The sequence below is a fragment of the Gorilla gorilla genome, chromosome 13, assembly GCF_029281585.2.
Source record: "Gorilla gorilla gorilla isolate KB3781 chromosome 13, NHGRI_mGorGor1-v2.1_pri, whole genome shotgun sequence".
Classification (NCBI taxonomy): domain Eukaryota; kingdom Metazoa; phylum Chordata; class Mammalia; order Primates; family Hominidae; genus Gorilla; species Gorilla gorilla.
In genome coordinates this window covers 38617600-38689688 of record NC_073237.2, presented here as the reverse complement: position 1 = coordinate 38689688, position 72089 = coordinate 38617600, and the positions used below count along the sequence as shown (strand labels likewise).

Sequence of the window (72089 nt, the reverse complement as noted above, 5' to 3'; positions counted from 1 at the left end):
TATGTATAATTTTTACCAAACCACATTTCTCCCAAGAGATCCCTAAGGAGTTTGGCAAGTAAAACTTCCATGCTTCACTACCCACTCACAATGATACCAGTTTTCTCTTCCAGTTCCTCTGGAAAAACAAGTCCCTCCTCCAGTTTTTCTCCTTCAAGGCTTCCTATTGATTTCCCTCTTAGGATTGCCTCTCTTCTATCGTTTTTCAAGGTCTCCACTGGAATAAACTATGTAGGAGAAAGAACTTACTATCTTTCCCTCATGTGTGTGAGGATGATCACTCAATTGAAATGGGGAAACTGAAAAATCATTACACTGCATTAGATAAGCAGTTTCTTTATTGCATTATCAGGTTTGCTTCAGATAAAATTATAGCTATCACCAGGAATGTACTTGTTACCCACATGGCAAATGTTTCCAGCCAGTATGTAACAGTAAAATATGATCCAAATACATTGTTTAAATTCATATTAATATTAATTTATTCTACATGTTGACTCTTTGTCAAACAAAGGTTTGGAGAAATTATTTGTCTGCTGGAAGTTCTCAGCTGGACTTCAACTATTTATTTTCCACTCATTTTTAAAAGGATTTATTCTGAAAGGTTTCCTTTTTATTTAAAAAACTTTCATTCAGAAGCATACTGAATGAGGGAAGAAATATAGTAGAAAGAATTTTGAGCAGTGTTTTTAATTTTTACTAAATGATAAATATTAATTACTATTTTAAAATACAATAATAAGTTAAAGCTCTTAGTTTCTAACTATCGTGCATAGCAATCTACCGAGTTAATACAAATTCAATTTGTAATAATCATTTCTGTAATACATAAATTATATGGTACAATATAATAAGCGATAATAGTACATATTACAAAATGGTCTGACATCTTAACAAAAAACATCCTAACACATGGCTATTATACCGGAGGAAAATAGTATTGTGAAGTAGCTATACTTGCAATTCACACAGAAAATGAATCATAATGCATTAACGCCTTTGAATAATTTGCAAGTAAATGAACCAAAAAACTACATGGCACGACATAGGTACTTACATTATTTGAGGGTGGGGAGGGGTAAAGGTAAGGGGAAGAAAAATTAGAATAAAATATTGTGTTAGTAAGTGCTTACATGTGTGCTAAACCATCTTATAACATTTAACCAGCAGATGTCTGAAATGCAATTACTTTCTATTTATTATTTTGCTGATTTGTTTGCTAATAAAATGTTATTGCCCAAATGACAATGTTGAATTAACTACAAAATGATGCTCTTGAAGATTAGCTAGATTAAATCGTAGAATCCAATAACTGAAGAATTACTTCAGAGATCATCTAGTCACTCCTAAGTCTCCCAGTAGCAAAATCCCTTTACATCATTACATAAAGATGACTGTACATTCTGTCTATAGCAAACCCTCTATCCAATATCTGGATACCTTCCTCACTGAGAAAATCTTGAGCTTTATCAAGGTTGCAAATATGCCTAATTAAATCTTCACCATCAACCTTGTAGTTTAGATTGGCCATATCATACATGTCTGGTTTAAAAGATAAATAAATAAGCAGAAGTCTCTTAGAGGCTTCTGGGAAAGCATGTTCTTTCCTAACAAAAAAAGGATAAGTGCCTTATCTCTACCTCAAATACTGATGTAATGGAGGAAGCTACTATGATAACCATCTTGTTGCCTTGAGAAAAAGATCAAAAGAATTGGACTTGGACCCTGACATCCTTGGGCCCTAAAACAGCATTTAACTACTCCCAAGTAGTTTGTTATGTAAGAACAAAATAAAAATAATCTATTTTTTTAAACCGTTTATGATCTGGATTTCTCATTCTGCCATCTAACATTCTTGGCTTATAAACTACCATTAAAATGTTCTAGAAGTGGTATATCCACAAAACAACATCAAACATACATTATTATTAAAGTTCTTCCACCTGGACTTCTATAGATACTTTCAACTTCATATATCAAAAATTGAGATAATCATGGTCATCTTGAAACCTTGTTTTTTATTTTATATTTCCTGACTCGCTGAAAGGAACTGACTTCCTCCACATCACTGAAGTCAGAAACTGAAAGTCCTAACTTCAGATCTGTTCCTCATAGGCTCCGTGCATTTTCCGCATTAGCTCATTTAATCCTCTTATGAACCTGACAAGTCACGTATTCATATTATTCAATGTAAGACCAAAACATGGAGGTGCTAAATATTTTTCCAAGTTTACACAGCTATTAAGTAACAGAGCTGGGATTTGAACAGAGACAATTTGATAACAGAATTCAATTTTGATACATCCTTGCTTCTCTCTCATTCACTCACCATCTTCAACAGTTACCAAATCCTGATTATGTTGTCACAATACCTGTGAAGTCTGTCTGCTTTGCTCCCTTCTGGTTAGCACTGATGTGTCCTCTATTCAAACAAAAAACTACCTTACAGCAATAAATAATCCAAACAAGAGGAAAGGGAATGTTTATGCGGAAGCACAAGTGGGAAAGGAAACTAACACTTACTGAGTCTTTATACTATACAGGGCTCTGTATTAGTTCATTTAATTTTCATAATGTCTCTATGAAGTAATTATTGTTGTGCCTATTTGATAGATGAGAAACTAAGTTACACAGGTAGTCATCAGCAGACCAACTGGGTTGAAGAATAGTGATCAGAGGTAAATGATGAAGGTGTCATGATGTTGTTATTGATTGGTTTTAAAGGGTATCAATTGTCCACATAGGGACAGTAGTTTAGGATTTTTGATAGTGAAGTCATATAATTTTGTGGCCACTGATTCTAAGTCTCACTGGAGTCAAATGAGTAAATATATAAGACTGATAACAGAAGTTTAATTATCTGAGCAATTTATCCACAACATGTTTTAAATATGTCATAGTAGCAGCTTCAAAATATTCTCTAGAAGACAAGCTTAAATTGATCCATGTAGGTCCAACTCTAGTCACAACATTTCAGAGAGAAAGCAAAATCCTAGGCTGCTTGATTTCTAAAATTTAGAAAACATATTGCATTATAAAACTGCTTTTGAAATCTCAGTAAGAAAAATGTTCATTGAGAGCCAAATCAGATAAGTGGTCTGGTTTTATGCTCAGTTGAATGATACCAGTTGCTTTACCAATTTGCTAAATTTTAATATATTTGCTAACGTTAGTCCACATATTTTTTCTTTTTCCACTTCTCTTCCCCTCTGCTGCTTTGTCCTCTTCTCTTTTGTGTCTGATTATAATATAATAAACATACCACAGAGCTGTGCTATTCCTCAAAAATGTAAATGCAGAAAATAAAATCGTTGTTGAATGTTAGACTCAGGCGGCTTCCCGCCATTTACAAACTGCTAGGCTCATTTTCATATGAAGCCCTGGAAATAGAGGGAGTTAGACCGCAAAATGAAATGTCCTCACAGGCTATTCCTGCATGGAGGACCACTGACAAATTTTATGGCCTTGGATCCAGAAATAAACACCATTCAGTGACTGTTTGTACAGTCAGGCCATTAAGTGCAATGATTTGTAAGTCCTCAAGAGATCCCTTAAACTACAGTGCCTTGTGTTTGCAGCAGCTTGGCAGGAATTGTATTTTTTTTAATCCTGCAGCTCACTGGCCAATAAAGTGTGTGCAAGGCACAATACCTCTCCAGTAAATACGAAAGAAAAACATTGCGACTGTAGGGCTTCACGGAGTCTCTGAGTGATGTCACGTATGCAAAGAGCATTGAAGTCTCATCTATTTTGTTTTGTTAAAGCAACTTTCTTCATGGATGAGGATGCTTACCCTGTATTAAACATCCTGTAATCTGGAACTATGGCCAAAATAGTCTAACAGTTATCTCTAATACTTCTTAAGAAGGTTTTACAAAGTAGAACCTTACAAAGATAACAACGTTCTGATGATAATGGCTTAATCAAGATTCTAAAATAAAGATGACCAGTATTCATGAAGGAGTTTTCTTAAGCAAGCAGAGATATTTATAAAAAAATATATATTCAGTGGGGTAACCTCTGCCTAAAAATTGGTGAGTCCCTTCTCCAGTTAAATAGTGGGCATTATTTTCTAGCATTGTCTAATCTGTGTTCGTCCTATTTTGGGTGCACTTTGCTGTTTATATAGTTTGTTAGTTTGTGGATATTTGCTTGTAGGTGCAGGTTTTATTGTTGTATTTGTTTATATGACTGCTCAAAATCCACTTTAAAATTTTCTCACTAAATCAATATAGACTTTTTCCTTCCAATTCTCTGTAGAAAATCCTGGATGCCTGCTTTGCATATTACCCAAGGAATGGCTTTTTCTGATTGATTGATTGTAATTCTGAGTCTTGCAACCTTTTTGCTTTCTGATTACTTTATATGCTGATTTCTGAGTGTCTTCAGTATCATCTAACAAACTGAAGTCAGGAAAATTGAAAATACTTTGGATAGAAAGAATTTTAATTGGGGTCCAGGCTGAAAATGGGTTTTCCATATTGGACAGAAATATATGCCATCAAATACCATTACCTCTCTTTCTCCCTTCTGTTCTCACCCCCAACAACTGAAGCTCAGGAGAATATTTCTAACTTAAACTGTGTCATGTACTGGGAGCCCAAGTTCATGGACGTACAACACCTTACATACAGTTGGAATTGAATTAAAGTGCTAAAATTTAAATGTGAAAATATTTACTAAGCCACAATTTCAAAATGTAACAGTCTTTTCGTTGAGTAGCTATTATATATTAGGCACTGTGCTAGGCTCTAGGGATGCAAAGATAAGGTCCACGACTCAAGGAACTTACTGTATAGTAAGAAGAAAGATAGATAAATAGAGTGTCAATTGCTAAAATACATACATATAAATTGAATGACTGTACCTTTTACCTCTATTCTTTTATTGGGTGCACAAAAGAATGTAATTCACAGAGCGAAATGAATATGTTTATAAAAAGAGCTACACTACTAAGAAACAAGGTAAAGTAAGACATCGTATGTGGGTGTTGGGGTGGGTATTTTATTTAAAACTTGAAGAAATTGAATGAGTAAGCTTAACCCTCTACCCATCAATATCTCGTAAGTGAAAATAAGTCAAGAAGTATGAAGAAAATTGCCTAGTACAAGAACACTATGTCCAGCAAAAGCTTAAGATTGTAATACAACTATAAAAGTGGTCTGGCAGTTTGATTATGAAAATGCAAAAATTTAACTTAGATGAAAAGAAATAGCATAAACATTCAATTGATAATTCTATTGTTACTTTGGTCCTTAAATTTTAAAAACTCTTAGTGGAACATATATTTATAAGCATTTTTTAAGCAACTACTCTGTGTAAAACACAGACACGTGCAAATATTGATGCCTTTAATACAAGTGTTCTGCTTTTCTTTTTCTTGATGGAATCAATATCTTTATGGCTATTAATAAGAATTTTGCCATTGGCTAGTCATAGTTTTATTTCAGTTTTCATATGTTAAACGTGAAGGCTATGTCTCAGTGTGGTTTGGAATTTATAGCTCACTTTGTATCATGTAACATTCACATTCTCTCCTACAAGATCCTTAATTGCTTCTTGTCTCATCTTGTGCCTACCACCACAATCCTTGTGAATTTTTGCAGCCGTCACACATTTGGTTTTGTCCCTCTGCCCTCCTCCATCCCCAGTTCATTCAATGACTTCTTGGAGTCCAGCACTGCTTCGGAAGGTTGAGCCATGGAGCTGATTCTAAGGTTGGCTCTGGAAATCTCAACTGATGCATTTGAGCTTTCCTTAAATGCACTTGCCTGTCATGTGCAGCACTTAAACAGCATCTCATGTGAGGAAATCATACATAGTTCATTTAAAAGACCCTCAGCTCCCTCGCGGCAATAACCAAGCACAGGCAGCTAAATCGTTGAGTGCCTCTGTTGTTTGTTACAAATCATAACATCAAATACAGCATGAAGTACACGCAGGAGCACCCAAAAATAATTTATGCTGATGAACCCCAGCTATTAACATAAGTAGCACTGTCTCTGCCTGCCTTGCTGAATGTTAGATTGGGCTACAAGAGGAGGGAAACAGAACTGAGCAATAGCTTAAATCTCTAATAGGTTTACGGGGTAAAATTACAGCAGGTATGCATATATAAATCATGTTTAACACTTTCAAAGCACAATCACATTTGGTATTTTCAAGAGTAGAGAAATGAATAAAATAGAGATACTAGGGATAGGAATAGCCCCAGGAATTACAATTCTCCATAATGATAAACAAAACAATAACACTGATGAAAGTGAGTTTCTGACCTTTTCGGGGTTCTGATATTGAACTGAAAGTATGACGATTTTACCAAAATAACAACTCAAGAAATAAACCCCGAGGTGTAGAGTTGTATATGTGATAGCTACTAAGCAAGTTCAAAAATCAGCAGAATTTTACACTTTTTCCCTCTCCTACTCTTCCATTGAAAGATAAATGTCCAAGCCATACATTGTCTATTTAGGCTACAATAGGAAAGGCTGACCCAGGCATAGCACTAATTAATTAGAGAGCTCCATCAGTGTCAATTTCTCTAAGTCCATTTAAAAATCAGTTATCTCTATAGTAGCAACCAGAAGTCATGTAAGTCTAAAAAAAAGAGCTATGAAAATATGTTCAGAAGAATGTAGTGCCATCAAGGTTCTGAGGTCATATTGTCTTGGAATCAATACTAATAGATTTTGAAACAAACAAGAAGTGAGTCACATCTGACACAGTAGGTAAGATGTCATATTGTGTATGAGTGAGTTCTTGATTTCATATCAAAAGGCTTCACTTACGTCCTTTTATAAGACTTATCAGATTCTAAGTTGTGGAAGAAAATACACTACTGGAAATGAGGAGAAGGTATGCCAGCAGGGCCATGGAAATAAGTTGTCATATGAAAAAGTGAAGAGTCACAGGGGATAGTATGCAAACATAATTTTTAGGAAGCTGAATTAAGTTGTGTAACTAGAACTCACTTAGAGAGAAAATCCTTCATTTATATACACTGTAAAATCTATAACCCAGGCATATTTAATTCCTTACACTTAAAAAAATAGGATTTAGAAATGCTTCAACATATTGAAAATTCGAGCTTTCTAAACACTCTCTCAAGAAAGAAAACAACACATTTCCAAAGCATGTTCTTGGACTAGCTGTGCAGAAGAAAAATGACTAAGATTTAAACTACAAGTCTCTTTCTTTATTCTTTAAACATGAACAGATTTTCACCCAGAAATACAGGACAGATCCAAATGTTGATGTGCAGGATTATAAAATTTTGCTAAGGCTGTCTGCAGCATGAACCAAGGTTATGGTTTGGTTCATACTGCTTTTCCTTTATGCAATAAAAAGAGACATCAAAAATTATAATAGCTTGCTTCTTTCTCTTTCTTTCTTTCTCCTTCTTTCTTTTTCTTTCTTTCTTTCCCCTCTTTTCTTTCCTTTTTTTCCACCCTTTTTTTTTATTCATAAAGATGTCACATCCTCTCTATATCTGCAAATTTCTCCGTGGCCTTCCCTTGGGAGAATGTGGGGTGTTCCAAACAACATGAACAACATCCATCGAATATATTTTTATTAAACATCCATTTCTATTTAATCACAAGGGATACAGAAGGCTGTGCTGTTATCCCACTGGGTCCAGAGGAAAGAGCATAGAGCCAAAGAGAATTACATTGTTTAGCCTTGAAATATAATAAAATTTGCCTTGCTAAGTTTGGACTTTCTAGGAACTTACGACCCCTTTCTTCTTTCTAATTTCTCCTTTTAGCTGGAAATGTTTATCTTATGCCTGTGCCATCATTGTAGTTTGGAAGCACATACTTGTTTGATTTCAAACAAGATAAATCATACCTCAAGTTTCACCTCTACCTGATTTCAATAATATTTAGATGAAACTTTGATGAAGAGTTTATGCTGGAAAAGGTTAGTAGTTCCTTGGTATTGCTCCTCATATGACATCCATTGATATCATTGTGGTGTGGCCTTGCTACCATTAGGTGGTGGTTAGTGGCCTAACTGTCCACTTGGCCTCCTCTGATATCCCCCTACTAGGGAGGACTAGAGATGGTTTATTATAGCTAGAAAGGAACGTCCTGTCTTCATACTCAGTTGTATTACTGTCTGTTGAAAGTGGAAGCCTGTAAGCCCACCTGTCTTTACTGGTGGGAATGGGGTGGAACCAGACTTCTTCTGTGGTATTTGGAATGCGTTAAGATTTTGAGGGCTGTTGGAATGGGGATTAATGCATTTGAATGTGAAAAGGATATGAATTTTGGGGGTACAGAAGGTAAAGTGATATGAATTGAACTGTTTCTGTCACAAATTCCTACCTTGAAGCCTTAACCCCCAATGTGACTATGTATGAAGATAGGGCCTTTAAAGAGAAAATTAATATTAAATGATGTTACAAGGTTGGGATCCTAATCCAATACGACTAGTGTCCTTATAAGAAAAGGAAGAAATACTAGGGATATACACACTCAGAGAAAAGGCCAAGAGAGAATGCAGGGAGAAGGTGGCCTCCTGCAAGCAAAGGAGAAACAGGAGAAACCAGACCTTTTGACACTTTGATCTAGGACATCCAATCTCCAGAACTATGAGAAATAAATTTCTGTCCTCTAAGATAGTCTGTGGTATTTTGTTATGGCTGACTAACACAGTCTGAAAGGTGGAGATAGGAAGGCAGAGTGGCTAGGGATCTTGGGGTGAAAGAATCAATATGGTAAAGTTGACAACCTAGGAATGCCAGTGGATGCAGACAGAAATGACCCAACAAAAGCTTACTTTCTATAGCTAAAGGACCAGGAGAGGGGTCCTTTAGCTAAAGGACCAGGAGAGGGGTCCTATAGCTAAAGGACCAGGAGAGATGTAGTCTGGTCCCTTTCTAAATATATTTTAAAAAACCTTTTAGATAACTGCCACACTCTAGCCAAATACCACAGAAAAATCTGGTTCCACCCTGTCCCCACCAGCAAAGGCAGGTGGGAACATACACTTCCACCTTCATCAGGTTGTAACAAGGACATTTCTTTCTAGCTGTAACAAGTCATCTCTAGTTCTTCCTAGTTGGGTCACATCAGAGGAGGCCAAGTGAATAGTTAGGCCACTAGCCACCACCCAATGATAGGCAAGGTCACACCACAATGATATCAGTGGATGTCATATGGGGAACAATATCAAGGAAATACTACCCTTTCCAGACAAGGCGGTTTTATCAGAGGCCTATAGGGAGCCAGTATTCCTACACTCACCAAGCAGTAATGAGGAGCCCTTCCTTCCTCTGGTGTCAACAGTGACCAAGTGTACAACCTTGACTTCTATCCTCTATCCCAACCTGACATTAATGAGGCAGTATTCATTCCTCTTTACTCTGCCATAGCAGTATCAGAGGAAGTCAAGTGAAACTGAAGTTCAAATAACATCCAAAGTCTTGTAACTTAATACCTAAAATGGTCATTTTTAAACAGAAAATCACTCATCATACAATGAACAAAGAAAATGTCAAATTAAATGACAAAAGACAAAAAATGGACACTAACTCGGAGAGTACAGATGTTAGTACCACCTGATAAATATTTTAAAGCAGCCATCCTAAAAATGTTTCTAAAATCAATTACAAAAATAATTGACAAAAATCTAAAATCTCAATAAAGAAATAGAAAATATAAAGAAAAACCAAATTAAGAATTAAGAGATAAAAATACAACAAAATAAACAAATTCACTGTGAGAGCCCAATAACATAATACAGGACAAAAAAGAAACAATCAGTGAACTTGAAGAAACAATAGAAATTATTCAATCTGAACAACAGAGTGAAAAATAGACTGTAAATGAAATAAACAGGCACTCAAGGACCTGTAGGATCACAGTGAAAGATCTAACTACAAATCAAAAGAGCCCTGGAAGAAGAGAAAAGGTAGGCATGAAAAATTTTGAAAAATAATGGTTGAAGACTTTTCAAATTTGGCTAGAGAGATAAATCAACAGCATCAACAAGCTGAGTGAACTTAAGACAAGATAAACCCAGAGTATCTACATAAAGGCATATCACAGTCAAACTTCAGAAGACTAAAGAAGATAACAAAAATATATCAAAGATAGCAAGAGAAAAATGCTACCTATATGGGAAAATAATTTTAATAATAGATATCTCATAAAAATAATGAAGGTCAAAAGTAAGTGGCACAATATTTTTCAAGAGCTGAAGGGAAAGAATTGCCAACACAGATTTCTGTAGGCAATGAAAATAGCTTTCAGAAATGAAGGGGAAATGATAACATTCTCAAATAAAGAAAACCTAAAAGAATTTGTCCCCAGCCAGTATACCTTAACAGAATTTTCAAAGGGAGTTATCTAAACACAAAGAAAATAATAAAATGATTTTTGTAGTATCAGCAATGAATAAAAAGCAAGAACAGAGTAAAAATGTGGGTCGATACAATATATTTTACTTTTCCCTTCAGTTTTCTAAATTATGTATAATAGTTGAAGCAAAAATTAGAGCATTCTGTGTTGTGGGTAAATATATGGTTCTAAATAAATGTGGAGGATATATTTGAAATGATTATAAAGAGGGGAATTAAAGGGATTTAAAGAGAATTAAAATTTTATACTTGAACTGATAAATTGCTGACACTCATGGATTCTGGTAAGTTATGTATAATACCTAGAGCAATCAAAAAAATAAGAAGGTATGCAAAGATATGTACTCAAAACACTGCAGATAAACCACAATAGAGTTCTAAAAAATGTCCTTGTTATTCACAGTAAGACAGAAAGAAAGAGAAAAATAAAAACAAAGAGAACAGGGAATACAAAATTAAGTGGAAGAATTAATTCCAAACATAACAATAATTACATTAAACATATATAGTTTAATTACATCACTTAAAAGGCAGATATTAGAAGAGTGAATTAAAAAGCAAATATGACTCGAATATAAGAATCTCACTTCATATAAAATGATATAGGTAGGTTAAAGTAAATAAATAGAAAAATATATATCCTACAAACATTAATAAAATCAAGCAGAAAAAAGTCAACTTTACTACTTTATCTGATATGAATATAGCCTAAAATGGGTAATATTCTGGGTCATAAAACAAACCTCAAGAACTTTAAAGAGTTGAAGTCTCTAGGGAGTACTTAGTGAACTGAATAAAAAGTACAATACAACATAGCAAGAAAATTATGACACGGCTAAAGCTGTGCTGAGAAAAAAATTATGTCATTCAATGATTACATTAGAAAAGAGGACATCTCATGTCAATAATCTAATGTCTTACCCTAAGAATCCAGAAAAAAATAAAAAATACACACCAACCTAGAGAAGAAAGAACAATTATCGGAGTACAAATTAATAAAACTGAAAACAGAAAAATCAATACAATCAAAAATTATTTCTTTGAAAAGATCAATAAAATTAAAAAATACATAAAAAAATTTGACAAAAATAAAAGAGAGAAAATACACAAATTACCAACATTAGGAACAAAATAAGGATTATCTCTACAGACCTTACAGACATCAAAATTATAAGAAAATACTATGCGCGACTTTGTACACAAAAGTTTGAATCTTGGATAAAATGAACTTTTTTTTTTTTCTTTGAGACAGGGTAGGGTCTCACTCTGTCATCTGGGCTGGAGCAGAGCTGCAGGACCTCAGCTCGCTGAAACCTCTGTCTCCAGGGCTCAAGTGATCCTGCCACCTCAAGCCTTCTGAGTAGCTGGGACTACATGCTACCAAGCCTGGCTAATTTTTATTTTTTGTAGAGATGAGGACTCGCTATGTTATATGTTACCAAGGCTGGTGTTGAACTGCTGGGCTCAAGCCATCAGCCTGCCTTGGCCTCCTAAAGTGCTGGGACTACAGGTATAAGTCACTGTTTCTGGCCTAATTTTTTAAATACACACAGACACACACACACACACACACACACACACACACACACACACACACACACACACACACACAAACTACTATAACTTATCCCAAATAAAATGCTATTTGATTAGTCCTATAATTATTAAAGAAATAAAATTCATAATTTAAAACATGCCAAAAAAGAAAACTTCATGCCAAATGGTCTTACTAGAGAGTTATACCAAGCTCTGAAAGAAAAATTAATATTAATTCAATGCAACCATAGGGACAGTGGCATCAGCAGGATGACAGACTAGGAGGTACCAACTCGCAGCTCTTTCACCAAACAATGAATAAACGACTACATACAAACAAAAATAGCTCTGGGAAATGTTCACACTACAACCAAGAAGCTCAGAAATCTTGTGGAGCACAAGAACTGAGGATGGCCACACAGAAAAGAGTAAAAGCATCTGTTGCATCATCCCATGCTTCATTCCAGAGAGCTCAAAACTGAGAGAAATTTCTCCAAAGGGGTTTTCCTTGAAGGAAAATAAAAGAGAGCAGGTGAACCCCAGCAATCTTTCTCGCTGCTACAGTCATCTGCAGCTTTAGCCACCAAGGACCTCTGCAGTCTTTCCCAATGCTGAGGCCAGCTGACAGAGCTGTCCAAAATCCATGCTGGAGTGTTCTCTCAATAGAAAGAGCCACAGGAGTACCTGTGTCTTGGATCCCTGTGCATTCCCACTGCATGGAGGATAGTATAACAGACATGATACAAAGAGAATTCTCCCTGGCCAGAACTTCCCCCACTGGGGAAAAAGACAAGTGCTAGGACCACAGTAGACTTTACCACCAAGGATACTAACAGCCCTAGTAGCCACCACTGCCACAGACACTCATAGCCTTAGTTTCTGAATATTCCTACAGTCTTTACCAATGTTGACCTCAGCTGACAGAGTTTCGCAGAGACCACACTGTTGTGCTCTTTCAGAATTGGAAATGCAGCACCCCAACCAGGCAATGCCCTTGCAACTGCCTGCAGGTGAAGTCTTTCTCCACTGAAACCAGTTTGATAGGCTGGAAGAAGTGACTACTCCCTCAAATGCACAGACATCAATGCAAGTCTACAAGAAACACAAAAGTGGAAGAAAACATGATCGCACCAAAGAAACACAACAATTTTCCAAAAACCGACCTAAAAGATGTAAAGATCAAAGAGTTAACCCCCTCCCCAATTTAAAATAATCATTTAAAACTATCTCAGTGAGATATAAGAGAACACTAATAAACGACTCAAGGAACTCAGGAAAGCACTACACGAACGAAATGCAAAGTTCAACAAAGAAATATAAATCATAAAAAGAAAGAACCAAATATAAATTCTGGAGTTGCAGTGTACAATAAATGAAACAAATATTCAATAGAGAACTTCAATAGACGACTCAATCAGGCAGAAGAAAGAATCTGTGAAACTTTAAGACAGATGTTTTGATTATCCAGTCAGAGGAGAAAATCAAAAATTTTGAAAAAAGAATGAAGAAAGTCTATAGAAGTTATGGGATACCATTAAGTGAATCAATACAAGTATTACTGAAATCCAGAAGAAAATATAGAGAAAGGAACAGAAAGCTTATTTAAAGAAATAATGGCTGAAGAGTGTCCAAATCTTGGGAAAGATGAAAATATCCATATCCATGAAGCTTAAAGTTCCAAAACAGATTCACTCTAAAGAGGGCTTCACTGAGACACACGATAATTAAATTTTCAAAAATCAAAGAAAAAGAGAATTTTGTAAACAGTAAGCAAAAATTAACAGGTCACATGCAAGGTAACCTACATAAGGCTATTAGCACATTTATCAGCAGAAACCTTTCAGGCCAGGACAGAGTGAAGTAATACATTGAAAGAGCTGAAAGAAAAAAACTGCTAAGCAAGAATACTTTATCTGGCAAAGGTGTCCTTCAGAAATGAAGGAAAGATAAAGATTTGTTCAGACAAATAAAAGCTGAAGGAGGTCATCACCACTAAACCTGCTTACAGAAAATGCTAAAGGGAGTTAGTTATTCCAGTCAAAATGAAAGGGTGTTAATTAGTAACATAAAATCATGTTATATGAAAGCATTAATTTCACTGGTAAAGGTGGATATATACTCAAATACAGAGTACTCTACTATTGTAATAGTGGTCTGTAATCCACCTTTAACTCTCATATTGAGGTTAAAAGACAAAAGAGCCCAAAAGAGCCATAGCTACAGTATTTTCTCAATGGATATACAATACGAAAAGATTTAAACTGTGACATCAACAATATTAAATGTGTGGAAGGGTATGAGTAAAAGTGTAGAACTTTGTATGTGATTAAATTTAAGATGTTATCAACTTAAAGTAGAATGTTACAACTATAACATATTTTATTTAAGCCTTTAAGGTTACTACAAAGTAAAACCCTATAACTGATATAGAAAATATGAAAAGTAAAGAATTAAAACATACCATTACAAAACATCATCAAAAGGGAAGACAGCAAGAGAAAAAGAAGGGAACAAAAGAACTATTAAAAAGTCAGAAAAAAATTAACAAAATAGCAATAAATAATAACATTTAAGTTAATTAATTAAATTCTCCAACCAAAATACATACAGTGGCAGAATGAATTTTTTTTATTTTTAAGGAGTCAACTGGGGCAGCAGGGCCAAGATGGCAGACTAGAAGCAGCGGTGATCTGAGGCTCCCATGGAAAAGGTCCAAAACAGTGTGTAAATCCTGCACCAGCAACCGAGGTATGCAGGTTCTGTCATTAGGACTGAGTAGGTGGCTGGCATGACCCAGGGACAAGAAGGAAGAGCAGTGTCATGTGGCAGCCCACCTGAGAGCCACAAAGGTCAGGGGAGCCCCCAACCCCAGACAAGGGAGGCAGTGAGTGAGCATGCTACCAAGCCTGGGAAACCATGCTTTTTCCACAGAATTGTGCAATCCAAGATCGGAAGATCCCACTCGTAAGCCCACGCCACCAGGGCCTTAAGTCCCAACCACGAAGCCCTGCAGATTCTCACTCAGCTAGAATTGGCCTAAGCCAGTTGAGCTCCCAGGGGGAGGGGCGGCCATCACCACTGCTGCGGCTGCCTGCTGTCTAAGCCTTCTGAGCTCCTTGGGGGAGGTGCAGCAGCCAACACTGAGGCTGCAGGGCCTCCCTGCAGGAACTGTAACTCCAGCCAAGGGCTCAGGGATAGAACTGTGATCTCCCTGGGCCTGGGCCACTATAGGGAGGGGTGGCCATAGTCTCCATGGACCAGCAGACTTAGTCTTTCCTCCTGGTAGCTCTGAGGAATCTGGGCAGCCCAGATGAGGAGGTTTCCCCTCAGTGCAGCCAGCACACCCCCTCCACCAAGGGGCAGCCAAAGTTCTTCATTAAATGGGTCCTGCTTCCCATGCCACCCAACTGGGCGAGACCTCTCAACAGGGGTTGTCAGACATCCTATATAGGAGCATCCCTATTGGCATCAGGTCAGTGACCCTTGAGGTCAGAGATATGAGAGGAAACAGCAGTCACCCATCTTTGCTCTTCTCCAACCTCCTCGAGTGACATCTCCAGGCGTGGAAGTGAACCAGATGAATAGGGCCTGAAGTGAACCCACAGCAAACCACAGCAGCCCCAGAGAAGAGGGACTTGACTATTGAAATAAAAGCAAACAGAAAGCAACAGCAACAGCATCAATGAAAAATGTACCCACAAAAACCTCATCCAAAAGTCAGCAGCCTCAAAGATCAAAACTAGACAAATTCATGAAGATGAGAAAGAGTCAATGAAAAAACACTGAAAACCCAAAAGGCCAGAGTGCCTGTTCTCCTCCAAATGTTTGCAACACTTCTCCAACAAGGGCAGAACTAGACGGAGGATGAGATGGATGAACTGACAGATGTAGGCTTCAGAAGGTGGGCAATAACAAATTTTGCTGAGGTAAAGGAGCATGTTCTAACCTAATGCAAAGTAACTAAGAACCTTGATAAAAGGTTACAGGAGTTGCTGACTAGAATAACAGTTTAGAGAGGAACAGAAATGACCTGATGAAGCTGAAAAATGCAGCATAAGAACTCTATGAAGCATTCAAAAGTATCAATAACTGAATCAGAGAACTTCATGAAGCATACACAAGTATCAATAGCTGAATCAATCAGGCAGAAGAAAGAATATCAGAGATGGAAGACTGTCTTGCTGAAATAAGGCAGGCAGACAAGATTAGAGAAAATAGAATGAAAACGAATGAACAAAACCTCCAAGAAATATGTGACTATATAAAAAGACTGATTGGAGTACCTGAAAGAGATGGGGAGAATAGAACCAAGTTGGAAAACACACTTCAGGATATTAACTTCCCCAACATAGGAAGACAGACCAACATTTAAATTCAGGAAATGCAGAGAACTCCACTAAGATACTCCATGAGAGATCAACCCAAAGACACATGGTCATCAGCTCACCAAGGTCAAAATGAAGGAAAAAATATTAAAGGCAGCCAGAGAGAAAGGCCAGGTCACCTACAAAGGGAAGCCCATCAGACTAACAGCGGATCTCTCAGCAAAAACCCAACAAACTGCTACTGGAATTTCTCCAGGATCACAATAATATTTAGTCATGTGTTTCTGAGAAATAATTTAATTCCCTAAACAAAAATAGGTGGAATTTATCTCAGAAGTTTCCTCCTTTCTATCATTCAAAACTATGGAATAACACTGTTTATTACTTGTTAAAATCTTTATAGGAGACTGTGAAATTTGTATATTTTCCATATGGGATTCGTTGTGGTATGTTTTTTAAAAGCTTTCCATTTGTAAAAGTTTTGACCAATAAATGTGTTTTTATGCCTGAAAAAAAAAAAAACCCAACAAGCCAGAAAAGAGTGGAGGCCGATCATCAACATTTTTAAATAAAATAATTTTCAGCCCAGAATTTTGTATCTGGCCAAACTAAGCCTCATAAGCAAAGGAGAAATAAAATCCTTTTCAGACAAGCAAATGCTGAGGGAATTCATCACTACCAGGCCTACCTTGCAAGAGCTACTGAAGGCAGTACTAAATATGGAAAGGGAAAACTGGTACCACCACAGCAAAACACACAAAAATGTAAAGACCAATGACACTATGAAGAAATGGCATCAACTAGTGTGCAAAATCATGATATAACATCATGTTGACAGGGTCAAATTCACACATAATAATAGTATCCTTAAATGTAAATAGGCTAAATGTCCCAATTAAAAGAGACAGACTGGCAAATTGGATAGAGTCAAGATCCATTGGTGTGCCATATTTAAGAGATCCATCTCATGTGCACAGACATACATAGTCTCAAACTAAAGGGATGGAGGAAAATTTATTAAGCAAATGGAAAGAAAAAAAAACAAAGATTGCAATCCTAGACTCTGAAAAAAGAGCCTTTAAACCAACAAAGATCAAAAAAGACAAAAAACAGCATTACATAATGGTAAAAGGATCAATTCAACAAGAAGATCTAACTATCTTAAATATGTAAGCACCCAGTACAGGAGCACCCAGATTCATAAAGCAAGTTTTAGAGACTTACAAAGAGACTTAGATTCCCACGCAGTAATAGTGGGAGACTTTAACACCCCACTGTTAATACTAGACAGATCAACAAGACAGAAAATTAACAAGGATATTGAGGACTTGAACTTAGCTCTGGATCAAGTAGACTTAACAGATATCTACAGAACTCTCCACCCCAAAACAACAGAATATACATTTTTCTCAGTGTCACATGACACTTACTTTAAAATCGACCACATAATTAGAAGTAAAACACACCTCAGCACATGCAAAAGAACTGAAATCATAAAAAACAGTCTCTCAGACCACAGTGCAAACAAATTAGAATCCGGATTAAGAATCTCACGCAAAACTACACAACTATATGGAAATTGAACAACCTGGTCCTGAATGGCTCCTAGGTAAATAATGAAATTAAGGAAGAAATCAGAAAGTTCTTTGAAACCAATGAAAACAAAGAAACAATGTACAAGAATCTCTGGGATTCAGCTAAAGCAGTGTTAAGGGGGAAACTTATAGCACTAAATGCCCACATCAGAAAGCTAGAAAGATCTCAAATAGACACCTTAACATCACAATTAAAAGAATGAGAGAAGCAAGAGCAAACAAATCCAAAAGCTAGCAGAAACAAAAAATAACTAAGATCAGAGCAGAACTGAAGGAGATAGAGACACACAAAACCCTTCAAAAAATCAATGAATCTAGGAGCTGTTTTTTTGAAAAAATTAATAAAATAGGCCACTAGCCAGACTAAAAAAGAAGAAAAGAGAGAAGAATCAAATAGACACAATAAAAAATGATAAAGAGGATATCACCACAGATCCCACAGAAATACAACTACCATCAGAGAAGACTATAAACACCTCGACACAAACAAACTAGACAATCAGGAAGAAATGGATAAATTCCTGGACACATACAACCTCCCAAGACTAAACCAGAAGAAAGTCAAATCCCTGAGTAGCCCAATAACAAGTTCTGAAATTGAGGCAGTAATAAATAGCCTACCAACCAAAAAAGGCTCAGGATCAGACAGATCCACAGCCAAATTCTACCAGAGGTAGAAGGAGGAGCTGGTACCATTGCTTCACAACTATTTCAAACAATTGAAAAGGAGGAACTCCTCCTTAACTCATTTTATGATGCCAGCATTACCCTGATACCAAAACCTGACAGAAACACAACAAAAAAATAAAACTTCAGACCAATATCCCTGATGAACTTTGATGCAAAAGTCCTCAATAAAATACTGGCAAACCGAATCCAGCAGCACATCAAAAAGCTCATCCACCACAAGCAAGTCGGTTTCATCGCTGGGATGCAAGGCTGGTTCAACATATGCAAATCAATAAATGTGATACATTACATAAAGAGAACCAATGACTAAAACCATATGATTATCTCAATAGATGCAGCAAAGGCCTTTGATAAAATTCAACATCACTTCATGTTAAAAACTCTCAATAAACTAGGTATTGATGGAACATATCTCAAAATAATAAGAGCTATTTATGATAAATCCACAGTAAATACCATACTGAATGAGCAAAAGCTGGAAGCATTCCCTTTGAAAACCAGCACAGAACAAGGAGGCCCTCTTTCACCACTTCTATTCAACAGAGTGTTGGAAGTCCTGGCCAGGGCAATCAGGCAACAGAAAGAAATAAAGGGTATTCAAATAAGAAGATAGGAAGTCAAACTGTCTCTGTTTGCAGACAACATGATACTATATTTAGAAAACCTCATTGTCTCAGCCCCAAAACTCCTTAAGCTGATGAGCAACTTCAGCAAAGTCTCAGGATACAAAATAAATGTGCAAAATTCACAAGCACTTCTATATACCAACAATAGACAAGCAGAAAGCCAAATCATGAATGAACTCCCATTCACAATTGTTACAAAGAGAATAAAATACCTAGGAATACAGCTAACAAGGGACATGAAGAACCTCTTCAAGGAGAGCTACAAACCACTGCTCAAGGAAATAAGAGAGGAAACAGACAAATGGAAAAACATCCCATCCTCTTGGATACAAAGGATCAATATCATGAAAATGGCCATACTGCCCAAAGTAATTTATAGATTAAATGCTATTCCCATAAAACTACCATAGACATTCTTCAAAGAATTAGAGAAAACTACTTTAAAATTTATATGGAACCAAAAAAGAGCCCGCAGAGCCAAGACAATCCTAAGGAAAAAGAACAAACCTGGAGGCACCATGTGATCTGACTTCAAACTGTACTACAAGGCTGCAGTAACCAAAACAGCATAATACTGGTACCAAAAACAGACATATGGACCAACGGAACAGAATAGAGACCTCAGACATAAGACCACACACTTACCATTATCTGATCTTTGAAAATCCTGACAAAAGCAAGCAATGGGGAAAGGATTCCTTATTTAATAAATGGTGCTGGGAGAACTGGCTAGCCATATGGAGAAAACTGAAACTGGACCCCTCTTTATACCTTATACAAAAATTAACTCAAGATGGATTAAAGACTTAAATGTAAAACTCAAAACTATAAAAACCCTAGAAGAAAACTTAGACAATACCATTCAGGACACAGGCATGGGAAAGATTTTATGATGAAATTGCCAAAAGCAATTACAACAAAAGCTAAAATTGACAAATGAAATCTAATTAAACTAATGAGTTTCTGCACAGCAAAAGAAACTATCATCAGAGTGAACAGGCAACCTACAGAATAGCAGAACATTTTTGCAATCTACCCATCTGACAAGTCTAATATCTGGAATTTACAAGGAACTTAAAGAAATGTACAAAAAAAAAAAAACCCAAACAACCCCATCAAAAAGTGGGCAAAGGATATGAATGGACACTTCTTAAAAGAAGACATTTATATGGCCAACAAACTTATGAAAAAAAGCTCAACATCAGTGATCATTAGAGAAATGCAAATTGAAACCACAATGAGATACCATCTCATGCCAGTCAGAATGGCGATTATTAAAAAGTCAAGAAACAATAGATGCTGGTGAGGCTGTGGAGAAATGGGAACACTACACTGTTTGTGGGAAAGTAAATTAGTTCAACCATTGTGGAAGACAGTGTGGCTATTCCTCAAGGATCTAGAACCAGAAATACTATTTGACCCAGCAATCCCAATCACTGGGATTCCTTGGGATAACCAAAGGAATATAAATAATTCTATTATAAAGATACATGCACACATATATTTATTGCAGCACTATTCACAATAGCAAAGACATGGAATCAACCCAAATGTCCATCGATGGTAGACTGGATAAAAAAAAATGAGGTACATATACACCATGGAATTCTACGCAGCCATAAAAAGGAATGAGATCATGTCCTTTGCAGAGGCATAGATTAAGCTGGAAGCCATCATCCTCAGCAAACTAACACAGGAACAGAAAACCAAACACCACATGTTCTCACTTATAAGTGGGAGTTGAACAATGAGAACATATGGACACAGGGATGGGAACAACACACATAGGGGCCCCTTGGTGGGCAGGAACGAGGGGAGGGAGATCATCAGGACAAACAGCTAATGCACGCGGTGCTTAAAACCTAGGTGACAGGTTGATAGGTGCAAACCACCATGGCACACATTTACCTACATAACAGTCCTGCACTTTCTGCACGTGTATAGATTCAATGCTATTCCAGAACTTAAAGTAAAAAAAAGAAAAAAGAAAAAGCCAACTGTATGCTGCCTATAAAGGATTTACCTTAGCTTTAAAAACAGTAATGGGCTGAAAGTGAAAGAATGGAAATATACATTCCATACAAGTAGAAAACAAAAGAGAGAAGGGGGTATATAAACTTATATCAGATAAAATAGAAGTCAGTCAAAAAGTGTACCAAGAGAAAAAGAAGATTACTCCATAAGGACAAATGGGTCAATCTATGAAGAAGACATAATAATTATAAATATATATGCACCCCAAAATGGAGTGCCTGAATATATGAAGCAGAAGAGAGATATAGCAACATGATAATAGTAGGGGACTTCAATACTCCACTTTCAACAGTGGTTACATCGTCCAGACAAAAAGTCAGAAAAAGAAACATTAGATTTGAACTGTAATTTAAATCAGATGGACCTAACAGACAAATATCAAATATTTCTTCTAACAGCAGCCACATGCATATTCTTCTCAAGCACACATGAAATACTCTAGGATAGGTCATACTTTAGGCCACTAAGCAAGTCATAACAAATGTAGTAAGATGAAAATTATATCAAACATCTTTTGTATCCACTAAGCTTTGAAAGTAGAAATCAGTAACAAGAGGAAAATTTACAAATATGTGGAACTTAAATAATACACTCCTGCGCAAGCAACAGACAAAAGAAAAAATCAAACAGGAAATGAAAAAGTATATTGAGTCAAATGAAAATGGAAATGCAATATACCAAAATGTGTGAGATGCAGCAAAAGCAGTTCTAAGAGGGAGGTTTATACCTCAAGAAACTAGAAAAAGAACAAACTAAGCCCAAACAAACTAAGCCCAAAGTTAGCCCAAACTTCTTTTCCAAAGGAAAAAAATAATAAATATTAGAGCAGAAATAAATGAAATCGCAAATAGAAGAAGATAAACAGAACTAAGGGTTTGCTTTCTGGAAAGCTAAAAATGGATAAAATATTAGCTAAAGGAAAAAGCTCTGTCTCAAGTAAAGTATTAATGAAAGTGGAGACACTACAAATAATACTACGGAAATGCAAAGGATCATAAAAGACTACTATGAGCAATTTTATGCCAACAAATTGAATAACGTAGCAACCAATATTTTATAATAAATCTCTCTCTCTTCCCCCTCTCTATTTATATCTATACACACATATCTATATTCTATTATTTCTGTTTCTCTGGATAACCCTGATTAGGACAAGTTTATACATTTGAAGGCAGTTTACCACAGTCTTTGGACCCGAGCTATTGCTGTGGAAAAATTTAACTCTGTCCTGCTTTCCAGTGCTATAACTGCTTGTGATGGTGGTGGCGATCATTTGTTTTTATCTAGAATCTAACAGGATTATCTTTGAATTTATGTTTTTCTGAAATGTCATGATAATGTGTCTCTGTGTGAGTTTACTTTTATTCACTTCTTCAGCATTGGAGGAGCATTTTCAATATAGCATTTTATGCACTTTAATTATCAAAATTTCCTTATGCTACCTTTTCTCCTCTGTTTTCTCAATCCTCTGTGCAAGACATCATTAGTGTAATTACAGATGGCAAATAGGAATGATAAAACCAATAAGAACTCTTAAAACTTGTGCTCAAAGGGGGAATACACCCATCCCTTCTGTTCATATTTCATTAGTCAAAGCAAATCACATAATCAGGGTTTATGTCAATGAGGTGAAATTAACCATCCTCCCACCAGGAATGGGTCTGGTGGGGAGGGCCAGTGAATATTTTGCCAATAATAAAATGTACTACACTCAGTGCCTGTTCATATTTGATCATCGGCTTTGCAGGCACAACTTAGAGCTGATAGGTTAGCTTCACTGTGTAGTCATTGAATGAGGAGTCACGTATTTAACAGTGGAGAATGCACAAGTTAGTACGTAGGGTATTTTCCCCCTATGATTATCCAGTTTCTTTAGAAAGGAATCCTTGACTCCTGCTTCATGTAATTTTGCCCGGCCATAGTTGTAGTTGTTCCAGAAGCAAAGAGGACTAAGTGAGCAGGCCTTCAATAAAATCTCTTATTTTAGTTACACATCTTGCTCCTGTTTTTCAACATACATGAGTCTATAGTTTCCAGCTTCTTCTACTAAGTTTCCTCAGACAGTAAACCTTTGTTCTGCCTGGGAGCATTCATCTGGCTAGGTGGCATTATGGAACAATCTGGATTTAAGTCTTTTATATATAGATGCACAAATAATTACCCCATTTTTGGTTTTGCACTCACTATTCTTCCTAACTGGGAAGAGTATCTCCAATCTCTGAACTTTTTAAAAGTCCCCTGCCATGAAATGGTTTGGCTCATTATCAGCACTCTCCTCACCATGCACTTAAGGTTTCAGTTCTTTCCAGCCAGTTGGATTTGTTATAACTTTTCCATTTGGTTTCCAACTGATCTCCCATTGTCTCCACTTCCATAATCTTGGTCCACGTGGGTTTTACCATTTTATATTCTTTATTGTCAATTTAGTGGCCATTTGAGAGGAAGCAGAGATAAACACATGTGATTTAAAGTCAAAGTGTAAAGGTTTAAAGAGTATAAAAGGGAGTAGAATTGTTGAAGAGTTTTGAAAGAAGTTGGAAGAAAAGGTAAAAATGTACTAGAACAATGTTCGAATGAACCCTGAGACAAATGAAACTTGAGGTTGATGACAATGAACAACGAAGAGGGAAAAGAATAAATATAAACTGGAAAAAAAGAGCAAAATTCCTTAACATAATGAAATGGACATAATAAATGTGAATAACCAACAGGTCATAATTAATATGGAAGATAAAAATATAATAAAATAAGTAAAATAATATCTTAATAATAACCTTAATGAGCTTTTATATATTTGTTTTTAAACACGAGATGAAATTATATTAAAAAAAAAACCTGTAATAGGATTTAGACCCAAGGGTGGAAAATATGTTTTGTTCATTTTTAAATTCCCACTCCCAAGCAGAGTGCTTGGAATGTAATTCAATTGCTGTTGCTTGAAGGCCTTAATGCCTTCATGATTTAACATAATTGAGGGTCATAATACCAATTTAATAATTTTAATTCAGAAAATTTGTGCAATAAGAATCTGGCATCTGCAGAGTTATTTAGTCAGTATATGAAAACACAACATAGGCTATATTTGGTAAAGGATCCCATGTTCAGGGAAATATGATAATATTTACATGAGTCTTTCATTTGCGAAACATTTTATACTCTTTCTAAAATTGCTCAACATTATTCTTTGTTTAATAATTACTGCCAGGATTTGAGGTAGGACCACTTATGTAAGAGAAGTATAAAGTTTTATAAACTTTGAACAAAGTTACAGGAACTTAGATTTATTTGTTGTAGACATACGTGTTCATTCAAAAATATATACATATTGAACACCTATGTTTCTGGCACTCACGCATGTTTTAGTTGTAGCGATGAACAAAACAGTGAGACATCCTTTTTCTAGTGGAGCTTATATAGTAACGGTGTTGACAGCTGTTGTGAGACCTCGGTTCTTGTCTTCTAAGCTTAAAAGAACTTAAATAAGAGATACATGGCAAAGAAGATGCAACATAACTTATCGTGAAAGAAAAAGAGTACTTTGAAAGTTAAGTGCAGAGTAGACAGTACACCCTGAGAGAGTTCAGGGTGGGCTACTCGTAAGGATGAGACAGCAAAGACTGGCACTAGGGAGACTCCTTTTGTGGAAGTCTTACATGATTAATCATAAGGAGGTGGGAAGAGGTGTTACTAGTAAGCATGTTCCGGATGGTCATCTGGGTGCACATGGGCAGTAGCTGTACATGCTTGTTTATACATTGCATGTCTCATTAGCATCTTAAATCTCCACCCAGGGGTGTGTTTTTTACCATCATGATGAGCAAAGGGTCAGTCTGAGGACAGGTAAAATCAAAGTGTGCATGCTCTCTACAGGGGAAATTCCCTACTGAAGATAGCTTTGCTTGAATGCACATAACTACGATGAGAATGCTGAGGCTTATTGTGTTGATTGTAGGGTCCCACGGTTGCCATGTCCAACGACATGGTCACTTCCTTGACTACCTGTCCTGCCTCAATAGTGGTAGAGGCACAATGAAAAAAATCAGTAAAATATATAGCATATTGAATTGTTATAAAATTTATGGAGAAAACTAAAGCAGGAGAGGTGGAAAATGTTCCTGAAAAGTTGGCATTTGAGTAAAACCCAAACTTGATAGTGAGGGAAGAGTATTCCCAAAAGAGTCAACAGCAAGTGCAAAAGCCATAAAGTGCTACAGGTTTTGTATTTTTGAAGAATGAAAAGAAGAGAAGTTTGACCTATGTAGGATGTGAGTAGGGAAAAGTAGAAGTTAAGTAAGATAGATGATAGGGAAACAAAGTGTAAAAAACTTCTCGGGGGCCATTAAAGGGACTTTGGCTTTTACTATAAGTGACATAAAAAAACTAATGAGGATTTTGAGTAGGGCAGTAAAAGCTCAAAAGGAATTCCTTTTTTCTGAGTTCACTACAAGTTCTAATAAAAATATTCAGTGACTAAATAAAAGTTAGTATCCATTTTAGCTGTTCTTATACATGCTTGAGGCTAAGCTTCTATTATTATCATTAAATGTATACTGTAAAAGATAAATGGCATTTGTGGCATCAAAAATTTTAATCCAGCCCATATCCTGTCCTTTTACCATATAAACTTACATGGCTTCCCATAGAAACACTGCGTGTGACCACATAGTTTCCTTTTGGCCACATGGTCAAAAAAGTTCACTTACTTTTAAAATCTATTAATACAATACATAAAATTAAAATGTCAAATGAGAAAAAACAATGCTGTCATCTCAAAAGTTCCCCAAATGAACATAATAAAATACAAACAATGTTTTGTTTAACAAAATCCTTCAGAAAATAGATGAATATAAATGTGGATTTTCCCAACATAATAAAGGATATTACATTTAAGCCAAGAATTTATATTATAAAACTTACTGTTGCTTTCTTATTAAAATTACAATGAGTTGAGTATCCCTGGCAGTCAGAATTCTACAATGGCCTTCAAGTTTCATGCCCCCGCTACACCCAGTACACACATACACACACACACACACACACACACACACACAAAATCTCTTGTATAATCCCCTTCCATTGAGTACAGATCTAATTTATGAAAATGATGAAATATCACTCCCATGATTAGTTTACTGATCAGTTGACCTTGGGTTAATAAAAAGGGGTATTAACCTGGCGAGTCTGAGCAATAGGATTTATGACCTATTGAAACCATGAGATAATAATTGCCTGTTGTTTTAAGTTGCTATTCTGTGGTAATTTGTTATGCAGAAATAGAAAACTGAAACAGACTGCAAAATATCACCATTGTGGTATTACACAAAAGAAAGCATATTTATCTAAGGAAAATTCTGTGGTAATTAAGTGAAGATTATTTGAACTAATATAAATTAATGTATATATACATGTATACACAGGTATAAAATAATAAGCTCGAAAATGGACTCATTTCTTGGTAGTAATAAGATAATTCTAAAAACCTAAAACAAGCTAACAAAAAATACATTGGGTCCGTATGTTTAAATGCATGCGGCATTTCCTCTTTCAGTACCACATACTCTTCCTACAACCTCTCAAGCTTCATTTCATCAGAGACGCCTTCCCTAAATTTTATTAGATTGAAGTCAGTCTCTATATGCTCTTGGTGCTTAACATACCTCTTTCGTTTTATCAATTATGATATTAAAATTATATCTTTATATTGCTTGTTCTTTTATTATTATTTTCTCCAATGGATGACATGAAAATCTCTCTTTGGCTCAGTGTTTTTCTTCAGGACTTCTGTAGAGGTTAGCCCTCAAAAATTGTTATGAATATTTATTAAATGATGAGATAGAACATAAATGTTAATTATTCCTAAGTTAGTTTATAGGTTTGGTAAAGTATCAGTTAATGAATAGCACAGGTAGCCCGTAACAGAGACCCTTCATTATGTAGTGAAAATAGTCAACAAAAGATGAAGTAAAAGAGATGTTTAAATGTGTGTACCTGTGTGTGTTTCTGCATTTATTGTATGCCAAGTTAATTTCTGAATTATTGCACGTTACTTTTTTGTTGGCAAAATAAAGGCAGTGTGGTAAAGGAAAAATTGTCATCGAATTTGATCAACCTCTATTTAAAGATAAGAAAATATATAAGTATTTAGTCATTCCCATCTAATGTAGAGTCTCAAAGGTAGGGCAATACCTTTGATTATTTTTAAATCAATATCAATGATTTTATTCTACTGGAGTTAATAGGTATTTATGCAATCAAATAAACCAAGGATATGAACTCTCAAAATGATTATCACCCTTTTATAATTACAGGTAATTACTTATTAGTGTTAATTCTCACTATAGTTAATAATTTATTCAACAAATAGAGCAGACCAATAAGGCAGGACTTATGATGACATATAAAATCAACCCTAGGACACTTGATTAAGGAAAATGACCTTTTAAGGACAGAGAGATCAGTAGTGCCACCTGCAATATCTATGAAGGGGACTATAGTGTAGAGCCAATGAATGAAAAAGCAAGAAATGATGATAAAGAGGATATTTTTTCATAAGAATAGAGAGCAATAAAGGTAAGGTAAATGGACGAGAAAACAAAGGAAGTAAAAGCAAAATTAGCAACTGAGAAAAATGTGGGAGATGAAAATATTAATCACGGGGAAAAAAAGAAAGAGAAACATTCAAATATGAGGAAAGGAACAATGTCCATTACAGGAAAAACAGAAATTTATCATAGAAGGGAGAAAAATAACTGAGTAAAAAAATGAGAGGATAAAGATAAATATAAAGGCAATAAAAAAGCGATAGGCAAGAGGTAATGTAACCGAACGGTACAGACAGTAGAAAAGATGGTTAGAAAAGACTGAAAATATTGGAATGCAAGGGAAACACACAGAGGAGACAGACTGAGAGAGGAAGAATGAAAGTGAGAAGGCCCAGGATACAGTAAATCAATTTAAGAGAGAAAGAAAACGGAATGAGGAGAAAAATGAAAGTGGATGAATATAAAAGACAGTAGGGGGATATCTGAATATCAACAGGATTAATATTTCCAAGCAATTATTGTAGAAGCAAATAAATGTTCTTAAAATTCTTATTCTACTATAAGTCATAGGTATTCAAGTAATTAAATAAACTAAGAACATTACCCATAAATATAATCACCCGCTTTTACAATTACATGTAATTACATATTAGTGTCAATTCTGATGGTACTTAGTCATTTATTGAACATATAGAGCAGGCCAATAAATGAATGTAAGAAACGACAAAATCAATTCTGTGTGTGCTTGTGCACAGTTGTGCTTGCGAATGTGTGTGTGTGTGTGTGTGGTGCTATCTCTCCTCACCTTCCTTTCCAGCCCTGTTAGGAGGAACTCATTGTAGAGCCTATATCACAGTGTGAGGAACTGATGATTAATGAGGGAGAGTGTTTTCAAATCGAAGGTTCTTTGTGATCGCTAAACAGTAAAACCACAGGGAACAACAGCACACCTGTGCCAGTACTACCTAAAAATGAAAAATGAGAAGAGTGTTGCTTTTTCCTCCTTTGTCTTTCCATAGGAGAGAAAAATCTTTCAAAAGTTGATGGAGATTTTGACGTCTGGTGCTAAGCCAAAGTCCCATAACTATTCCATAAGTATGCTTCAAAATTTAACATGCTCTCTAGCTGGGTGCCTGGGAACTTTCCTGCATCAAAGTATTTATGAGTGATAGATAAACTACAGTTGTCAAGATGTTTATGGGTGCTTTCAAAGATGGTTTCATGTCCCCCTGCCAGATTTCTATGGGTAGCTTGGACATACTTGGTGCTGCATAGCAACCTGCACTACTAAATAAAAATAAAATTCTGAAATGTTGTTTCAAACATTCACTGAAGTCCATGTTATTTCTGTTAATGCCTTTGTCTTTCTAATGCAGCCCTTAGATTTCCCAATCAATTTTCACCAACTTTCTAATTTGAACTTCAGTAATATGCAGCAATCTCATCAGAAAATACATTTAGCACATGGCTAAATTACTGGGTTGGTATTTCATTTTCTTTGGCATTTTAAGATAGTCTGAGCAAACTGATAGTAAATGCTTTGGGGACAATAGACCTCTTTTATCAGTGTACAGCTTTCCACTCAGTGTTAAATTATTTCTTGAAATGGGTAGTTGGAGAGAATAATACTGAGAAGAGAAACATTAAATACGTTTGACTAAGCTAAGAGCCCCAGAATATATTTTAAATTAGTAGGTTCAGTATTATCACCCTTAATTTAGTTCAGTCACAAATATACTCTGTTGTGGGATAGCACATTTTTCAAATAAACAGGGACCAGAGTAGCAGAATTAGCTGACACTAACTGAATGGCAATTTTAAGGATTTATTTTTCTGTTGAAATGAGCTCCTAGCGATAAATGTAGAAGAGTCTGGAAATGGACTGGTACAATTCAGAAATCTACAGAAGCTCCTTCACTTATGATGAGGGTGCATCCTGATAAACACATCATAAGTTGAAAAGACCCTAAGTTAAAAATGCATGTAATGCCCCTAACCTATTGAACATCATAGCTTAGCCTAGCCTACCTTAAAAGTGATCAGAACAGTTACTGTAGCCCACAGTTGGGCAAAATAATCTAACACAGAGCCTATTTTACAATACAGTGTTGAATATCTCTTGTAATTTATTGGACAGTGAGCTGAAAGTGAAAAATAGAATGGTTGCATGGGTACTCCAAGTATGGTTTCTAATGAATGGGTATTGCTTCCACACTATTGCAGTAAAAAAATTGTGAGCCAAATAATAGTAAGTTGGAGGTCATCTGCATTTTTCTATATTTTGGTGACAAATTCTTGGTTTAAAAATAAAAACATCTAGGTGCAGAATTAGAGTGAAATATCAGGGTTGGAAGGGCAGTAGGGCATGAGGGTGACATACACCCAAGGACACATCTTTGAAACCTCACATTCTACTTTAACCTAGCCTTTCCTTTTTATTCCTCTTCTTCTCCTATGTGAAAAATGAAACAGTCCCTGAAGCCAATTTCAGCCCCTCCTCATGTTAGTTCTCAGTACTTCATGATTGTTTAAAATGTGTGATCTTTTCCCATCATTTCTAAAACCTCCTAGATATCTCGCCTTTTCACTGTTATTGCAATCTCTCCGGAACATTGCTGCTGACTTGCAACCCATTCTTCCCCATTTTTTTTGTCTCTCCATTGGCAAAGTCACATGGTATAGTTGTGAGTCAATACCATAATAGAACATTAACATACATATGCATATCAGGATATCAGAGAAAATATGAAGAATAAAGCAACTGTATAAATTTGCAGCACCATCCAAAAAGTGGTAAAATTTCCACCACTGCTGTCTTACATAAATATATTTTTAAAGATTAAAAGCATGTGGGAAGATAAACTAAACCAATCTGTTTCATCTAAATCAGTATGATTTACTTTGTCTACATATTTATAGCCAATTTTTAGTCAAAGTTATTTATACATACACAAACACACACACACATATATATAAAATACACACACACACACACAAACGAATTCCTCAGCTAAGCATATTGCTATATAGATATAGTGTAGTGGGTTTTGAAGGATAAACAGTTGTTCCTTTAGGAAACAGAAGAAATAGCCCAATTTTCAATCTACTGCATATATTTTAAGTGAAATTAGTGGGATGTCTTCGTGCAAGAAAGATCCACTAAGAAGGGTGATGGTTGATATTTGGTCTTCATTCAAAAAAGTTGCTTTGACCTCAAGTGAAAGTACTGAGAAGAACAGAAAACAATACTGTATGTTATATTGAGGAGCTGAAGCATATTTATTGTGACACCTGATGATAATATAATAATGTGCCTTGGTACCATATTATTTGGTGTGCCATTCTTAGATCTTATGTTGCCATAACGACAGAATATGTGTGTGTGTTTAGTAGAAAGACAATCCTTTTTTTTTCCAGTCAATTTTTTCTTTGATCTATAGAACTTGCTTCTTTTCTCTGAAGTTTTCACAATACAGCATGATAGAAGGAGCACAGGTAATAATTACAGAAACTTCAAGAGAAAAAGAATATGTTTTAAATGAAAGCGTTAAGCCCCTTGCCTTATGTCCTAAGACACTTAAAGATGATTGAAGTGATTCCTGTCTGTATCTATCATAATGCCCTTTTCCCCTTAACAGGGACAAACTAAAGATACAAAGGTTATGGCTTTCTTGATTAATCTATGTGACAGGGGCAAATTGCCTGTTTTCTTTTGTTCCTTTTTTTTTTTTTTTTCCTATAGAGTGCCAGAGGCAGGGAATTCCTATGCTTCACTAGTGACTCATAAGAAAACTTAATAGAAGGTCTCTACTGCCTGCTGGCCCTGCAGTACCTGACTGATGTGGTCCCAAACTAAAGTAGGCTAACCTTCATTGAACCAAGCACTTCAGAGCCATGGGAAGAAGTATGGGGGAAAGAGTTCTTGTACTCTGGCAATGAGGAAAGTAAGTCTGCTATTTTGCTGTTAGTTGTGTTATCTATATTTTTGAAGACAAACTTTTGTTATCATTGTTACCTGTAGAGTTACTGTATTTTTGTAGTAACTGTATTATCTGTAGTAACTGTATTTTGTTGTTACTGTATTATCTTAGTAGTTAAAAAATATAGGTCTCTGTGAAACCCTCAGTTTTCTAGATTGTAACATGGATTTAATAACATATAATATTTTTGGTGAGAATTATGTTAAATAATCTATGCAAATGTTTAAAAGACTACCTACAAAAAACTTTGAGTATAATCAATGATAATTACCATAATTACATGAAGGGATGTGGAAAACACTGAAGGGGCTCTTTAGGCTACTGCTGAGCTGATGACATATACTCTTTACCCTGAAGTCACTGTTCCCCTTTTCCTTCAGTACAGAAGAGTTCATCAAGTTTGCATTTGTTAATCCAGTTCGCATTTGATAATCTTCTTGCTAACTATCACCCATGACCCCAAGCCAACACAGTAAGCTGTTAAGAGGCACTATGCTAGGTATTTAATACTTTGTAGCATTTACCATGGTGATGTTGGGCAGGGAGTTACTTATAAAACCATTATTTTAGATATTTTACAATTTCAAAGAAACATCACATGTATTTTCAGTAGCAAATATGTACACACATTTAATATTAGATATGAATATCTTATCAGTGGTCCTCAAATCCAGCTGTGCATCAGAATCACCATGGAGTATTACAAATGTAGGTTTATGGGTACCCCAACACTGATGTTATGATTTGGCAGGAAAAAAGTAGGGCCACAAAACCTACATCTTGACAACTTCTAAGACTATTCTGATATAAAATCCAGTTTGAGAATTAGAGTTCTGTGGTAGTTACAGTACTTAAACTTGTATTAACTTTGTGGTAAACACACACACACTCAAACACATACACACTATTTGCTACTTTAATTTTCCTTCTCCTCATATATTTACAGCAATGCTAAGAAAGAGACAATATGATACCCTACATAACAAAACATAGGATGTACTGTATTTGCTTTTAGCACAATTAAAGACATGCCAGAAAAAAGTAGACCTGAGAGAAAAATATTCTATAATGCTTTGCAAAATTATCACTATTTTAATCATGTAAAAAGGACTGAATTTAATTTTTGCAAGTTTTTCTTTTCTTTGCATGTTAAGTATTGAAATATCTTCAATATTGTGTTCTCTTCCAATTTATCTCAGCAAAAAGCAAGGGCTATATTCTATCGTTGTGGCCTATTTTTATTTCTATTTATGAGGTAGGCCATCATTATAATGTTAAGTAATTAATGAGATATGAACAGTGAAATTATTATGGGGCTTTAAATCATTTAAAGTCTATTCAGTATTATTACATCTTTGACAAAGGAAAATAAAATTCATGATGAAAATGAGAATTACAACCTCATCTAAGCTAATCTAACTGTGGTTTTTAAATATCACTTGGATCAACTCATTAGCTCTCCCTGATAACTGTCAGTCTCAATATATAGGTGACTGACCTAACTTTATAGTATTCACCATAACTCCTTAGCTACAGCTGACAGTACTGAAAATTGTGTGGGATTATTTCTCCTGTGTGTAACGTGGTCCTGCATATTAACATTGGCTAGTTGAATGCATGTTCCCTAAAAGCATCCCTCCTTCAAATTTGAGCTCCATGTAATGTGTTTACATTTTATTTTCTTCAGTTTCAATTAACTGGCCAAATCCAACCTAACCTTGTAGAGGAAACAACTAGTAACAGTGTTATCAAAGGACTCAAACAGGCATGCGTGTTTAGACATTTGGTATATTCTGTTCTGCTTATGTACAGGAGATGGTTCATGAAGCCATTTGAAAAAGTTGCTTTCCCACTTACAAGCTAAACTCTGTGTGACGATTTTTTTAAGCTATCCCCATGCATTCGAAGCACTTGGGGCTTTTCTTGCATTCTACATTTTTCAGTATGTGTGCCAGCTTGTCCTCTATCCTCCGAATTCACCCAGTTCAAGTCCTGGTTTTAAAAATTTTATTAATTATACTCTTTTAAAAGAAAATGTCATAAATTCTATGTAAGAATAAATACACAGTTGTGACTGCCCATTTTATTACAGTAACTGTGATACTAAGAAATAGAGAATAAAAGTATGCAAACTTGGGAATTAAAATGACTTAGATTTTACTCCATAAATCTGTGGTAATCTTGGGCCAGTTCTTATTACACTAAGCCTTTGTTCCCTCATATGTAAATGGGAATAAATATGCTTATCTTCTGCTTCACAACGTGGTTATGAGTTTAAAATAAGGCAATTTATGTGAGGATGCTTTGGAATTGTGAAGCATTATATAGAAAAATTATGTTATTAAAATAAGTAACTTCCAATTTAATATCTCAGTTGTATAGAGTAAAAGATTGAATAGGTTTTTGTATATAGCAGATTTGGCCAGGAATCAGTACCATGACTTCTGTGAAATATGGTTAATAATGTCTAAAAGTTAGGACTTCTCTGAAGATTAATAAGATCAAGTTTATCTCTTGACTGCCTCTCCCCTCCAATCTCTACTTCCTAAAACTTACCCTGTTTTCCAAATCCATACATCTCAGGCTTTTGCCATAAAAGTTTGATTATATAAGCATATATCTGTAAACACACACACACACACACACATACACACATACACACATATATATAACAAGCCAATGAAAATCCTCCTCTCTGGTTTCCCATGGAAGCTATGTATCTCCATCATGAAATGTCACCATGATGATTTTATGTTTTTCACTGACTACTAGGTTATACCGTAAATTCCTTGAAATATAGGACAATTGACCTAATTTGCTTTATATTTTCATGATCTGACACCTCATATACTTAACACTCAATAAACATTTTTAGAATTAAAGTAAGTAGCTCAGTAATGGGCATTCAGTTTCACATGAATTCACGTAAAATTGAATGCCCATTACTGATTTACTGACTATAGAAACTGTGTTGTAATTCTTACTTATTAGATTAAATCCAACTTCTTCTCTGTTATTTGGAAATAATAAAAAAAAAACCCTGATGTTATACTGAGTGTTATAGTAAGATACATTTTATTCAGAGAAAGTGTTTTTCTGTAATAAGCTGTTTATTACAGTAAAATTCCATTTAAAACTTCTGGTATGTATTAAGAATGATAACACTATTTATCCTTAAGATGTTTGTCCTATACCCAGAGGACATATAGTCATATATTATATTGGAAATATTATTCATGCCATTTAAGTTCCAGAACAACTGCAAGTCCCACCTAAGCAATTAATACATCTTTTTTATACAGTAGTCATATAATCCATTAAGTGTGTTTACCCACAGTGGAATTGTAACTGGGATGGATGATATGAAATCAACCTTATAACTTCTCAGAAACTCATAGTTGCACAATAGCAAGAACGAATAAAAAGGGAAGAGCCTCACTCTGCCCTCCTTTTTTTAATCTGTGAAATTTGAAATTAAAAAATTAATCGTTTTCTTCAAGTACAAGTAAGGTTTGGAGCTCCCATGGAGTGGCTTGCCCAGCAGCCTTTCATCCCTTTATTGAATCTCTGAAGATATATGCAATGCACGGTGAAAGCACTACCCTCCACTTTCTGCATTTTCTTGGTCTTTCCTTTCCATTCCCCTCAAAAGTATATAAAAGCAGATATCAGGGATTGAAGGAGGTAATGATCATGATTGGTAACTGAGGTGGGAAGCACTGCCTATGATCCTAAGAAATGCTACTTTCCCCCAGACAAACATTAACAGTGCAAGACACAGTGAGAGTCACAGATCCATGGATGGACGATCCTTTTGAGGACAATAGAGGGGGAATTTGGATAAGTTTCCTGAGTGAGAAACTTTCCAGATGGCAATCTGAAAGTTAGTTGTTCCTTCTCAAAACACAGAGCTTTCTCAAGAGAAAGATAACACCCTCTTTCATCAGAGCGAGTGAGGTAAGTTTTCAACAGAGTTATTCCGGAATTGGAAAACAAAATGTGTGCAAGGAGTTTGTTGTTGTTGTTGTTTGTTTGTTTGCTTACATAACATAGTAGAAATATCTGATGTTTTGCGGTTGAGGCAAAACATCCTCTAACACAAGAATACAATGTTTATAATGCATCCGAGGACCTTTCCAATCAGGAATAACAGCACAGAATTCAAAGAGGTCAACACAGACTAGAGTACGAAGCAAACCAGAAGGGGTTATGAGTCTCATGCTCTACCAACTGAGCTAGTCAGGTGACCATAGAAGAGAAACAGGACACAGAAGTGACCCAATTACTTCCCAGTCCTCAAACTGGAGTTAGGACTCATCACTAATAAGGAAAATTGCTGATTATTGCTCATACTTGAATATGGTATGTAGGTGATTATGTATACATTTAAGTTAATCAGTCACTGCATTCATTTAACCATTTTGAAATGCAGTTGTTTTTAATACATTTATTTGATTGCAAAGTTAAGATTAAAACAAATTAAAAACCCAAATGTACATCAGCAATAGATCATTCTTACAATTCTATACAATTGAATACTAATAAACAATAAAAAGAAGAAGCTATAGTTACACTAAATAAGGATCTTCAGTAAAAGAAGTCAAACACAAGTTTATCTAATATTTTATTTATATTAAGTTCTAAACAAAAAAACTACTATACTGTGATACAATGGTACATATAAAAATGGATACTGATTTTTATGGGGTGTGTGTGACTAAAAGAGGCTATGGAGGTTGGGGGGCCTCTGGATGATGGTAATATGATTCTTTGATCTAGATGCTGGTTACTAGGATTTTATCACTTTGGGGAAATTTTACCAAGTTACAGAGAATGACTATTCATATGTCATCTTTCATTTGAAAGAGTTCAAAATAAATAAACACACAGGTCATGAATGTAATATATTGAAGAAATACATGGCAGGACAATTTTCTTGTCAACAGCTCTCATATTTGACATCCCAACCAGCATACTCCACACATCAATGAACAATTTGCCAACTCCAAATATCCTAATGCTTCAAATTTGATGCTTTGGTTCATTTTGTTCCCCCAGCTTGGATGATCTACCTTTTCTCTCCCCTGGAGAAACCAAGTTCAATCCACAAAGCCCATATAATATTTCTCTGAACTTAAGAGCTCTTGATCTGAACATCTTTACATCTTTGATTATCTCTAAATGAACTTTTTTTTTTTTTGAGACAGAGTCTTGCTCCTTCACCCAGGCTGAAGTGCAGTGCTGCAATCTCAGCTCACTGCAACCTCCGCCTCCCAGGTTCAAGCAATTCTCCTGCCTCAGCCTCCTGAGTAGCTGGGATTACAGGCACACACCACCATGCCTGGCTAATTTTTGTATTTTTTTAGTAGAGGTGGGGTTTCACCATGTTGGCCAGGCTGCTCTCAAACTCCTGACCTTGTGGTCCGCCTGCCTCAGCCTCCCAAAGTGCTGGAGTTACAGGCATGAGCCACCACACCCAGCCTAAATGAACTTTTTTTGGTGCCTATTCCAGTTTGTGTGCTTGTCCTACTCTTTCTCTTAAACATGAAGTTTCCTTAAGTCAGGGGCTATGCTTGCCATCTTTGTATTTCCATCTAAAGTACTTGGCATAGCTCCTGGCCTATATTAGGTACCATAGTCTGTAAATATTTGTACAATGGAATGATACTTACAGCCATTTTTGACTGCAATATCTTTATATTCCAAACAATTTTTGAGGTCATTCTGCAGTTCCTCAGAAGGCTATGATCTTTTAATCTATGGTCAAGGATAAGATTACTTGTGGTACTTCATCACAGTATAACATAACAGCAAACTTTAATTGTTTAATATTTCATTCTGCAAGATCTGCCTAATAGACGGAAAAAATGGTTCCTCTCTTATCGGAGTGAATGTTCCAGGGAGACTACTATATATATATATGTGTGTGTATATATATATATGTATATATATATGTGTGTGTGTATATATGTATATATATTATATATATGTGTGTGTATATATGTATATATATGTATATATATGTGTGTGTGTATATATGTATATATATGTGTGTATATATGTATATATATGTGTGTGTATATATATGTGTATATATATGTGTGTGTATGTATGTGTATATATATGTGTATATATGTGTGCGTGTGTGTGTGTATATATATATATATATATATATATATATATATATATATATCCTGTAACTATATTTCAACAAAACAAATTATCAACTCCACTCATGCTGGGGCTGAAACTTTCTACCTTGATTTGCATTCACTAAACAACTTGGGCTAAGCCTAGCTCTAAGAATCAAATCATTACTATAAATGTAATGATCTGTTATGCTGCTGCTCTCTCTCTCTTCATGATTGCTGTTTTTCTTCCTTGAACCTGGAACGCAAAGAATTAGGAGAAAGTTGCAAGTCTAGAAGGTGAAATCAAGGATGTATTCTTCATACTATCACACAAAATTAAGGAAGCTGTGATGAATTTTTAATCAGAAGGAGCTCTATCTGCCCTAGACAATACTATTCACTTTAGGTCTGTTTAGATAGAGACCAGTTCTGTCTCTTGGTTGAGGGGATTACCATAATTTTCATTTTTTATTTCAGAAGGCTCAATGTCTCTACAATTTCTTTTTGTACCTCAGCAGTCAACTAAGTCATGCAGACAGTTTTTTACATAACCTTCCCACCTGCCACTTGTTTGGCACATTATACTGCTTGGGAGAACAGTGAACCAGCTGTAAACAGGTCCTGAGGAGAAGCTTCCAGATTGCAGCAGTTTAAGTTCTGATTGCTTCCCTCCTGGCTATGACATTGTTTTTCCCTAACATTGAAATACCATTATTTTCTTGATACAAACTTTGTTTACTGCTTGTGATCGTGTTGCCTAGGGTTTCAAAAAATTAGTCCCCCTTAAATAATCCAAGAAGAAAAAAGATCATCTAAGAGAAAGCACATTTACCATGCAGTATCTTTCAAGGCTTGAAGCTGCACCGATTAGAATGCTTTTCTGTGGTTACATATCTTCATCTGCCATATTGGCTGGAGACAAAAAAAAAAATGCCTTCTCTCCATTTTACTCACACAGATTTCTAGAAACTGACTTTTGCTCTCAAATATGCAGTATGCAGAACTCCTTGAGAAATAACATTTATCTAAGATTGAGCCTTCACAATTGTAAAAAATAGTGCACTCATCATCTTGCAAAAGAGCTTTCAAATGAAACATAACAAACCTAACTGGAGAGCAGGAAAAAAAAAAGGGGGTCAGGGAGACAGGACTGGATTATAGCAGCAGATAAATATTTTTCATTAAACATTAAAAACAACATCTGTTACTCTCTTTAATAGTGTGAAGATTTCACTTTATTAAGTTTGGGGTGGTTAATGACTTTCAAAGTAATTTGCAATTTAAACATGCCTCTATCTAGTGACTAATTCATGACAGTCTTCAGCATTAACTATCAATTTTATTAACGGTTTCTCTCTCAAAACTGAAAAAGAGGTACATCATTTCCTTGAATTGTGATAATAAGAAATAAATGGATATTCTAAAAATATTTAGTCTGTGACTTTTCTCAGTGTTTCCCATTTCTAAACTTTCCCCTTTTTATCCGAGAAAGGAATATCTGGGAACTAAAGAACAATTGATTAGTAAAAGCAAGAATCTCTTCTTTTCTCCTATATTATTCGTCTCCAAATTGCCAGCTGATGGTGGTCATTACATTTCTTGTAATGACGACTATATTCACAGAGCCAGGCTCCGCCTAAGTTCTTCGGTGAATGCAGATCAAAGTAGAAAGTTTTAACCCCACAGTAATGCAGTTGACAACTTGTTTTGTTGCAATATACCTAGAGCATGGGTGAGATGATGAGAACTCAGAGTATGCTGGAGCCACAGTGCTTGCCTGTACATTCCCAACCTTCACTGTGAGTTTCAGCTTCAGCTTCTTATCACCCACTGGGGCTGTGCTCTCTACTCCAATGTGATTAGCTGATGCTCTTAGTAATGTCTTACCCTCAAAAAGGCTGGAAATTATTTCTTATTTTCAACCAATACTTGAAGTCAATACAACAGAAACATCAGTCCAATTCAAACTTGTGCTTATGATGTTCCTCAGGAAGACATGATACCACTGATAACCTCACCTTGGTAGTCAACCTCTTCTCTCCCTAGCTTTGCCTAATGTTAATGAGAGAATATTAACATTCTCTCTTTATCCACTTACCTATGTCAGTTAAGTCCCAGCAGGTTCCAAGTCAGCTTAGTATATCAGTAATTTGAAATATATATTTCATTAAATATGAATATATATATATAAAATCAATTGTATCCTTTATTTCTTTATCCAAAACCAATTTTTTTTGGAATTCAGAGGACACATGATTCCACATTTAGAAAAGGTAAGAGAAAGAAGAAAAAGAAGAAAGGAAGCATTTTCTTTCACATGGAATATTGTATAATTGCCCCTCTTGGTACTGTTTATTTTTAAACTGAACTAAGTATGTTCATATAGACCTCAGTTCCTAAATTTTTTACAAAATGATAATTATATTTCCCTTCAAAAGATCTATAAGATATTCAAATGAGGGAATTACTAAAGTCTTCTTTTATAGTATCCCCTAAAGATAGAATTGGTAGAGTCGGATGGGTGAAGAAAATAGTCTAAATCAATCCTGGTATTTCTTTGCAACCTCATATTTTATTTGAAAGATTCATGAAGATTTTGTATTTGACTCCCTAATGTAGGTGAGTAGGTCTTCTGTGTCTGCATTTAAGATTTTTCTTTTTTTGCATTAGCACAAGTTTTAAGCAACTTACAATATGCACTGTTACAGTTTTCTTCACGTTTCCAATACTTGGGTTTTGCTTAATCTCTTTGTTCTTTGAGTTTATAGTCTTCTCTGAAATTTGAAAATATGTTGAACATTATTTCTTTGCTTGACTTCTATTGTATGTACTTTAAAGAAAATACCACAAACTTGGCATCTAAAGTGGCAACCCTTTATTTGTTCACAGCTCTATAGGTCAGAAATCCAATAAGGCATAGAGAGGTCTTCTGCTTAAACTGTTGTGTCTGACTGGGTTCTCTTTTTTTTCTCTTCCTTTTCAAGGCTCTGGGAACAAAATCTTCTAAAATACTTCTTTTTGTTGGCAGAATTTAGTTCCTTATGATTTTAGGACTGGTTTCCCCATTTCCTGCTGGCTATAAGCCAGGAGGTGCTTTTCCTCGATGCTGCCTGCTTTCCATGACACTTGGCCCCTTCTATCCTTGGGCCAGCATTGATATGCTGAAGCTTTCTTATGCATCAGATCTCTGACTTTCTCTTCTGCAACTGGCTAGAGAAAGCTCTCTTCTTTCCAACACTTTATGTGATTAGGCGAGGCCCACACAAATAATCTTCCCATTTAAAGGATAGTTGTGCCTTATAACCGAATCAAGAAAGTAAAATCTACAGTATTCACTGTCCTGGGGATTATATAGGGTGAATACACCAGGGGCTGAAAAATGTTGGGGCCATATTAGAATTCTATCTACCACCTTAGCTATTATTTTGTGCCCATCCTCTCTCTCATTGAGGGATTTTCACTACATGCATATTCAGACTGCGATGCGGTCCTGCAGCTCACTGATGCTCTGTTAATTTTTTTTAGTCTATTTTCTCTCTGAATTTCATTTCCAACTATTGCTGCTGCTATATCTTCAAGTTAACTACTCTTTTCTTCTACCATGTGTAATCTGTTAATTACAACCAGTGTATGTCTCACATGTTGTAGTTGTATTTCTAGAAGTTTGAATGGGGTTTTAAATATCTTCCATGTCTCTAACTTTTTGAATGTATGTAATACAATTATAATTGCTATTTTTAAGTCTTGACTATTAATTCTAATGCATGTGCCCTCTCTGAGATGGTTTCAATTGATTATTTTCATAATTATATTCTTTATTCTCCTGCTTATTTGTAAGCCTGGTAATTTTTGCTTGGATATTAAGCATTATTAATTTTACTTTGTTGTGCCTAGATATTTTTGTGTTTTTATAATATCATTGATTTTTTTGTTTTGGTTTTTGTATTCTCTGGGACACAGTTAAGTTACTTGTAAAATACCTCATCCATTGGGACGTTGCTTTTAAGATTTGCTCTATAGGACTAGAGCAGTAAACAGTCTAGAACCAGGGAGGTGAGAGAAATTAAGAGTTCAATTTTGGATGTCTTAAGCTTTAGGTGCTTGTTAGACATATGAATGATGCTACAGAATAGGTAGTCGAATATATGCGTCTAGTTTCAGAGAATAGATTAGTGATGTGAATATAAATTATCTTAATAATGCAAACAAGCAATTTAACACACACATAACTGTGTATTATTTAACTGAAGGAGTCTAATCGATAGGACTGGCAGGAAAAGGACACTCTGACTTTTTATGTCATTGTTGTACCATGGTTCAGTATTTTTTCAAAGAGTGGCCTCTGGATCAGCAGCATTATCACCTGGAAATTTGTTAATAATGCAAATTTGTGACTCTACCTCAGGCCTATTGAATTAGAAGTTTCAGGAGTGGGGCCAGCCATCTTTTTAAATAAACCCTCTGGATAAATCTGATAAACTTAAGTTTGAGAGCCACCCGTCTTGCCAATAAATGCTAGAGAGTACTTTGTGGATTACTGTACTGTCATCTTAGCTGCCAGGTCTCAAAGAAAGCAGATGTTTCTAGATGAGGAATAGAGAAAGGACATTTTATGTGAGAGGAGCAACCTGTGAAAAGGCATTGGGTCTAAATGGCATTCACATCAGTCCCTCACTATTTAGAGTAATTTATATAATCTTTTTTAATTGAAAGAGGCACTCTGAGCATCCCTGTCAGTTTCTAATCAGGGAATTCAGTGAAAATCCTTTTCCTCCTAAAAATTTTATCTGAGCTTTCTAGAAAATACAATGTTTCAAAATACAATGTCAAAATACAATGTTTAAAAAATCCCAATTTTACAAATGTTTGTACAGTTGAAATGTGTAAATTGAAGTAATAATTATTCAATTTCTAAGCCTATATTTACTTTGAGACTATGGACAAATCAGAAATTCAATTTTCCAGATATTTTTACTACTCTAACATTTCCTACAAGAGCTTAACACATGCCTAATACATGATAAGTATTTAACAAATACTAGCAAATATAATTTGTATTATTTCAAAAGCACTGACCGTTCCCTTGGTGCATTTTGAAGAGTGTCACAGGGGCTCAGTGATTCATAGCTAGTGTTCTAAGTAATCTCTTCCATTTAGGTAGTACGCATTTGCATACCATAAAAGTAGAGCATGATTAATTGCATTGTTTATAGCCCTAAGAAAGTGCTATTTTGTAAAAAATATGGCCTGCCTGTAAAGGTATTATTAAATACCACACTTTCTTCTTTCTCAAAAGTAAAAGACAGATATTACCTGTCTAACTTCTCCCTAGATGGGCTGGATCAGACACTTATAAGGGGAGCATAGTGCTGAGACAAGGTCTACGAGGCCAGAAATGTTAAATTGGCTGTCAGGTACAGGGATATAAGTTCAAGATTAGAAATAAAATATGAATGCAAATAAAGACAGGAAATGGGGGGTAGACGAAGAGTTAAGTAGGACCAAGCTGAGCCAGCCCAAGATTAGGTGAACTGACCTGGACCTCTCCTCTCACCTTCCCAGAACTCCACCTTGATGACTGGTTTTGATAAAATGCTTTACTTAGGATCTGGTGCACACTCTCTTCCACTTCTTAAATAGACGCCTGTTTAATTCATGTTTCAAGCAGTTTCAAAACAAAAATTTCATACTTCAATACAGGTAGGTAATCCTGAAATGGATTAAAGTTTCCTATTTCTGTCAAAAGCATCATTCCACTTATGCCTGGGCTCAAGATTTTACAGTTATACTATTAATTCTCTTTCATTAGCCACATCTCCCTTTTCACAACTTTTTATTTTATTATTTATTATTTATTTATTTATTGAGATGGAGTCTCACTCTGTTGCCCAGGCTGGAGTGCAGTGGTGTGATCTCAGCTCACTGCAACCTCTCCCTCCCAGGTTCTAGCGATTCTCCTGCTTCAGCCTCCCAAGTAGAGACAGGGTTTCGCCACATTGGCCAGGCTAGTCTCAAACTCCTGACCTCAGCTGTTCTGCCCGCCTCGACTTCCCAAAGTGCTGGGATTACAGGTGTGAGCCACCGCGCCTGGCCTCCATTTTGTTTTTAATGTGGTGGAATACATTACATTTTTGAGTACAATACAAGACACTAAAAAAGTGTAAAAAACTTATGATGCAGTTATATTACTCAGGCACCAGGCTTGGACCCACCCATGGTCTAGGAAGTTGAGTGGTAACCAACTACCATTAGAGTTTTTCGTGCCAAAATGATATTTTTCATAAAGTGCTATACAGAAATCTGGGGTTTCAATTTGTTTACTCTTCAAAAACTTTAACAGATTCAAAACTCTGTTGCGGAGAACCCTGTGGATTGGTTGCAAATATCCTTGGAGGCTACCTCTGTGAAAAAGGGTGACTGCCCTCTGTCTGGGCAAGAAAGAAAATCAGCCTGTCAACTTTGACAGTAAAATGCCCAATGCAACTTCTTGTTCAGCTTGTTTCTAAAACATATAAATCCCTTGTTAATCAATAATACAGCACTCAGTCACTAATTTCAGAATAGAACTATGAATAAGCTGTGACCCAGCATTTCTCAAAGACTGCTTGGAACATCTAATACTTAAGAAAGATAGCTTAATAGGCATGTAAATCTTTTAATTCTCTAGGTTCAATAAATTATATCCTGACATTTAGATAACCAGAAATAAGGTACTAGAGTAATATTGCCTCAACTGTTCTTAGGAATCTCTTTGTTCATGAGAACATCAATTATGCACTGAATGACGCAAAATGTGGGAGATACTATTCTGGGTACTTTGGAATATCAGAGGAAAAGGAAACACAAACCATTTAAGATGGCATTTTCTGACTGCAACTCTTAGAGAGGGTTAATAGCAAAAATTTTCATACATAGAATATTCGTGTATTTTTAAAAATCTGTACTAATTAATATTATTAATTAACATGTATTTTATAATCGATGTTGAGAAAAAAAGCAAAATAGTTCTTATTTTTATCCCACAGACTAATTTAATAAATATTTATTGATTGACTTCCATGTATAATAGAAATATGACGGGAAACCAGGCAGACATAATCCCCATCTCGAAGAAAAATATACTAAAGAAAACTTGGGAAAATTACAATTAAAGACATAGCCATATTAAAGCTTTAAGACCGTTTGAAAAATTGTAAAATAATCAATTATAGGTAATGAAGCCTGAATAAAATAATGGGAAATTCATCACACCTAAAAACGTAGCCTATCGGAAGCTATTCTTTTTAAGGATATAATTTATCTTTTATCTTCCTGATACTAATATTTATTCTGAAAAAGACTGAAAAGTTCATATAATTCCTTCTTATTGGCAATGATGATGACTTTATTTCTCAAAATACAACCGTTTGCTTTAAAAAAGTCAAATGATGAGAAATCCTTTACTAGTCCTATTTCTTATTAAGTCACATAAAATGCAGAACTCGTTGTACATAATTATCTCATCGGATCACCTTTATTTCTCTACTCCTATTTTTTGTTGTGATTTTATATTGTCCATTTTTAGGTTACCTTCTTTACTGTATGTGGTTTCAAACTTGCAAAGACAGTTTTTGGAAGAAGCAAAGCATAGCAAACTTTATTAAAGATGTGCAAACATGTTGAAAATACATTCCACATATTAGGTAGAAATTCTCCATTCCATATTAAGTGTAGTTTTTTTCTTAATTCCATATGAAGGGCAGTTATTTCCATATTAAGTGTAGTGGCCACCTACAACATTCACAGAGTGTATTACTTATGCCCTTTAAGAGCAAGCACTACCCATTATATATGTGTATATATTTTTGTGTGACCTGTGAAAAACTCTATTAGGACCAACATCAGTTTTCCACTTTCTCTTTGTTAACGAAGAGACTTGATCATGATTTGGTGATGTAGGTTTTGTGAGTGGCAATGCACAGAGGCCAGGGCAGTGTATCATGTATATTGTGTCCTCATTCTCTATGTTCGTAGCCTTCCTTTCAGCTGGGGCTGGACGTGTGGTCCAGTTTTTGCCAATGATGACAGAGAAAATCTGATGAGAGGATTTCTAAAAAACTTTTTCTTTCTTATAAAAAGTTCACAGAATTGTCAGGCACTGCCTTTTCCCCTACCTTCATTGATTAAGAGGCCATGCCAAAGATATGACATATATTTTGTGACTGTGAGACATTACCCAAGATGGAAGCCAACAGCCTCAGAATGTTGGAGAAAAGTTCAAGTTCCCAGATATCAGTGGGTAGAGGAAATGGGGAGATGTCAAAGGGTATAAACTTCCAGTTATAAGAAGAGTTAAGTTCTGAGAATCTAATGTAAAGTGACGACAGTTAATAATAATATATTGTATACTTGAAATTTGTCAAGTGGGTAGATTTTAAGTATTCTTATCACATATGCATAAAAGAAAATTATGTGATGTGACAGATATGTTAATTAGCTTGATTATGGATAACATTTCACAATGAATATGTATATGAAAAAATCATGTTGTACACCTTGAATATATGCAATTTTTATTTGTCAATTATACCTCCATAAAGCTGAAAACAAAATACTGATGTTATGTCATTTTTAAGAAGCTGAACCAGCACTAGCAATATCTGCTATGGTCTTCTTACTATGTAAAAGAGATGAACAACCATATATTTAGAAAAGTATTCGTTGGGGTTTCAGTTTATGGCAGCTGAATGTATTCTTAACTTATGCACTTTCATACCTTTTCATTAGTAATACTCAATAAATAATTTTTCAAATTGTTCTTTAATCAAGATGTCATGTATGTTACTTGTCACCCTCCCACTCGAGTGATCTAAATTTATTGCTCACTAATTTTTGCCAGAGCTAGTCAGTAGACCTTTAATAACTATTTATCAAATGAAAATGAATAAAATTTTTATAATACTCATTTATGTTTTCTTGCTACATAAATTTCCTTCTCTTTCCTGTAATCTTGAGGTCAATTTATTTTTCCAGATCATAATTTTGATCATGCCTTTTTTCCTGTTTATGTATGTTAAATGGCTCCCCAGAGTCTACAGAAATCCAAATTTGTTACTCCATTATTTGAAATCATTCAAAATCTACCCTTAATATTTCTTTTCAATCTAATTTCACATTATTGATTATAATACAAACAAATGGCTGTCACTTTTTCTTACACAGCTTACCAACTTTGGGGAGGGGATACTAATTATTTTGCTGAAATGACTGACCACTCCGCATTTGTGCCTAGCAATCACTTGTTTCTCTTTTCAGTTCCATCTCACATTTTATCTCCTCCAGAAAACCTTTCTTTACTCCTCAATTTAATCTACCTCCACCAAAGTGGAAACAATATTCTCCTACTCTGAACTATGAAACAGTAACTTATTTGTGATTTCCTAATAACTTATCAATGCTGCTGAATATTATAGGTTTCTAAGTACAAGGCTTTTCTACTCTACTATATTTGGGATACTGTCTGTGCTTTTCTGAATTTTGTTGCGGTGTAAAACACACCGAGGTAATGCAATATATGTATTGTAATATATCTACAGAAACTATAAAAATCACAAATATAGAATCTGATGAATATTTAGGCACATGAATACTGTTATATAACTCCCACTTAAATGAAGATATAGAACAAAACCAGTATATCCAGAATCCTTTCTAATGTTTCTTCCCAGTGACCATCCCCTGTGAAAGGTAATCACTCCCCTGATTTCCATCATCATATATTAGTATTGCCTGTTCTTGAACTATATATAAGTGTTATCATTTGTTATGGATTCTTTTGTGTTTGGCTTCTTGTGTTTATGAGCTGTATTCATGTTGTTCATATGAATGTAGTTTGTTCCCTTTCATGAATATAGTATTTTGTGTGAATGTACCATAATTTTTATCCATACATTTATTTTATTCAAACATAACTTTTATGTTTATTGGTAAACATTTGGTTTGCTTCCAGTTTTTCACTATTATGAATAATGTTGCTATAATCATTCTTATACAAGAGTTTTGGGAGCACATTAGATACATTTCCACTGACTATATATCTGAGTGTAGAATTTCTGGTAATAGTGTGCATGTAAGTCCAGATACTCTGCTTTGCAAAGTAAAAAGAAAAAAAATCTCCACTTGCATCACAGATGACTGTATATATGTGGATCTATTTCTGAGCTCTCCATTCTGTTTAATTATTTTCTTTGCCTGTTTTTATGCCAAACATCACACTGTTTCAATAACTATAGCTTTATAATAAATCTGAAAGTCTGATAGGGTAAATCTTCCATTTTTTTATTTCTTAATTTTCTCTACCATTCTTGTCAATACATTAAAAAGAATATAACTGTTATAGGTACGTGGAACTATTTATTACAGATTAACTTAGAAACATTTGGCATTGTTAAAATTCTGAGTTTTCTAATTTATGGAAATAGTATATCCCTTCATTTGTTTAGGTCTTCTTACATTTTTTGTCATAATTATCTTGTAGTTTTCTATGTTGAGGTTTTGCACCTCTTTTCCTTAGAATTGTTGTGTTTTTTTTTGTTTTTTGTTTTTTTTTTTTTGAGACGGAGTCTCGCTCTGTTGCCCAGGCTGGAGTGCAGTGGCGCGATCTTGGCTCACTGCAAGCTCCGCCTCCTGGGTTCACGCCATTCTCCTGCCTCAGCCTCCCGAGTGGCTGGGACTACTGGCGCCTGCCACTACGCCCGGCTAATTTTTTGTATTTTTAGTGGAGACGGGGTTTCACCGTCTTAGCCAGGATGGTCTTGATCTCCTGACCTCGTGATCCGCCCGCCTCAGCCTCCCAAAGTGCTGGGATTACAGGCGTGAGCCACTGCGCCCAGCCAGAATTGTTTTTATTTCTTTTACTTGCCTTATTGAACTTGCAAAAAACTCCAAATGATAATAAATTGAAGCAATTATAGCTGGAATCCTTGTCCTGCTCTCTTTCCCAATCTCTGTCATTCAATATTTTATTGCTAATGTGACTTTTGCTGGAGGATTTTTGCATATATGCTTTATCGGATTTTTTAGACTACGATTTCTGGTTTAATAACAGTTTTTAACATGAATAGGAAGGATTAACCTTCTAATCATAAGTATCTGGTACAGAAGTTATATATCCACACTAAACAAATTAAAAGCTGGTCAAAATATATGAAATGACTGTTTTTAGTTATTGAGACAAGTAGTGTTGGGCTGTGATTCCTCATAAAAGGGAAACAAATTAGATGGTCCCTATTGAATTTTCAGCTTTCTTCATGGTGGCAATTTCCAGACTCCAGTGCAAGGAAGGGAAACTGAAGGAGAATAAGGCGGTTACATTCAGTTAGAGCCTGAGAGCAGAATTTGGTTAGGCTGAAGCAGTTGGAAACTGTGGAATGTAATACCAGAGAGAAGACTGCCACACAAAGAACTCCAAAAATGTGAGCAAAGATCCCCTGTACTCTGTTGTCAAATACTAAGCTGTGCATCAACAATGTTGCTGCATTATATGTGGATGTGGCCAACACCCCAAAATATGATGCTTCTGTCTCTCCCAAAGCATAGAATGAAGTTGTTCTCCAGAGTCTCCTTAACTACCTAAAGTCTGGACCTGTCACAGAAGAAAACAATGACCTCTGGTCACTTTCCTAAATTTTCATTAACTGAACTCTTATCACAGGATGAGAGACTGAAGTCTGGCCACATACCTGGGCACACTTTTGTCACTAACCACTGTTTCTTCTGTGAGCCCAAAAGACTTCCTTCCAGCCATCGTATATTCTTTAAGCTCATTGAATTTCCCTAACAATCATTTACTACCCCGCAAAAATCATCCACACTTCCCCATCTCACTTTTCCCTAAGAAGGAGAGCATGTAACCATTCATATCCCATTGCACAGTAATCACTCTGTGGTTCTCCCCCAGGTACATTAATAACTTTGTATGTCTTTTCTCCTATCAATCTTCCTTTTTTTCAGTTTGATTTTCAGCAAAACTTCAGAAGGCAAAAGGGAAAGTTTTCCCATGGGCCAACGTGGATATGTTTCTGTAATAATAGTCTGCTCAGCCTTCTACAACAAGATGTCGCAGACTGGGTGACTTAAACCAGGGATCCTCCAATCCTGGCCATGGATCGGTACGGGTCAGTGGCCTGTTAGGAATCAGGCCACGTAGCAGGAGGTGAGTGGCCAAGCAAGCATTACAGCCTGAGCTCCGCCTCTTATCAGATCAGCGGTGGCATTAGATTCTCATGGGAGCACAAACCCTATTGCTAACTGTACTTGCAAGGGATCTAGGCTGCATTTTCCTTATGAGAATCTAATGCCTGATGATCTGAGGTGGAATAGTTTCATCCAAAAACCGTCCTCCACAGTCCCCTCCATGAAAAAAATTGTCTTCCACAAAACTGGTCCCTGGTGCCAAAAAAGTTGGGGACTGTTGGCTTGAACAACAGAAATTGGTTACTCACAGATTTGGAAACTGGGAAGTCCAAGATCAAGGTACCTACTGATTTGGTTCCAGGGCTCTTTTCCTGGTTTGTAGATGGCCATATTTTTACTGTATACTCATATGACCTCAACTTTGTGTATGTGTGGGGGAGAGAGAAAAAAGCTCTCTGATATCTCTTCTTAGAAGGGCACTTAATCTAATAGGATCAAGCTCCACCTTTAAGACTTATAGGCCCTGTCTCCAAAAAGTAGTCGCATTAGGGGTTAGAGCATCAACATATAAATCCGGTGAGGGGGTTGGCAGGAGGTCCCAATTTTGTCCATAGGAGTTTCTGTTATTTGTTTCCCTCCCCTTTCATGTGTCTTACTGTACCTGGTAATTTTTGCCTGAATGTCAGAAATTATACATATATAATTGTTATCTCTGGGCCATATTCTCTTCTACCACCAATGATTCATCTTCCTCTAGGAGGCAGCTGGAGTATGAAACAGATTACCTTAATGCAATCAAGACCAATCAGATTTACGGTTGGTTTATTGTGGTCATAAGGCTCAGATGCTTTTTAATTTGCCTCCACTCCTAAGACATAGCTCTGCAGGGTCTCTAGCTGGAGACCTAACTCCAGTTATTGTTTGATCAGATACTTGTGTATGCTGAAACTCTTCTCTCACTAGCAGCAGCTTTCTGTTTTGCTTCTTAGCCTCTTTCCATGTTCACCTTAAAGTATTAGGATATTCCTCAAAAGAAAATATCCAGAGTGTTCCCTTTTCCCCATCTCTGAAAACTCTGAGACCATTGTCCCCAAGTCGTACTTCTTGTGTCCTAAACAAAAATTATTCGCCAGCCCCATGCAATTACCAAAACCTGCTCAGCTTCTCTGTTTTGGTTATGGTCCTTTGTCCTGTTTTTCAGATTCTCACTTTCCCAAGACCATAACCTGGCAGATTCCCTGAGGGGAAAATGTCTTCTTATCCTCTGTTTTTGATTTTCTGCTTCCTCATTTGCCTTAGCAGCAATATGGTCTTTTCAGTTTGATTTTTAAACATTTTATCCAGCTTTTCTAAATGTATTGACTGAAGTATTGGTCTGCCATGAGCTGCTGCATCAGAGCCAGAAGTGAAAGTATGACTCTTTGACATGTCACTTAGTACCTAATATATAATAAATGTTAGCTAAATCTAAATATTTAGTGACTAAAAACAAGAATAAACAAATGAACAAATTAAAAAATACTTTTATTTAGTAAAGAGACCTTGATCAAAGTGCTGAATCTAATATTAAATTTTCTTGGAAATTATAACAATGTTCAAACTATCCTATCAACTGTTGCATTTTTTTTTCTTTTTTTGTGGGGGTGCATGGGTGTTATGTTACAGAGGTTATAGTAGAAAGAAATTCTGGGGACAGGATATATAAGAATATTTCACATTTTCTTCTTCCACCAATGTAATAATTGAGAACTGGAAATATTAGTTAAATTAGTGTAAGAATACGTAGAGAAGCTTAATCTTTTCTGCTAGTTACTATAATTTTACAAAAGGACAAGAAGTATATTAGGTTAAAATTTTTTAATGTTGGGTTAATTGTAATAAATAAGAGTTCTTTAATTTTAGAGCACCTGATTAGCTTTATTTAACATGTGAAATGCTAGTCAATGAAAATTAAAAAGGGTTAATGTTTTGACATGCATATTTCATTATTTAGCCTTATATTTCTAATATTTTCAATGCATATTAATAAAATGAGTTGAGTACTTGGTATTTCTCCTACAAAGAATAAGAAGATAGACAGTACATGAAGATTATGACCTCCTATTCTAGTTTTCCTCCAGTTTAAATTTAGCAAATCTCAGTTTAATATTTATAGATAAATGATGGACTACAGGTAACTTCTAGCTACTGTGGAGTTAACATGGTTTTAAGATGCCTATTTAAGCCATGATAAATGGAAAATGTCTAAACCTTAATTTCTTTTTTTTTTTTTTTTTTTTTTTTGAGACAGGGTCTTGCTCTGTCACCCAGGCTGGAGCGCAATGGCACGATCTCAGCTGACTGCAACCTCCACCTTCCAGGCTCAAGTGATTCTCCCACTTCAGCTTCTCAAGCAGGTGGGACTATAGGCACATGCCACCACACCCAGCTAATTTTTGAATTTTTTATAGAGACAGGGTCTTGCTATGTTGCCCAGGCTGGCCTCAAACTCCTGAGCTCCAACGATCTGCCTGCCTTTGCCTCCCAAACTGGTGGTATTACAGGTGCAAGCTACCGCCCCCAGCCTAAACCTTAATGTTAAATCTACTCTCTTACTTTAATTTATAATTGAGCCTAAAGAATCAAGATTAAGTATAGAAAAGTGCTGATGGTCTTTGATTTGAAGAGGCTATAAGTGTAAAAGAAAAATTGCACTGGACAGAGTTAAACAAGAAGACTTTATTCAAGACGACTGCAGTAGGGAAGAGAGATTGAACTCAATCCCAATGAAACAAAAGGCAGGAGAGTTTTTAAGCACTGGGATGAGCTAATGAAAAAGAACCAGAGAACTATAGGCTGATGTGGTCCACTGTGTTTGCTAATTGGTGCTTATGGAAGTTAGGTTCCTAGCCTCCCACCTAGACTGGGAGATAGGAGTCCTATCTTCTTTGATGATTACATTTCAAAGGAATAGTTCCCAGGTCCTTGAAAAAGAAATGCCTAGATTGTAAAACTGGAAAGAGGTTGGGAGAAGATTTACATCTCAAAAAGTCAGGAAATTATTTACAATAAAAAATTGTCTGAGGTAGGCTGGGAGCAGTGGCTCACTCCTGTAATCCCAGCACTTTGGGAGGCCGTGGCAGGTAGATCACTTAAGGTCAGGAGTTCTAGTCCAGCCTGGCCAACATGATGAAACCCCATTTCTACTAAAAATACAAAATTAGGTGGGCGTGGTGGCAGGAGCCTGTAATCCCAGCTACTCTGGAGGTGGAGGTGGCAGTTAGCCAAGACCGTGCCACTGAACTCCAGTCTGGGTGACAGAGCAAGACTCCATCTCAAAAATAAATAAATTAAAAAAAAAATTGTCTAAGGTAAATTAGGATGTCAGGGCCCCTAATATCAAGAAGAAACCTATTTAATGTTTAGTCAAGCTGAGGGTAACATTAAGGCCTTCTTGGTCACAATGTACACAAAACCTGTGGGATCCCATATAGAAACTCTGTCTCTCTTTTTTCCTCAGTCCATATTTGGAATAACAACAATATAACACTCCTTTGGTAGTTATATTTTCTCACCTTCTTTACAGAAGAAGAAATCCTTACTTAGAAAGGGTAAGTAACTTGACCCTAATGACCTAGCTGGAAGTGACAGGTCTCTGTGAGATTCAAGAGTCTATTTTCCTAACCATTGTGTTACAGAGATGAAGTAGACCTAATTGTGACATCCTTTTCCTCTTTTATGCCCTTTTTATTTATCCTTATGTTGCCTTTATCCAAATTAATTCACTGGGGCAGTCTAACAAATCTAGTTTACATTTCATTAATTATGGGCATGTTAATAACAACTCTTAACCCCAAACATTACCACAGTTCAGGGACAAAGGTTATTAAGGAGGATATAAATTCTCTATATGTACTGGATGGCTCCCAAGGAAATAGGATTGGCATGTTTTACCATCAGTGTTATCAGAGTCATGTTGTAGGCAGCTCCCTTCTATCAAGTCAACAAATAAAATAATGGTAACTACCTTTTTTGATGGATAACATGTTAGCCTCTGTGCTAAGAGATTTGCATAACTTTTTTCATTTAGCTGACCTAGGATCTAGAGAGATAGCAATGTTCTCCATTTTAAAAGTGAGAAACCTGAGTTTTAGAGAAGCTAAGTAACTTGCACAAGGAGAAGTCACTTTAGCAATATTCATCGTTATTACAGTTTGAATCTGGAATTGAATTTGCATTAGCTCATTCCCGTGGCTGTGCTCAAGGGCTACCCTCTACTGCTCTAGTTCTGGGCAGTATGTCAGCTTCTTCCCTCTTTTCTTTCTGAAGGAGACCGCAGAATGTCATCCCAAAATATGGCACCCTAGTATGCTTAAGTATTTTGAAATGAAGGCCCTTGGAGATCAGCAGGTGCTAGGAGAGGCTTTTCCCCTATCTGCAGAGGGTCTGGGCACACCCAAAAAGAAAACAATTACCTCTGTCCCTTCCCTGAGTTTTCATTAAGTAAACTCATATTGTAGGGAGTGGGGAATGTAACTACACATGGACAAATTTATTTCATCAGGAGCCACTGTCTATTCCCCTAGACCCATTCAGTTTCCAAAGAAACTAACCATTGGTTAGGAACCATTGTCTGAGCATCGGGCCTATTCATTTCCCCTAACATTGTTTACTCTAGATTTCCTAATCTCCCTTCCCCTGTGAAGAAGGTTTTAAAAGTATATGCACTTCATTTGGTTTTGGATAATCATTCTACGGTGATTTTTTTTTTTACCCATGCATAATAAAATAAATTTGTATGCCTTTTTCTCCTATTAATGTGACTTTTGTCAGTTTATTTTCAGCAAATCTTCAGACTGCAAAGGGGAAGTCTTCCCTCTTCACTCCTATGCTTCTTTCTTTTCTTCATTTTTTTTTCTGCCTTCCAATTTACCTTGACTACCTTTTTTTCAATTATCTCACAATCTTGAATAAATCAACATTTAGTAGTTATGTAGTTAAGCACTTTTACATTTGAGCAACGTGAATAATGTAATATAGTTGACTTCTTAAATGGAAGGCCTTCCCTTGGGCTTTTACAGTAATTTTAAAAAGAGAAAAAAATAAATTTTTATACATGTAAACAAATTAAAAATATTTTCTGTCACAGGTGTAAATTTATACTAAATTTCAATTAAAATACAACTACTTATATATTTCATAAATTTGTGGTAGAGGGCATTGATAATCAAATATATTGGTGTTCAGAGAAGAATACCTCCAAATTTGTCACTTTGGACTTCAAACAGAGCAGCTGAAGAGCAGCAAAGGCAGGGAAAGGGCTTTCTCTGATCTACCCTTAACCGACTAAGGTAAGTTCCTCCAGAAGACATACAATTGTCAATCAGGGAAGATTAAATCAGGAAAAGAGACTACAAGTCTGACACCTCCATTGAGAGACTTTAACCACAGCTACCATCAATTCCTCTGAGGGTTGCTTCTGAGAAACTTTATCTGCATAGTAAGACAGCCTCTGTTCCCAGTGCAGTTTCTCCCCTGACCCTCCCATGGCTTGTCACCATCTCCCCCTGAAAAGCCCCCAGACCCTATTCTTTCTCTAGGATATAAAACTTCAGTCATTTGAGGGCATAAAGGTATAAAATCTTTAATCATCGAGTCTTTCTTCGAGTCTCACATTTTATGGGATGCCCATGCATGTTGACATAAAGAATTTGTTTGCCTTTTTACCTCTTAATCTGTCTACTGTCAAGTTTATTCCAGAAATCTAACTTTCAGGGGGTAGAAGAGAATTTTCTTTCACTCCTACAAGTGCATTCTTTAAATTGTACTTTTACACCTTCAATAAAATGCTTAGGAATTCCTACGTCAGTGCTTTTTAAATCCCGGCTAAAGAATTGCCTAAGTAGTTAAAAAAAAAAAAAAAGAAAGAAAAATACGTTCAAACCCTGCCACATAGCCACTCTAAACTGTCAGGTGTCTGTGATTAAAAACATCCCCACTATTGATTGTGATATATAGCCTGGGATTGAGAATCTCTGCCCAATTTGTTTTTATTAACATTTTAACACATTGATCAGTTTAGCTTAAAAATGATTTAAGAAGTATTTGTTTTGATTCTGTGCTACATAAATAGCCATGTTAATGTTTCTGGATGTTCACCACATATTTTCAGTTCTGTCTTCTGGGTATCTGATTGGATTGTACTTCCCAGCTGTCTTGTTGTTGAGAGGAGCAGTGTGTCTAATGCAATTGTACTTCTGGGGCAGAATACTTAATTGCTAGTTTAGTTAGGCCTGGGCTACTGAACATACACTAGGCAGCGCAGCAGCAGCACCATCACTTGAACTCTTCTTAGAAATGTCGATTTTTCAGGGTCTGCCCCGATGTACTGAATCAGAATCAACATTTTCATAAGATCCCCAGGTGACCTCATGCAAGTTAAAATGTGAGAAGCCTTTCCCTAGAGTTCTAGCTTTCCCTAGAGTTCTAGGTTTCCCTTGTACTATGGCCAGCAATATTTGAGGTGGTAGCTGATTTCTTGGCCTGGAACTCTGAGTGACTATGGTGGGCAGGACTCCCTGCCAACCAGCAATGGGCATGTAGCATGAGCTAAACCTTTATGTTTTCAGATGTCTGTGTAACTTACCTTTGTAGCATAACATATCCCATACTAACTAGATACCTTGGATGTACAGGATTTCCTTGCCTTTCTCTTCAAACTCACTTATAAAATATACAGCGTCAAATCTAAACCAAAAATCTGTAAAAATGTTCAATTTAAACACAGATTTTTATCACAAAAGGCAAAGATTTAGATTGATAGGAAAATAAATTCAAGACCAGAAAAAGATAGGACAGGACAGGAAAGGTTTCTTCAGATTGTTGAGGAAATAGCTGAATTGAACCTATAAGCAGCCAAGAAGAATGGCTGCCTATGTTTTGGTATTTGAAACTCTTTGGTATTAAAACCAAGGCCAAATGTGTGAGTGACGGGTTGAGGGGATATTTTCACAATTTGTCAGATGGGCAACTCTGTTTACTAAGCAAAGGAAAAAGCAGGTGGATTAAAAAAGAGAGAGCAGGAAATGGAGAGAAGAGAGGAATACAAATAGTAACAAAGGTTTCCAGCTTACCACAGCTTGCTCTTTATTTCAAACCCAGAAAATAGCTCTGGGCACGTTAGCCTTGATGAACTGGAAAAGTTCCACACATTAAGGCCAGCAACCCTGACATAAGGCCATATCGAGAATGAATACATCTTTTCGATGGAGGGCTAATCTTGTACAAACACATTGCAGGGTGTTTTCAGGTCCTCTAATGATCCCCAGACTCTCTCTCGCACCATATTGTTAATGGAGAAGATATTTGTGTTAAACATTGTGCAGATTAAACTGGTGGATTATTTTCCCTGCATTTAAAAATATCATTGTGCCCCGTGGCCAGACCATTCCTAACTGAGAAATACAAAATGCAACTGAATTTTTCTTTGCTTCATTAAAGGAAGCTTGAGAAAATTTAAAGGGACTGTTCAAATGTCTTCCTTAAAATATGCCTATTTCTAGGGCACCCCATGATACCAGTGGCTTCAGAATAGGAATGAGATTATTATAGACTAGATGACAAATTTATTTAATCATTGTGGTATCCATTTATTTAAAAACTGTGTGCATGCTCTCTTTGTACCAGACACTGTATTAGGAGCTGGTGACATAGCGGGATACAAGGATAAAGCCATGCTCTTATGAAGCTTACATTCTAGGATAATTCTTTGCCATAAACATAAACCAAACACTTCCACTAGAAATGCTGACCAATGCCTGGATTCTCTAGTAAGTTTCATGAACTCACCCTGCTTGGTAGCATGACATCATTTTATGATATACTAATTTCTACCTTGCTTGACATATCAATGTCTCTATATTTTTTTACTTAATCTTTTAACAGACCATTTATTTAGCACTTCCTGTCATAAAACTTAATCTTCTGACAGTGCTGCTTTCCCAATGCATCTTTATCAATACTGTTTCCAACAAAGTGGGTAAAACAACACAGTGACAAAAGAAATTTGCATATCAGTTCTTGGCTCACACTAAAAATACATGCCACATCCACAAAGGATGCCAACTATTGACAATACCCAGGAGGCAGTCCTGGGACCAAACCAAATGGGCCCATTACCAAGAGTGCTGTTAAAATCAAGCTCCAGGCTAGTAGGAAGGAATAACGTATTGATGGAGAAATTAAGCAAGTGGATCATGTATGGATGATTTGTGGATGGGAGAAAGATAAAACAGACATTGGGGTGGAGTGGGCTAAGATAATAAATACATGTGACATGGCCAAGTGCCCGTTTGAAATTAATGTTGCAAAGATTGAGTGTTCATGCATCAAACAATTTTTGTACACAGTTTTATTGATTCCTCTAGGCCTGGATGTTTCCTTAAAGCCATGAAACTAGATTATAGAAATTAGCTAGTGCAAGAGTACAGATGGGTAGGATTGCGATGCCAAATAATTTGCCAGCATAGTATCCACAACAACTGTTGCTTCTCTTATAGTGCTGTTGAAAGAATCAAAGGAGAAGATATCTATGAAAGTGTTTTACAAACCAGAAAGCACTTTACTTATGAGAAGTGGTGCTATTGTTTGCTATTGTTATTATTACTGTGCTTGTTTTAATGCAACCTAGACACTGTGGTAGTGTGTCCGGAATTGGTTCCTTCCGGTGGGTTCTTGGTCTCACTGACCTCAAGAATGAAGCTGCAGACCCTGGCAGTGAGTGTTACAGTTCTTAAAGATGGTGTGTCCGGAATTGGTTCCTTCAAATGTTTGTGGTCTCGCTGACTTCAGGAGTGAAGCTGCAGACCCTTGCAGTGAGTGTTACACAGCTCTTAAAGGTGGCCCGTCCAGAGTTGCTCCTTCCTCCCGGTGGGTTCATGGTCTCACTGACTTCAGGAGTGAAGCTGCAGACCTTCACAGTGAGTGTTACAGCTCTTAAAGGTGGCACGTCTGGAGTTGTTTGTTCCTCCGTGTGGGTTCGTGGTCTTTCTGGCTTCAAGAGTGAAGCTGCAGACCTTCATGGTGAGTGTTGCAGCTCATAAAGGTAGTGTGGACCTAAAGAGTGGGCAGCAAGATTTATTGTGTAGAGCAAAAGAACAAAGTTTCCACATCGTGGAAGGGGACCCCAGCAAGTTGCCCCTGCTGGCTCCGTGGCCTGTTTTTATTCCCTTATTTGGCCCCACCCACATCCTGCTGATTGGTCCATTTTACAGAGTACTGATTGGTCCATTTTAAAGAGGGCTGATTGGTCCGTTTTTACAGAGTGCTGATTGGTGCGTTTACAAACCTTTAGCTAGACACAGAGCACTGATTGATGCATTTACAATCCTTTAGCTATACAGAAAAGTTCTCCAAGTCCCCTACCCGATTAGCTAGACACAGAGTGCTGATTGGTGCATTTACAAACCTTTAGCTAGACACAGAGCGTTGATTGGTGCATTTACAATCCTTTAGCTAGACAGAAAAGTTCTCCAAGTCCCCACCCAACCCAGAAGCCCAACCGGCTTCACCTCTCAGTAGAGTGGCTTTTATGTCACAAGGTCACTGCTTCCTGGAAAAACTCATTCTGATTTTGTTGATGCTATCATTCAGATATATTTGTGATAGGTAACTCTGAACTTTCATTGTTCTTAATGCTCTTGCCCTGCTGAGCTAAAATAGGGCAGTGTGCCTTCTGCCCTGCTTCTCAATGAAACTGCAAACGTGGGTTATAAATTGAGACCTATTTATGATGAAGAAAATAGGAGGATGAAAATACAGTGCTTATCAACCTGTCACAATAGGAGGAGGCTGGAAAGTAAAGTGTCATTCTCATGCTATTCTCAGGAAGAAAACTGATTTTCCTTTCAAAAAATGTCAAAAGGAAAACTTTCAGGCTGTCACGTATGGCCTGTATTTCTAGAACCTGGCCCAATTTGGCTACTGCAAGGCTCTGTGAACACAGCCATCCAGAGGATGCTGTTTAGAGGGAAGGAGGTAAGATATTACCAGGATAGAATGGTGATACACAAATGCAGGACCAGAGGACAAGAAAGCAGATACACAGAGAAAACAATTTTGGTTGTCAAATCATTATGTTAAGTTAACCCATGAATACTTATACTAACTAGAAATACATAGGGCTACTTCCCTGTCTTTGTGTGTCCACACTCCTGCTTGCAGATACATACACTCATGCATTCTGCCCTAAATTAGATTTCTCTAGAAGGAGGTCCTGTAAGTAGAATCATGTAAAAGAAGTTTATCTGGAAAGTGGTCCTAGAAATTACCAGTAGTGGAGTAGGAAGACAAGAAAACCTAATCAAGATATGTTTGTCGCCTGGTCACTGCTGCAGGCAACTCAGACTCTATTTTTGGCAGGGACTCCATATCTTGCACACCTCTGGACAAAAGTGCAAAACACACATATAATCCCACATGAGGGACAAAGAAACCAGGACATTTATTTATCGATTTCTATTTATCTTTGGTTAAAGGCTATCCTTTTTTTTTTTTTCACTTTTATTATACTTTAAGTTCTGGGATACATGTACAGAACGTGAAGATTTGTTACATGGGCCATGGTGGTTTGCTGCACCCATCAACCCATCATCTACATTAGATATTTCTCCTAATGCTATCCCTCCCCTTGCCCCCCACCGCTCAACAAGCCCCAGTGTGTGATATTCCCCTCCTTGTGCCCATATGTTCTCATTGTTCAATTTCCACTTATAAGTGAGAACATGCAGTGTTTGGTTTTCCATTCCTGTGTTAGTTTGCTGAGAATGATGGTTTCCAGCATCATCTATGTCCCTGCAAAGGACATGAACTCATTCTTTTTTATGGCTGCATAATATTCCATGGTGTATATGTGCCACATTTTCTTTACCCAGTCTAACATTGATGGACATTTGGGTTGGTTCCAAGTCTTTGCTATTGTGAATAGTGCTGTGATAAACATATGTGTGGATGTGTCTTTATAATAGAATGATTTATAACCCTTTGGGTATATACCCAGTAATGGGATTGCTGGGTCAAATGGTATTTCTAGTTCTACATCCTTTAGGAATCACCACACTGTCTTCCACAACGGTTGAACTAATTTAAACTCCCACCAACGGTGTAAAAATGTTCCTATTTCTCCACATCCTCTCTAGCACGTTGTTTCCTGACTTTTTAATAATCGCCATTTTAACTGGCATGAGATAGTATCTCATTGTGGTTTTGATTTGTATTTCTCTAACAACCAGTGATGATGAGCTTTTCTTTCATATGTTTGTTGGCCGCATAAATGTCTTTTTTTTTTTTTTGAAAAGTTTCTGTTCATATCCTTCTCCCACTTTTTGATGGGGTTGTTTGTTTTTTTCTTGTAAATCTGTTTAAGTTCCTTGTAGATTCTGGATATTAGCCCTTTGTCAGATGGATAGATTGCAAAAATTTTCTCCCATTCTGTAGGTTGCCAGTTCACTCTAATGGTAGTTTCTTTTGCTGTGCAGAAGCTCTTTAGTTTAATTAGATCCATTTGACAATTTTGGATTTTGTCAAAATTGCTTTTAGTGTTTTAGTAATGAAGTCTTTGCCCAAGCCTATGTCCTGAATGGTATTGCCTAGGTTTTCTTCTAGGATTTTTTTGTTTTAGGTCTTATGCTTAAATCTTTAATCCATCTTGAGTTGATTTTTTTTTTTTTTTTTAGACGGAGTCTCCCTCTGTCACCCAGGATGGAGTGCAGTGGCATGGTCTCTGCTCACTGCAAGCTCTCCTTCCTGGGTTCCTGCCATTCTCCTGCTTCAGCCTCCCAAGTAGCTGGGACTACAGGCACCTGCCACCATGCCCGGCTAATTCTTTGTATTTTTAGTAGAGATGGGGTTTCACTGTGTTAGCCAGGATGGTCTCGATCTCCTGACCTCATGATCTGCCTGCCTCGGCCTCCCAAAGTGCTGGGATTATAGGTGTGAGCCAACGCACCCGGTCCTTGAGTTGATTTTTGTATAAGGTGTAAGGAAGGGGCCCAATTTCAGTTTTCTGCATATTGCTAGCCAGTTTTCCCAACACCATTTATTAAATAGGGTATCCTTTCCCCATTGCTTGTTTTTGTCAGGTTTGTCAAAGATCAGATGGTTGTAGATGTGTGGTGTTATTTCTGAGGCCTCTGTTCTGTTTCATTGGTCTACATATCTGTTTTGGTACCAGTACCATGCTGTTTCGGTTATTGTAGCCTTGTAGTATAGTTTGAAGTCAGTTACCGTGATGCCTCCTGCTTTGTCTTTTTTTTCTTAGGATTGTCTTGGCTATAGGGGCTCTTTTTTTTTGTTCCATATAAAACTTAAAGTAGTTTTTTTCCAATTCTGTGAAGAAAGTCAATGGCAACTTGATGGGAACAGCATTGAATCTATAAATTACTTTGGGTTGTACGGCCATTTTCATGATATTGATTATTCCTATCCATGAGCATGAAATGTTTTTCCATTTGTTTGTGTTCTCTCTTATTTCAGCTAAAGGCTATTCTTTGAGACAATAATATCCAGGCCCCTTCATCTTCTGTCCTCCTGGGTTGGAGATACTCTTGCTATTAGAATAATCTTGAGGAATTGTCTGAGTGTTTTCAGGAGGAAGCAGGCAGTGTTTGCTGAATAATGAATGAGAGGAAATATGGGGAAGTTATTGAAAGTTTCTGCTATGCACACCATTGTTCTCAGACTCTATGATATTTACCTGTGATTTTTCCTGAAGTCAATCTTTATTATTCACTTTCACCAAATATCACCTGTGGAAGGGCACTTCACACTCCTGTATTGGATAGGGAGGCTTTTCCTCTATATTGCTACTTTCCATTCAAGAAGCACTGTCTAATAGAAATGTAAGCCACGAATGCAAGCTATTTAAGTATTTTTTCCAATAGGTTTTTTAAAAAAATAAATACAAAACAGCTAACATTAAACTAACTTAACACTACATTTTATTTAATCCAACATAACTAAAACACTGTTTCAATATGTAATCAATACAGAAATACTAATTAGATATTTTACTTTTTTCTTGCAAAGACTTTAAAATAGATGTGTATTTTACACTTAACAGCACATTTCAATTCTGACTACTGCATTTCTATTACTCAATAGCCATGTAAGGCTAGTAGCTATCATATTGGACAGTGAAGACCTGGGTCCATCTCACTCTCCATCTGAAATATGGGGAACTTATGAGTATCTTAATACTTTGGGGGAATGAAAGATGACATTCCTGCTGGACATTAAGTGAGAGATGTACTGACAATGTCCATGATAATTTGTCGTCAGTTTTCAAGGTGGCTATATAATAATGCCCAAAATCAGATATACGTGCCCTTTTAAACATCCTCTCTCTTCCAAAACGAAAAAAAACAAGAAAACAAAAACCAAACCTAGACTTGGTTTCACACACAGCTCCAGGAATGAGTGTTGAGGAAAACGTTACATTCGTTGTAATTATGTTTCCACACTTTGGCAAACTGAGAAGGGAAAATACATGTGTCCTCTCCATGACCTATCTTTCGTATTTACACTCTTGTGTAGTCCCCTCATATTGTATCAGGATTGGTCTGTGTGAACAGAATAAAGCATAAGTAATAGTCATTTCTAAGGTCAGATTATAAAGAAAAACCTTCTTGCTGTCACTCCCACAGCTCATTCTAGGGGGGAAACCAGCTGCCATATTAAGAAAACAGTCCTTTGGAAAGGGCCATGGAACAAAGAAGTGACTTCTGCCAACAACCTCATGAGTGAACCTAGAAGTGGCTCTTCTAGTCCTGGTCAAGTCTTATAGACTATGGCGCCAACGGATAGTGTGACTGTAACTTCATAAGAGATGCTGAACCAGACCACCCAATAAGACACTCCCAGATTCCATACTCTCAAAAGTTGTGTGAAATAATCACCCCCAGTTGTATTAAACTGCTAAGTTTTGGGGTAGTGTGTTACATAGCAATAAATAATAAATACAACATCCAAGCAATAAATTTCTATGATAAATACATATGGAGAGTAGATCTCTGTTTATAGGCTGAGATTTGTGTTCATTACAGTCCTATTGAAAGGAATAAACATGAACCCGAGGTTAGAAGATGAGGCCACACTGTGACAGGAAGAGAGAAGAATGTGAAAAACATTATAGAAAGAAAAAATATTTTCCAGAATTTCTTTAAACAGAACAAAAATACAAAAAAAAAACCCACACTTATTTTCATTGTTTCCTAACCTCTTGTAAATCATAGGGTCAGGATTGATTTATTACAAGGAAGTTCTAGGTCTGGAAGTCATCCCAGTGTTATCCAGATCACCAGCAATTAAGAGAATAAAAGGAAAATGGGGGAAAAAGTTCTTCCTCATAGGGCTGAGGACATATTCTGAGACTATATAGCAGAGTCAACTGAAAGTAGCATTGTAACCCCTGACTAGAATTTCACCTAGTATTAAAGGAGGCTTTGGTTCTCCCTGGGGCCTACATTCCAGAAATGTTAACTGCAATTTTAAGGAATATTAACTACATTTCTTAGGAAGCCATGCCATTGGACTTAGTGTACAGAATGCTTTATGTGAGCTTCATTAATCTTATTAAATAACATGTCTTTGCCATTCATTGATTAGACATACAAATCATTCATCCCCAGAAGGAACTGCAAAGGAATCTAAAGTCACTCAAAACCCAGGCTTGTGCTGTCTGTGGTTGTCAAGGTAACAAACGTCTGACAATTCCAAGCTACCAGACCTCGGCAGACTATTTTGAAGCCACCATAGGTATTAGCCAGCCTTCCACCTTCCACTTCATATAACAGTTTCCAGAGGCATTCTCAGGAGAACTAATCAAGATATGAAGTTTATCCACAGACAACTAGAGGGCCAACACCCTGTAGCAAGTAAGAAGAAATAAATAGGATATTCTTTATGTTCAACCTTGGATGCTAAGTTCTTCAGCACTGAACCAGAGCCCCCTATGCTATCAGTGCTTATTATAGCAGCTGTATTCAGAGGAATAACTAAAAAGAAGTGAACAAAGTCTGGAGATGCTAATTCTACTTGCTCCTTTATATTGAGCACAGCTATAACTATAGATGGTATTATTTCTTAAATGTTTAAAATAGGGCCAGATACTTTAAATATTACCTCCTGTTTTAAATATTACCCTATGCAAAATGGGTATTCTAATGCTAGTTTTAAAGATGAGAAAATTGAGGCTCAGTGTGTGGTTAAGTTCTTACCAATAACACACAGCTACGCAGTGTCAGAGCCTAGATGTGAACTGAACACTGACTTCAATGGGAGTTCTCATATTCACTGTGCTTTTTCTCACTTCCACTTTGCTTCTTCCTGAAATTGAATCTATCTCTTCCTATTTCCTTTTTAAGACCACATTGATTACTAAACATTTTCTCCCCATGTCTGCAAATATGCTATTAAAGACATGTAAGAATTGGTGTGGCATGGGTCAAACCCTGTCTCTACTAAAAATACAAAAAATTAGCTGAGTGTGGTGGCGGGCGCCTGTAGTCCCAGCCACTTGGGAGGCTGAGGCAGGAGAATGGCGTGAACCCGGGAGGCGGAGCTTGCAGTGAGCCAATATCACGCTACCGCACTCCAGGCTGGGTGACAGCGAGACTCTGTCTCAAAATAAATAAATAGAATTGGTATGGCATAAGGGTTGAACAATCAGCATAGATCCCTCATATCTTAGTACAGGAAAAGGTGCCAGAAGACACTGAAATGCCACGGGTTGGCATTCAGTCTCAGAACTGAAGGGTCCTGAGGGAACCACGGAGAGGAAAGCAGGATTCTCAAGGGCTCAGGACAGTCTTTTTCTATTTTAACAGGGGGTGTGGTCTTATCACTGCAGGATGGCTGAATGTAAGCACTGACTGCCTGAACAAATTAATAATCGCAAGACGGAATTCTGACCTTATGAACAAGCATTTTGCTCCAGAATTCCTACCAGAAAAAAAAATGTGGAAGAATTTGTGCATTCTGTGGGAATATGTATTTAGTTTCTCACACAGAGACTGGTCATATTAGTACTAAGAATATAACACAGCTGAAAAAGACAGCTAGTGGTTTTAGCTACATAACCTAAGACTCCTCAGAGATGAAAAATTCTGTATTGGATACTAGAAACTTATAAATAAGTTGCTTTCATTGTTAGTTTCTTATATTGTATGTATTTTTATTTTTTTTTATTTACTTTTAGACAGAGTCTCACTCTGTCACCCAGGCTGGAGTGCAGTGGTGCAATCACAGCTCACTGCAGCCTCGACCTACTGGTTCAAGTGATCCTTCTGCCTCAACCTCCTGATTAGCTGAGACTACAGGCACACGCCACCACACCCGGAGAATTTTTGGATTTTTCGTAGAGACAGGGTTTCGCCATGTTGCCCAGGCTGGTTTCACACTCCTGGGCTCAAGTGATCCTCCTGCCTTGGCCTCCCAAAGTGCTGGGATTTCAGGCAGGAGCCACCCCACCCTGCCCTATGTTGCATGTGTTTTTAAAGATAATGTCACATGTGTTTTTAAAGATAATAGTCACTGAAGAATTTTTAAAAAATAAATAGAATTTGGTCTTTTACAATGAGTTTCACATTTTGAGGATAAATATATTAGTATACTGCTTTGATGGTTCAACAAAAGTCAGGTCACTTTGCCATGATCTTCTTTCATAAGCAAGTAGTACAATAATGCTGCATTTGAGATAGTTGGCAACTACATGGGAAGAGGAAAAAGAAGGAGAGAATATTCCAAATGTCTGCAGTGATATGCACTGAGAAATGTTGTTGAAACTAACCTATACTCTCAGGCAAATGAACACCACTTCTTGGGAAAGTCCATTAGTGGGGCAAAAAGTATGAGAATCTGTGTCAGTGTATTTCCTTAAATAATGCAAACAGAAAGTCCTACATCATTAGTAATATCCTAAAAAACCTTTATTAGATCTAACTTACTATTAAAAATATCTTTAAAAACATTTTATATCTGATTATACAGCTGTGAAAAGATAAACAAATAAGCTATAAACAGGTGAAAATAACTTAGAAATACCTTTAAATAAAGTAATAAAAACCATACTCGCCCTTTAAAGATTTCTGTGCAATTGAATACATTTTAGTGTCCAACATGAAGCATTTCTCTTGCAGGACTTTGCTGGTTACTAGACATTTCGAGCTGACCAAGGGAATAAAAGTAAGCATTATTTCTTCTGGGCCCAGTGGTCTCCATTTAATAGAAACATACCCATTGACAAACAATAGTTAATACTATCTTAGGCCTTTTGCTAACTGATTTCTAAATTTTTGGTTAAGCCGTTATTAATTTTAACATTTGAACTGTTTTTTATACAACGAATCTTATATCATCTTGTCACTGCTGCTGCTCCTGCCGTTGTACCCGAAGAACCTTGGATAGCCATGATTTTAATGGAAAATTGCCTTGGACACTGTGGCTGCTCTCTATTATTGTCTCTTCTCATTTTCTTTTCCATGCAACTTTGTGGTCCTCTCACAAAAATACAGTTTGTACATACTTGACCTTTGATCTCAGCCACACACTTGCTTCGGTCAAAGGCATGTGGGCATAGGGACAGTGTTCCAGTTCCAAGTTTAGCTTTTGAGAGGCCTCACCTACCTCCAATCTGCTTCTCATGCTCCTGTCACTGCCATGGAGAAACAACTTCCTCTGTCTTCATCATGGCCCCCAGACTGAGCACACATGGAGAAGAGCTGCCTTAGCAAGCCCAGTCAGCCCCACAGCCATAGTTGAGCTGCCCAGGCAAATCCAGCCTACATGAGCAGACCCAGCATACTTACAAGTAAGAGAAATGAACTCTTATTGTTAAATGACTCTAAGATTTTGCATTTGCTTGTTACCAAAATTTCTGGCAATAGTTGACAGATACAATAGAGGTGGCTTTTTTGGAAGGAATTAAATAGAAGTGGTATGGTAGTGATCCAAATGACCTTATTTTCTTCCTGATATAATCTTGCCAGTTTTGCTCTCTGTTCAAATTTTGTAAACTTTATCTTATTTATTTATTTATTTATTTAAGACAGAGTATCACTCTGTCGCCCAGGCTGGAGTGCAGTGGTGTCACCGTGACTCACCACAATCTCCACCTCCTGGGTTCAAGCAATTCTCCTGCTTCAGCCTCCCAAGTAGCTAGGATTACAGGCACGCACCACCATGTCCAGCTAATTTTTGTATTTTTAGTAGAGACAGAGTTTCACCATGTTGGCCAGGCTGGTCTCGAACTCCTGACCTCAGGTGATCCGCCCACCTCGCAAATTATGGAAACTTTAAACTCCTTAAATGACAGTAACAGAAAGGTAACTTAATTCAATCTACAAAAGAAAATAAAAATAATTTTAAAACTATAGATTTAATGTTGTTAACCAAATATGTAATAGCGAATTTAACTGATTTTTATTATCATTTCAGTTTTTTGGGTAATAGAAATACTATCACAGTATTTTAAAGAGAAATGTCTAGATTTAAACGGAGAAGACCACTGGAATTCAGTAATTATAGAGGGCTTCAAAACTTACATATTCATATTCTTCAATTTGATTCTATCAAAATATTTATGCATCTTCTTGAGAGAGTGCATTTGGGGGATAAAAAGTAAGTATAAGTTTCCCTCTCTAAATATTAAATGTATCCAGTTTACTACAACAATGCAATGATACACTTTATTAATTCACAAGCCTTATTTGTGAAAATCATGGAAATTTGCTTTGGGTCTGAATATTTTAAATGGTCCTTCTTTCACATTATATTTTGGGTTACACAAACTGTAGCTTTATATATTACATGCAGATGTAGACATGACTCTCTCTTCTCAGCACAAGCCTGGAAATAATGCAACCTGCCAAAAAAAAAATGCTTTGTGTCTCAGCGTAAGCTTCTAAAGAAGAAAAATAGCAGAGCTCTCAAATTTCTTCACTGTAGAAAAAGGTTAATGCAGTTCCAGACAGAGGTCAATGCATTGATCAGTGTAGCTTCAAATAAGGAGGCAGGTCTTTTCACAGTGTTTACAGTATGTCTCAAAATTATCAAAACATTGTCCATTTTACTGTGGGTTTTTTATTCATTAAGAAAAATTTCTATTGAAAAATCTGCAGAACAGTAATTGCTGCTAAATAATTCCATGTGTAGCTACACGAGATATATTTATTTTAATGGCACCTAAGAACTTTTGTTTTATAAATGCCATATAAAATACGTTAATTTTATGGTTATGATATAAAAATGAAGGACTGTGAACACAATCAGTTGGAACTGAAACTTCATAGAAATCTAAGAATTTATGGGAAGTTAAGGCATTTTTCTTCCCCATCTCCCACCTTCTGTCTTTTAGTGACTCTAGAATGCCACCATTCTGCTTTTTTGCAACTCAGCAAACAAAGGAACCAAACTCTTATCATTAGTTCACATTATTGAAATATCTCTGGATCAGTACTAATGTCTTTCTTTAAAAAACATGTTTCTACCCATCTCTTACTGCCTCTGCTTTCACTAATCACTTTTTCATTAATTTTTCATTCAACAGCTATTTATTAAACACATACTCTTTTCTAGGCACTGCCTATAAAGCAGTTTATAAAGAAAGACATGGGTTTAGCACTCTTGGAGTTTACAGTATAATAGAGGAGATAGATGCTAAGTGCATATATATGGAGATAAAGAAATAACTTCAAATAGCAATTAATGCAGTGAAGACAAAGAAATTGGGTGCTCTGAAAAAGAATTAAAAATCTAAACTTAAAATTTAGATTGGATGCTCAATCTATAAAGAATTAACATTTAAGCTGAGACCTGAAGTATACAAAAGAACTGGCCACATGGAGACATTTCCAGGCAGTGGAGAAGGTGCATGCAAGAGTCCTGTAGCAAGAGACAGATCTGTGCTATGTTTCTGAAATTTTGGACAGAGTTCCTTCATACCTTCATTTGACTTTTGGGTCATGGTACTTTATATTTTTATTTTCTCTCAAGGTATATGTTCTGTTTTCAAAGCTGCTTAGGGGCAAAGTAATTGTTTAGAGCTATTTTTATCATCCACCGTGAAACTACCCTGCTTTCCAGCGTCACAAACTAAAATGCCTCCAGAGTTAAGACTGGAGGAAAGTTGATGAAGAATAAGCATTTTATTCTTAACTGAGAGGAGGAGATTTTTATTTTCTCACTGAATCAGTCCAGTTTTCAGTCAGGAAAACAAGTCATTCTGTGTATTCTGGGTATATAATACAGCTGCTTTGAACCTCACACCCACTCAAGATCTACCCAAACATCTATCTCGCCTTTCTGGAGATGTTGCTCTTCTTCCTTCTAAATCTGATTCCGATACCTCTCTTTAACAGACCAGAATCTGCATTTCACAGGAAAGTAGGTTCTGGGAAATATAGTTCTCAACTTCTCTTCTTCAGTGCACCTTTTCCACTTAGCATTTATATTTACCTTTGTAGCTGTTTGTAGGCTTCCAGATTGCAGTGATTAAAACAACACTCTGATTCTATCCAGCATGGTGTGATTATGCTTTAATCAACCAAAAACATGCCTACCGCTTCTCAAAAATTAGAGATGCAGATTCCATGATGCCTATTATGTATTCTTCTTTGGATAATGTTCTGTTTTTTTATCTCAGTCATGATTTCTCTTTGATATACTTTAATTTAAAGATTAAATTTACAGTATTAATTGCTGTTAACATCTTTAACAAACCTTGTAATAGCATGGGAAAGAGAAAGTGGGAAAATGGTTGATATAAAAATATGCACATAACCAAATAAGCAAGAAAAATACCCTGTTATTTCCCACTACAATCCCTATTTTTCAAGTGGTAACATGTCATAATTTCTTCCACTACTGCCCACTCCAAGTTCCCTTTGCCCTGAGCTAGTACCTCAATGTATCGGGGTTCTTTATATGGTGACCCAAATCACCATTCAAGAAAGATCTGAAGTACAGTCATGCACTGTAGAATGATATTTCTGTCAATGATGGACCATATATGTGAGGGTTGTCCCATAAAATTATAATACTGTATTTTAATGTGCCTTTTCTATGATTAGATACATAAATACATACCATTGCTACCATTGCATTACAGTTGCCTACAGTATTAAGTACAGTAGTATGCTGTATAGGTTTGTAGCCCAAGAGCAATAGGCTATACCATATAGCCTAGGTGTATAGTAGGCTATACCATCTAGGTTTGTATAAGTACATTCTATGATGCTGACACAATGACAAAAACACCTAATAATGAATTTCTCAGAATGCATCCCTGTTGTTAAACAATACACGATTGTGTTAGTGTTCTTGCCTAAAATGGGTTTTTGTATTTAATGTTCTATTAAATGTTATTACTGGACATAACAATACCATGAAGTGTCTTGAGGAAACCTCTGACCTCCACACCATCTCCTCCATGCCTCTGTTTTGTAGATAATCAGAATCAATTATTCAAGTCAGAATAGTAATCCACTACTTTGCCTATTAGTTTGGTGGCAGAAAAAATTCAATGACCAGGTGGAATTCTCAGCTTCCAATTCAGTGGAACAATTGTTCTGTCTCCAGATGAAAGCATCATTGTTATTAAGTCCTTTATGCAGGCAGAAACTGAAGGTTTGGGGACAAGAAGCGAAAATATTGTGACTGAGTTATAAGGGGAAATAAAGAGAGAAGCCACTTCCAGTTCCACACCTTTGTTCCAGATCCTGTGTATTCTGACAGTGGGAAAAATGTCACCATTTAAACATTAGTCAGAAGTTGAGAAAGTATGCCTCATCTTGTAGCAGAATACTTCATCTCATGTGGTTACTCAAGTATTGCCATAACTAAACCTTCAATACACTGTCTTGCCTGCTTCCACTAGGCCACTGTTTTAGATGTGATAAAGTCAGTGAATGAATTCCAGCGGTGTAAGTGCATTATCTTATTTCTTTTGTTGTTAAATGAGTACATTGTTCAAAAGCAGTGTTTTGTGGAATACCTTGATTGTAACAAAGCATTCAGTAAATGCTGGTAGTGGCATTTGAGACAGAGAAGGCTAATCTACATA

At 36.3% G+C, this 72089-nt stretch overlaps 1 long non-coding RNA gene across 2 annotated transcripts; it reads left to right on the top strand.

Annotated features, from left to right (window-relative positions):
• The first annotated feature begins 31457 nt into the window (after window positions 1-31457).
• LOC109028269 (uncharacterized) lies at window positions 31458-63995 on the top strand. Of its 2 annotated transcripts, XR_010130426.1 has the most exons (5): window positions 31458-31655; window positions 49103-49275; window positions 49814-50015; window positions 52287-52392; window positions 63676-63995. It is a non-coding gene; the product is annotated as an uncharacterized lncRNA (long non-coding RNA). The 2 variants fall into 2 exon arrangements; XR_010130427.1 differs by lacking the exon at window positions 52287-52392.
• The last annotated feature ends 8094 nt before the right edge of the window (window positions 63996-72089 follow it).